We start from the raw sequence: 60948 nt of genomic DNA, 5'->3' as shown, positions 1-60948 counted from the left end.
TTTGCATTCTTCCTGGGCGGGAATAAATCTACCTGAGGGACACGCCAACGCTTGGTCAAATGTTGGAACACTGCCGTGTTCAACACCCACTCTGAAGTCCACAATCTCTCTCTGCTGATGAAATCTGCCACCTGATTCTGCGATGCTCTCAGATGCACTGCCAAAATAGAACTATCCTTTCTGCCAAAGGAATATCTTTGAGGTCAAAGATTGGAGAAGACGATGTCTCGGAAATCTCTGGTGACGAAGAAATGAGACTGTCATGATGGATGTGGTCAGGCAAGATTTTGACGTGACGGTCTTTGAGACGGGCCTGGCATCTCTTTGATGTCTTCCATACTGCTTGCAGCTCACTATAATTCAAGGATCGGCAACAAATCTCCGATGACCAGGTGCCCTGCAGGTATTGATCCTCTACCTGAGCTCCCCAACCTGCATTGGTGACTGTGACGAAGGGAGATAAAGTCTAGGGAATTCATCTTTGAAGATTTTGCAGGGAAGTCCACCAGTTCAGGAAATTTTTTACTATCGCAGATAGATTCATGACTTTCCTAAGCGCCGGGTGCGGAGCACTACCCTTATCATGGTTCCCTGCCGGCGCTGCCATCAGCAGCAGAAGGGACCATGATGAGGGTAGTGGTAGTCTTCTCCCGGTGTACCCACCTGTAAAAATAAGAAGAAAATAATAAAATCCATATACTCGGGGGGGGGGGGGCTGGGCCGGGGGGGTATATGCTCCCCCGGCCGGTCACTAAGCGGTAGCTTCAATCCACCAATCACGCTGATGAACAAATGTGAGTCAGATGGATTACTGCGTGGGACACTGGATTATTTCATCTTCGGACAGGTGAGGGATATTGTGATTTTTTTTATTTTTGGTTTGTTTACAGGGGATAATGGCTTCAGGGTATTAGGTGTAAAGATGAGTATAATGTGTTTTTTATTTTATTCTTATTTTTACACCTATTGGAGACAGCGATGGCAGAATACTACTTTCAACATTGTCACTTACTCGTGCTGATATCAGCGCAAGAAGGGGACAATGATGAGACTTGCCTTCAGCACCCGGCCCTTGGGAACAGCACGGACTGTACCGCTGATTCCCAGGTGCCGGTACGTGTGGTTCTAATGCGGCACACCGTTGTCACACAGACGGATATCTCCAACCAGAAATATCAGGACGTGTGAAAGAGGCCTAAAGTCAGTCATACATAAGACTAGGTACCACTGACCTACTACAGTGCATGACTCTGCAGAGCGCTACCTTTCAATTCCTTTTCTGTGTTTTTTTAACGTATGCTCATTTGCCTGATACTTAGGCTAAGTGCCCATGATGTAGAAATGCTCTGGATTTTTCCTGAGCGTTTCTGCATCTCCCTGACAGAAAAAACGCATGCGGATTTTACATATGTTTTTCCTGCCAGGGACAAGTGGAAGTGAAGCGTTTTGATCATGCAATTTCGCATGCGGGTTGTCAAGTGCTTTCCAAGTGATTTTAGCATCACTTGGAAAGTGCTTGACAACTTGGTCAGGTCCTTTTAGACCACCGCGAGACACCGGGGAGCCAGGACGCATAACTATGGAGACCGGGGGCCAACAGAAGGTATAATGTATATTTTCTATTTTAATTAATTAATTTTTTTACAGGTAGAGTCTGGAGGAGAGTCTTCTCTTCTCCAGACCCGGGTACCATCCGCACATTGAATCGCTTAATATCCACATGTGCACATGTAGTCATGCGGATATTAAGCGATTCAATGCAAGTCAATGGCGGCAAAAACGCTGCGATTCCGCAAAATAATTGGTAGTGCTGTGGATTTTTCCGGAGTGATAAAACGCAGAGGAAATTTCCGCAGCATGTGCACAGCGGATTATCATTGGGGAACATGGCAGACCTTCTACCAAGCGTTTTTTAAGCGTTTCTGAAGCAGAATTGCTGCTGCGGAAATGCTTAAAAAACGCCTAGTGGGCACACAGCCTTAGACTGTAACAAGGACAACCAACTTAACGTATGTGTACACGTTGCGTTTGTGCTGCGTTTTTTGCGTCAGAAAACCACAGTGTTTTACAGTATCAGCAAAGTGAATGAGATTTCTGAATTCTCATGCACACGCTGCTTATTTTTTAATTGCAAATTTGAAGTAGTTTCAAATCTGCCGCATGTCCATTTTTTCAGTGTTTTTCACCCATTCCAATGAGTGGGGGGAAAAAAAATGCATAAAAAAGCTGCATCAAAAACATGTGTATTTTATTCAGCGTTTTTCCTGCCAATGGACACGTTTTTGGTGCCAAAATGTCTGCAGCAAATACTTAATGTGTACATATACCCTTAGGTTATGTGCACACGTTCAGTATTAGCAGCAGAAATTTCTGCATAACGCATAAATTACACGTGCTTTTGTCTCACTTTTGAAATGCATTTTTCTGCCACTCATTAGTATTTGAAAGCCGCTACAAGAATTGACATGCTGCAGATTTGAATCTTCTGTAAATCCGTTAGGAGAAAATAAGTGACGTAAGCATACACTTTGCAGGGACAGGAAAACGCTGCGTATTTTCCTTGCCAAATTTATGCTGCAAAATACACATCAAAAACGCAACATGTGCACATAGCCTTAAACAAGATTTGCACCACATTTTTAAATGTATCCAGGTCTACAACAAAGAAAGGAAATAACTAGAGATGAGCGGATCAATTTGTGGGGCGGCTAAACGGGAGGCTGCAAATCTCTTACCTGATGTCACTTGTTTGTTTTTTACGTACAATATGCACTGACAATGCGCTCTGTTGCTGGCTCGTCACTTCTGACTAGAGCTGGTGAGAGCGCATTGTCACTGTGCACGGAGAACAACAGAGCATAGAGACAGGAATCTGCTGAGCATCCGTCAGAATTGACAACCAACACATGCTCAGCAGGCCAAGAACTTGGCCCTAAAATGGGGGGGGGGGGGGGGGCACTGATAACACTTCGTTTCAGGGTGGGGGCAGAGGCTGTACCAGTGCCTGCAGCCTCAGCCCCCTGATGACATCTCATTTGAGTAACCCAGCATGCACTGGGGATTCTCAATAGCAGCGTCATCAAAGAGGAAATGAAAAAAAATAAAGAAGTTAGAGTAGTAAGGGAAGGATAGGAAATTTTTTAAATTAAGGTATATCAGATTATGACATTAGATACAGATCTAGGAGTAAAATAAGATTTAGTTTCGGGCCAGCCCTTTAATGAATCAGAGCCAATAAGTATAGGCTGCTAATCATGGGCCACTGCTTTGTGCTTGCCCCCCCAGGCCAAAATTTGCCAGCCACCACCTGCATAAACTCACCTCTCCTAGGTGTCCCCCACTGTAATCCATGAGACCGCTGCTACCCTCATCATGGTCCCTGCTGGTGCTAATCGCAGCACCGGCAGGGAACCATGATGAGGGCAGCGTTTAACAACAGTGCTTGGGAACAGCGCCATTCCCAGGCGCACGTACGTGTCATGGGATTCAGGGGTTGTTCAGCGAGTTAATGTTTAAAAATATGCGCTTATGGTATTCTCCATTGGATTGGTGATAACTTCTCAATCGCTGAGCATCTGATCACCGGGACCCCCAGTGATCGAGAATTGGAAGAGCCCTGCATGAATGGAGCGGTGGTCAATCATGCGCACAGCTGCTACATTTATTCTTATGGGAGTGCTGAAAACCAGCAGCTAGTCTCTGTATGTCCACATTCCTACTGACCAATAATTGCAAGCACTCAGCAAATCACTGGGGTAGGACTGTTGAGCTGCACTGTGCATTGGTTTGGCGCTGCTGGTGAGGTGTATTGTGCAGCACTTTGGGATGGGTGCTGGTCTTGCTAGGGGATATTATGTATGCGGCTTGATATTTGACTGGCACTGCTCAGGATAATGTGGGCACTGCACCACAGTTGTTGATGTCGCCCACATCACCGGGAGTAGGTTAGAAGCCTCTACTAGTGGCAGTGAAAACGTCTTTCCAGGCATCAAATAATTACAGCATCATGTCCACCAGTGGGACCAAAAAAAAGTTGATTTACAATCCCCACATAAAAAAATCAATAAATTAAATGTACTGTAAAATAATCCCCATATTACTACATTAAGAGGTGAACAGAATAGGTATGGTTCTTACAATTAGATAAAAAACATTCATTCATTCTAAAGGACTCAAATGAAAAAGCAAGAAGTGATTCCAGGTAACATTAGGGTGGGCCGAGGCCCCTTACTTCACATTCACACTGTACATTCGGCGCCATTCATCCTGTAAACCCTTCGTCATAAACACGGTGTGGTTTTCCCTGATATCAAACAGCAGGAAATGTATAAAATGGCAGAACATTTTATTTTCTGTACAATTTCAGCAGATTCTCAGTCCGGCAGGAGGCCCCGGCGCAGAGGGCTGTGACTCACTGCTTAGCCGCTAGAGGGCACCACACACTATGGGGATATCAGTGCGGGGCCCGGCCGGCACTGTGGCGGTATTAGTGCGTTATCAGTGCGGTGGCACAGGCCGTCAGTCTCCACCCGCGTCACTTGCCGCTTTGCTTCTTCATTTGCCCCTTAGCTTCCGCCATGCCAGTCTTGAGCTCTCTCACAAACGTTTCTCGGATCCTCCCCATCTTGCGGCCCATCTCCCCCAGGTCCCGGGGTGAAGCCGCCACTTCCTGCTTCAGCTGCTGTACCGTGTGGGAGCGGAGCATGCGCTGTGCTGCGTCTTTGCCGGTCAGCTGCGCCTTTGTGATCGCGAATGCGGTGATCTGCGCGGCTCTGCGGATCGGCCGGGACTCGGAGAGTTTCTCTATCAGCTGGGGGTTGTTGAGTAACGAGAACAGAAGCCTCCGGAGCACCATCTCTGCCGGGACGTGCTGCCCGCACTGCCTGAGGCACAGAGATAGAGCTGGTTACTACCCATTACAGTACACAGCCGCCATAGCAGCCCCGTGCTTACCTATGTCCTTGTCAGCACGCAATCAGCTGTGCGCCCTCAGTAAACATGGCGGCGGTGCTTCCTCCTGAAACCCGGAAATGCTTTTTTACGGCGTATTTTCTGATTGGTTTATGAGTGTCGTTAAACTACTGTCGCTTAACGGCTTTTGTATTTGCTGATTTCTTGGTGGAGGGCTCACTAGCAAGCTGCAACAATGTTTAGCGCTTTGAAGAGTGATTCGTACGTGGAGCTGAGCTTGTACCGGGACCAGCACTTTAAGGTGATTCTCTCCTGCTGCCTGGTGTCCTGCACTGGAGCCTGTGCATGTGTGAGGGCTATAGGTCAGGATGTCTATGGTAGGCCCCCAGCACAGTGAACCTGAAGGCCTCATCTCCCCATGTTGGCACTTGTATACTAGTGTAGTGTGCCATCAGAGAGCTGGCAGGTAGGTGTGCGCCCCCCCCTGGACAATGGGAGGCTGCTCTGCAGACAGGAGAGGAGGGGGAACAATGGGGGGATGTTATGCAGACAGGCGAGCGGGTGGAACTGGGGTGGCCGCTCTGCGGACAGGCAAGCGGGTGGCGCTGTGGGAGGCCGCTCTGCGGACAGGAGAGCGGGTGGCGCTGTGGGAGGCCGCTCTGCGGACAGGAGAGCGGGTGGCGCTGTGGGAGGCCGCTCTGCGGACAGGAGAGCGGGTGGCGCTGTGGGAGGCCGCTCTGCGGACAGGAGAGCGGGTGGCGCTGTGGGAGGCCGCTCTGCGGACAGGAGAGCGGGTGGCGCTGTGGGAGGCCGCTCTGCGGACAGGAGAGCGGGTGGCGCTGGGGGAGGCCGCTCTGCGGACAGGAGAGCGGGTGGGAGCAGGTGAGGTCTTATGTCCGGGGCACAATGTGAGCGAGATCTTCTTAGTGAAAACTTTTTTTTTTATCTTTGTTTTTGTGTCCCCCTCAGGGTAACAGAGACGATCAGGAGAGGCTCCTGAAGCAGAGCTGCACTTTGTACGTTGGAAATCTGTCATTTTACACCACAGAAGAGCAAATCTACGAATTATTCAGTAAAAGCGGAGATGTGAAGAAAATCGTCATGGGCCTCGATAAGGTTAAGAAGACAGCGTGTGGGTTCTGCTTTGTAGAGTATCCTTTGAATTAGAAGGTTGAAGTTTATGGAAGTTCTTAAAGAAGCACTTCTCCCATCAAAGTTTTTATCCTCTTAATATATTGCAGTCGTCATATTATATTGCACCGTGTACTTATAATTGCTCATTTTGACTTTCTACCCAGCTAAATCTTCTTTACTCTATATAGAAACAGGAAGTCTCTTGTCCCTGCATTTATCAGTCCTCTCTATAACTCCTGACCTAGTTGCTCCCTCCTTCTTCCCCATGCCAGAGAATTTTGCAGTGACTTATGATTTGTGCAGACAAAATTGACCTCCTGTTTCTACATAAAGCTTAGAAGGATTCAGCTAGTAAGTTGTTAATCACAAGATGTCATAGACCTAATGGAAAACCAGAATTAACTGGGTAGAAAGGTAAAATGAGCAATTGTAAGTACACAGTGATATATAATATGATGACTGCAATTTGTTAAGAGGATAAGAATGTTAATGGGAGGAGTGCTTCTTTAAAGATAAACCACTGAAAAAACTATCTGGTTTTTATTATAATTTAAAGGGGTTTCCATGTATCTGATATTAATAACCTATTCTTAGGATAGGTCATCAACATCAGAACTGTTGGGTTCCAGCACCCTCACCAGTTGACTGTTATAAGCTGTCGGACAAATGTAAACATTGAAAGGTGCTGCGCTGCACAGTATGTAGTAGCCACTGCTGGGTACTGCAGATCGGCTTCTACTGTCATGAATAGGAGCCGCTGCCGGGTACTGCAGATCGGCTCTTATTGTCTTTAATAGGAGGCGATCTGCTGTACTTTGCAGCAGCCACTACACATTATGCAATACAACAATTTAGTATATATGTCCGGCTGCCAGAGCTTATAACAGCTGATCAAATACCCCTGGATGACACCTTTTAAATGTGACTGTAGAGAACTCATTATTATAGGGAATCTATCAGTAGGATCGTCCCTCCTAAGGCATCTATATTGGCATGCAGGTCATAGGAAGCTGACTAAGATGATACCTTGATATCTGTCATCTGATGTCTTATTCCAGAGAAATGCATGTTTTTTTTATATGTAAATGAGCTGTTGCTATCTATAGGCCGGACACTGATCTGTATGAGAATCTGCCTGCAGAGATTATTATAAATAAAAGGGGAGATTACCAGAGTGAGACATGTAATTAACAGAACAGTAGAACTGAAATTTGTCTTCTTACGAACATATTAGCAACTGCAGCTCTCACAGCTCTGCTGTATTGTAGCCCTGTCTACCTGTGAGCTGGAGGCTGAAGTGGAGAGGAGCCTGCAGAAGTGTTCGGTATAATCACACACAGCTCTGCAGTGAGATCAGGAGAGCACAGAGTGGCCATTACACATTACAATATCCAGCTGTCATTTACTTTAGGAGCTACAGCTATCTAGTTGTTATATTTTCAGCAGCAACCACTACAAGGGAAATGTAGCATTACATGCTAGTCATTCATGCATGGTTCTCAAAGATGGGTGCTTGCTTATCAGTGTGAGAGAGATTATGGGAACCAGCTGATTTTTAGTCCTGGACAATGGTGGAGAGCAGGTTGTGTATGGTGTCATTCTTTATTGGTCTGTATTGGAGTTCCATAAGGCCCCCTTCACATGTCCGTATAATACTGGTAGCGGTGTCATTGGTGTTTTGGATCAGTGTGCCATCCGTTTTTTTTCCGGTATGACTTAAGAAAAATCAATTTCAAAGTTTTTTGATACTTTGCAGTGTTAAACATGGATAGCACATGTCTATGGGTCTGTGTTTTACACGGAACCAGAGACTTATATTGGCCCTGCCATCCGTGCTGCTGATGAAAAATGGACATGTCTCCGTGTGTAAATACGGACATGTGGGCAGCACCATAGATTATAATGGGTACCTGTGGTATCCGTTAAAAGAAAACAACAGATGACCCACATACCTGAAACACTGTTATGTGAAGGGGGGCCTAAAACGCTGCATCATTTTCTGGGAGATGTAATATTTTTCTTGTAAGTATAAGATCTGCCATAATGAAAATCGGCTGGGTATATGCTTACTCAGTAAGTTTAGTGGCAATTCTGACTTGAGCAGTATATTTGAGTGGCCTCATGGTATGTTCACACTAGGCGTTTATGCAACGTTTTATTTTCTGCAGAAAAAATGCTGTCTTACAGAACCAACAAAGCAAAATGCACCTGCTTGCGCTTTTTGTTTGGCATCTTTTAAACCGCAGCATGTCTAATCTTTCAGAATTTATTGGAGTGTTTTTCAACTAAATTAATCTGAAAAAATGTGCATATTGTACACAGTGACTTTCCTACCACCACTCTGAGTTTTGGTGCAGAAAAAATGCTATGTGTGAACATGTCCTCAGTCTGTTTTAGGCCATGCTGGATCATCCGAAAGCTAAAATATATGACTTTAGTAAAAAATAACAATTTGCATTGCGCTTAACACAAATCTAGTGTTCAGTCGTGATAATTTCAGGAAATCTGAGAACTTTAAACTTTAACTCTGTGATCAGATACTACACCAGAGCAGATACAGAGCAAGCCATGAGGTTCATTAATGGTACTCGTCTAGATGACAGAATCATCAGAACAGACTGGGATGCAGGATTTAAAGAAGGTAGACAGTATGGACGTGGGAAATCAGGTGGTCAGGTGAGATCACTATTTCTTTAAAGTATTTTTATGGTTTTTAAGGATTGGATGTTATTGGCACAGAAAAAAACCTTTTTCCATATTGCTTGCATCACAGTTCCTCCTCTAATCTCATGTGGCCAATGTCCTCGCTCACTTTCTGATGTGATGTTGTGTCGATAAGGTCATCATGTGATCGCATAGTAATCTGGGAGCGGAGTCTGGAAGCTCATAGAACTGAAAAATACCTTTAATTGAAATGCATAGTTATGTTTCTTAAATACAGTGTTCTTGTAAGCCCAATATGTCTTTATTTTTTCCTACCAGGTTAGAGATGAGTATCGCCAGGATTATGATGCAGGAAGAGGTGGTTATGGTAAAGTCGTACAGACATTTTGAAAAAAGATCTTTCCAACACGTCCAACAGGAGTTTGGTCTTTATCCAGCTATTTCTTTGAGAGTGTTTTAAGTTGTCCTTTGTTATGTAAAGGAAGTTATGAATGCTTACTTCTGTTTATACTTTTTTGTTCTTCTGCTCATATGGGTCGTATATTACTACTCACACTTTTGAATAAACTGTAAAAAGCTGTTTAACCATTTTACTTCTGGCTGGGATAATCCTTTATTTCACTGCTTGAGTTGGCTCCTGAACATTTACCTAGAAAACATATCTTCGTATTTTGTAAACTTTCTGTCTTCTCAGGTCACTTTAAGGCTAAGGTCCCATGAGTGCATAAAAAAAAAATAAGCCTTTTATTTTGACCAAAAACTAAAATGAATTTTCATCCGTATGGCATTTTTGTTTTTTTACGTCAGCAATTATTCATTTCCTCTTCAAGAGTTTTTTTTTTGAAGATGTCAGACAGGTAGTATAAAAGGAATTACCTGTGTCTGATTCCCCTGCTGAGCTGAAGACTTCCTATGATGGAGGATTCTGGGAAAGCAGAGACCCCATCAGAGCTACCTATGGTACACGTGAGTGGGGGTGGTTAGTTAACACCTTCGTGGGGGGGGGGGTAGCACCTGTTATTATAAGGGTCCCTCCCTAAGTAAATAGATCTTTCCCTCTATGCTTTATAGGACAGGGGTCCTACTAATCTATCAACTGCAATCAAAAAGGATAACCAGAAAAATACAGGGAAGCTGAAAAGATGTGCCATATGTAACAGCAGGCTACCTGAAGCATGGGGGAAGCAGTTGTGTGAGAGCTTGTAATTCAGCGGCTTGCGGCATTACTGTAATGGTCCAGGGTGTGTTTTGGCCGACCATGTACCTCCCCGAGGTGACTGGTCACATGACTGTGACATCGCACAGGTCCGGTGCACACAGAAGGTCTGATCACATGACTCTGACATCAGCACAGGTCCTGTGTGTACACTAGCGGATATATAAACCCTGGTAGATTTGAGACAGGGTGTGAAAGGCGTGAGGCCTTCTCCCTGTGTGGGACACCATTAGAGTGTGAGGCCTAGTGAAGCCTGGTGAAGCCTGAAAGGCAGAGGCTGGATCCTTATGTGTAAGCGATGCCAGTAGCCTTGGAGGGCAAGAGACTTTGAAGGCAAGAGTCCTGGAAGGCAAAGGCTGGATGTTAGGTGTGAAAACATACCAGTAGCCTTTGAAGGAACGAGGGCTGGAGACCCCCCCCCCCCATCTGGGAAGCCGTAAAGCCACAGCGGTGGCAGAACAAATCTGACTGAAGCAGCTAAAACCCGGCAAAGGTAAAACACTGCTTGATGTGGACATTTATATTGTTTCCTTGCTGAGGGCTGTATCTGGAGCCAGGTGAATTTCATGTCACTGGAGAGGCTCTTGGACATTATATGTGTAATTTGTCGGTGAGCCACTGAGATGGTCTCGGTTACAAGCAATTATGAAGTGTAATAAACTGCTGAATTGTGAAATACCGTAAAGTCGTTGCATGTGTGCTTTAATTGACCCGGTGCAGCGGGTGTCCCCCAGCATGATGACTAGCGCTGCCTTACAGAGCTGTACTTCCAAAATCATCAGGAAAGAGCAGTCAACCTTTCTCACGGACATGAGGTCTATGATTAGGGAGGAAGTCTGGTCTTCTATCTCCGGTCTAGTCTCACCCCATGCCTCTAAACCAGGGCCCTGGGCAAAGAGGCCAAGGTGGGAAATGGAACTCAGTTCAAAGGAAGAGCTACAATCCTTCCGATCTGAAGAGGACGAGAAGGAAGAGAGAGCCTCAGATCCAACAGAGAAGGGGAAAAGAAACCTCTTCTCATCAGAGGATACGGATGAGCTCCTGAGATCTGTCAGGAACATCATGCAGGTGGAGGAGGCTCACAAATGTCATTCCATCCAGGATGAGATGTTCGGGGGTGTAAGATCTCAGAGGAGTAGAGTTTTATCGGTTTGACCATGACATCACCACGAGAGGGGATCCGCCCACCAAGGACAGGAAACCTACAGGCTTAAAAGGGACGGAACCTGTCTCTCGCCTCAGTTTGGTTTCCTGTCCTTGATGGGGGAACCTTAGACAGGCTTACCTGTTGAAGATGTCGGGATACGACTGAGCGGCGCCCCTTCCTGGGGTCGGCAGCTGTAGCTCCGTGCGTCAGTAGAGAAGCTGCTGTAGAGCGGCGCCCCTGCTTGGGGTTAGCAGCTCCAGCTCTGCACGTCAGTGAGAGAGCAGCTGTGGAGCTGCGCCCCTGCCTGGGGTCTGAAGCTCCAGCTCTGCACATCAATGGGAGCACCTGTGGAGCTGTGCCCCTGCCTGGGGTCGGCAGCTCCAGCATCGATCGGCGCACTATTGGAGGGGAGCAGCGCCCCTGCCTGGGGTTGGCCGCCCCACCATTGCTCAAGCACCGGCGCCGGATGGTGAGCAGGAGCGGCGCATTGCATGGGGTTGTGGCGCCCTGCATGGGGTTGTGGCTTCAGCGCCGCATGGTACGGCGTTTTTCCAGGGTGGTCGCATTTCCGGACTCGGCATGTAGCTGGGGGCGTGGCATGATGACGCCGCTATGCGCCCTGGTGGTCACGTGACCGGACCAGGAAGGTTCGGTCTTGTGTATTCAAACGACGAGAGAGTGCTGTAATTACCCCTACGGCCAGCAGGTGGCGTGCAGTCTCACCTATCATTGAAAAAAAAATGTATAAAAGAAAAAAATGGAGCAGGTGCTGCTATATAAGCATTTATGCACCATTGCTCCAAGCTTCCCAGCTACTTTGTCTTTGTCATAAAATGGAGTCAGAAAGTGAGCAGCAGCAGCAAATTCAGCAGCCGCCACCTTCACCATCTCAGCGGCCGCTTGGGGAGCCCCAGGAGACACAATGCCCTCAAGTTACCGGTAACACCCGGACCTCAGGAAGGCTAGGATCTGCAACCAGGTCCAGCCATCGTAGCTCCAGCAGGATGGACGATTCTGCAGCCTCCAGGGACGATTCCCCGGTTGAGAAAGGTCCTTCCTCTAAACCAGTACCAATCCTTTGAGCCGTCTGGGTAAGTGATCTTCGAGAGTTCACGTAGTTATAGTGTTCCTTCTTCTTATCTATTCTTAATAGGGGAAGAAGTGTACCTCCAAATCCAAGCACAGGGAATGTGCATTATGTAAGGCCATATTGGTGGACTCATATCCCAAAAGGCTATGCCAATCTTGTATTAACCAAACATTGGCAAATGAGACCCCTAGTTTCACCTCAGGATTAAAACCCCTAGTCAAAGCAGAGATCAGCAAAGTCCTCTCTAAAAAAGTTGAGAGAGGATGATACGGATTGTGTTGTCTCCCCAGCCTCTGACATCTCCCGCTCGTCGACTTATGAGGTGGACTCTGATCATTCATCTTCTTCCTCCTCGAGCAGAGATGCAGGACAACATTGTTTTCTGCTAAATGAAATTGACGGTCTAGTTAAAGCGGTCCATTGAACTATGGGCATTACGGATACCAGGCCAGAAAAATCTGTCCAAGATGTTATATTCAGGGGGCTGGGACAGAGGAAAAGAAGGTGTTTTCCGGTTAATTATAAGCTTCAGGATCTGATACATAGCAAATGGGAAAGACCGGAGAGAAAGGGCTCTCTTCTCCCTTCTTTTAAGAGGAAATACCCCTTTGAGGATTCAGCCTCTTCCTCCTGGGAGAAAACCCCAAAACTAGATGTAGCTATAACAAAGGCATCTAGTACGTCATCTCTCCCCTTTGGTGATATGGGAGCTCTTAAGGACCCTTTTGGACAGAAAAGCTGATGCCTTTCTCAAAGGGACATGGGAAACAACTGCTGGGGCTTTAAAGCCGGCAGTTGCTGCAACTTGTATGGCCAGATCCTTGATGATATGGCTAGAATAGCTTGAGTCCCATCTAAAGAATAAGACATCCAGAAAAGAGATATTGTCCAATGTTCCACTCATGCAGGGGGCAGCAGCTTTCCTAGCGGACGCCTCTGCGGACTCGGTTAGGTTGGCAGCAAGGTCGGCTGCCGTGTCCAATGCAGCCCGTATAGCCTTGTGGCTTAAGTGTTGGCCGGGAGACATTTTTTTTACGTAAGAGACCGCAGAGAAATCAGGATAAATGGGAAGACTGCAGGCCAAAGGTAGAGGGCTTCTGTTCAGTTCTTCTTCTTCTCGGGGGCCATGGAAGCAGAGTCAATGACTCGTAGCCCAGGTAGTGGGGAGGCTGTTGGGCTTCTTGCCTGCCTGGACAAAAATTTCAGCCAGTAATTGGATCCTTGATCTGATAGGTTCGGGGTCTGAGGTTCAAGTTCCAGGCGATTCCTTGTGGGAGATTAATCTCGACCCCAGTCCGTTCCTCAGTGTCAGAGCAGCTGGCCCTACAAAATGAGGTGCTGGACTTAGTTCATAAGGCAGTCCTGGTGGAAGTCCCGGCGTCCGAAAGGGGGTTGGGGTTCTACTCGTCTGTCTTCCTCGTCTCTAAGCCGGACGGCTCCTTCATATGTATCATTAACGTAAAAGCTCTTAATAAGTTCTTGATAATTCCCACCTTTAAGATGGAGTCTGTTAATTCAACAATAAAAATGCTGTTTTCAGGCTTTTACATTGTAGTATTAGATTTAAAAGACTCCTTTTACCATGTACCTATCCATGAGGAATACCAGAAATACCTTAGGGTGGCCTTGGTCATGGATGGGGAAATCAAGCATTTCCAGTGTAGGGCCCTGCCGTTTAGTCTGGCCATAGCCCCCCGGGTCTTTACTAAAATTATAGCGGAGGTCATAGCTCATGTCAGGGAACGTGATATTTTGATTATCCCTTATCTGGATGATTTTTTGGTAGTTGGAAATTCTGTCTTCCCATGTAATAAACACCTAAAAGAGGTGATCACCAGCTTAGAGAGTCTGGGCTGGGTGCTAAATTTTGAAAAATGTAGGTTGGTACCCTCAAAAGTTCAGCAGTTTTTAGGAATTATGCTTGATTCAGATTCTCAACAATGTTACCTCCTGGAAGCCAAAAAACAAAAGATAAGGAATCAGGTGAAGAATGCCGTAACAAATCCGGTCATGTCCCTTAGAGTAGCAATGTCCCTGTTGGGTACCCTGACATCAGGTTTCCCAGGGGTTCTGTGGGCACAATACCACTCCAGGGTTTTACAGTGGTATGTGCTATATAATGAAGTTTCACTTAAAGGACATCTGGAAAGAAAGATGTCCTTGTCACCCTGGTCAGTAAAGTCCTTGGGCTCGCCTCGTCCTCCCATCTCGAGGGATTCCCTGGGTACTTAGAACCACTAGAACAATTACCACCGATGCGAGTCCCAGTGGGTGGGGAGCCCATCTGGGGGATATGGTAGCCCAGGGGACCTGGTCAAATAACGAAAAGGGTCTCTCCAACGCAAAAGAACTGCTGGCGGTAGACAATTTGCGGTTAATAATTTCTTGGAGGAAAACTAAGGTCAGAATGTAAAGATCCTTTCGGATAATAGAGTTACGGTGGCATACGTGAACCACCAGGGGGTACACGGTCAAGATCACTGATGAGAGTGACGGATCATCTCTTTCACATCACAGAAAGTCATCTCCTTTCCTTGGCGGCCCTCCATATAAGGTGAAAAGAAAATACGATAGCAGACTACTTAAGCCGCTATCCTCTGAGGTATGGGGAATTAAAACAAGACTTTTTCTCCCAAATAGTCCGAAGATGGGGGACCTCCGGTGGTAGACCTGTTTGCCACCAGACTAAATCGGAAGACGAGGCTCTTCTGTTCCCTAAATCCCAGAGCAAATTCCCTGGCACTGGATGCTCTCCTGATACCTTGGGATTTCAGCCTGGCCTATGCCTTCACCCCTTTGGCTCTTCTTCCCATGGTCTTAAGAAAGATCAGGGAGGACAAGGTGAGGGTTCTGCTGATCGCACCCTTTTGGCCCAGGAGACCCTGGTTCTCATGCCTGAGGAGCATGTCCATCTCCGATCCTTGGGTTCTGCCCGAGGTTCCGGATCTCCTCTTCCAGGGTCCAATAGTCCATCTTCAAGCCATCTGGCCTCCACTTGACGGTATGGAACTTGAAAAGTCACTGCTAAGTCAGAAAGGGTTTTCTCAAGGTCTAGTAGCTACCCTAATGCATAGCAGAAAACCTATTACGTCTCGAATTTATGCCAGAACTTGGAAGAAGTTTTTGTCTTTCTGGATCTAGAGTTGATGAGGGGGCGACAATGGGAAAGGTTTTGGAATTTTTACAAAAGGGCCTTGAACTAGGGTTATCCAACAGCACCCTAAAAGTTCAGGTTTCTGCCTTTAGGTGCCCTATATAGCTGTGATCTGGCGGGCAACTATTGGGTTTCTCGGTTCATTAAGGCAGCTTTTAGATCTAGACCCATCGTTAGAAGCACCTTGGTTCCTTGGGATCTAAATTTGGTTCTAAAGGCCTTGCCTAGCTTGCCTTTTGAGCCAATAGAATCAGCAACCCTTAAATCCCTCTCCCTTAGCCGTGCTGTTTTAATAGCTTTAACCTCGGCCAGGCCCTGTCTACGACCTCGCCATTTAATCAAATCCTGGATGATAGGCAGGATCAGGTCTAAAAATCACTCTATCTCCCTAATGTAGCTACTTGTTTCCACAGACTTCAGGAAGTCATCCTACCCTCCTTTTGTCCAAATCTTAGTAACCAGAAAGAAGCAGCGTTACATACATTAGACATGAGGAGATGTGTGGTTAGGTACCTTTCGGTTACCGAAGACTTTAGAAAAGATAGCTCATTATTTATATCCTACCAGGGGGCTAGGAAAGGGTTTAAAGTCACAAAGTCCACCATAGCCTTATGGATCAGGGAGGCTATTTCTCTAGCTTATACATCTAGTGTCGAGGAAGTGCCAGAAGGGTTGAAGGCGAACTCCACCCGGGCTGTGGCAACCTCCTGGCCGGAGAAGACAGGTGTCTCGATAGAAGACCTATGTAAGGCTGCTACCTGGTCCTCTCCTTCAACATTCTATAGACACTATAGACTAGATATGGGTGTTTACACTGACCTCACCTTTGGGAGAAGAGTGCTCCAGGCTGTGGTCCCTCTCTAGACTACCTCATCTCTGTAATTCTCTCGTGGTGCTGTCATGGTCGACCGATAAAGTCTTTAGTTACTTACTGGTAACGGGATTTTTCAGAAACCATGACAGCACGCTTATATTCGCTCCCTTCACGTGGTGGGAGAACTCCCTGTTTATTAATTATAATTTCACACTTAATGGGTGTTGTGTGGTATAAGTTGTTGTGATTGTTTGCTGTGTTTATTAACCTGGCGGTCCTCTCAATGCTCTGTAATCCAAACTGAGGCGAGAGAGGTGCCCCCCTTTTAAGCTTGTAGGTTTCCTGTCCATGGTGGGCGGATCCCCTCTCGTGGTGCGGTCATGGTCTCCGAAAAATCCCGTTACCGGTAAGTAACTAAAGACTTTCCTCATAAACAACCAAATCTGAGCCATGATCCTTGGGGAGTGGGAGGATGCAGAGAAAATGCTGGTGATACCACAGGACTTTAGACTCCGTCTGCCTTTCAAACCAGAGGACATTAAACCCTGGGAGGAAATTCCTAAGATTGATGTGCCTGTGGAAAAAGTAGCCAAAAAGACTTTGATCCCTTTTGAAGACTCGTCTAGCCTAAAAGACCCTATGGATAGGAAGGCGGATTGCCTTCTGAAAAGAACTTGGGAGACGTCAGCAGCCATTATGAAAACTAACATAGCTGCAACCTTGGTCGCCAGGTCCATGCACTTGTGGGTCGATGATCTTGAGGAACAATTGAAATCAAAGACTCCTAGGGAAATTATTCTAAGATCTCTTCCCTTGCTTACATTGGCAACGGGCTTCATGGCAGACACGTCAGCTGAGTCTGTCAGATTTGCGGACAGAAATAGTGAGCTATGAAATGCAACTAGGCGTGCTATCTGGTTAAATACATGGTCTGGGGACAGTCAATCAAAAAATAAACTCTGTTCTATTCCCTTCTTAGGAGCTAGTGGTTGGGCCTGTTTTAGATGATATTCTAGAAAAGGCATCAGATAAAAAGGTGTTCCTGGAGGATCGGTCTAATATCAGCCCGTTCGTAGAGCCTGTCCCTCCCGCAGACCAGATTATTAAAGGAAAGGGAAATCCGGAAGATGGAGCTACCGAAAAGGAGGTAGGGGTAGAGGCCCCCTTCTTGGCTCAGGTTCAGGAAGATAATGACGCCATGCATGTGGGGTGGTTGCGGAGCGGCTGAGGTCATTCATCGGGGTCTGGCAGGAGATCTCGCAGGATCAGTGGGTTCTAGGAATTAAATCATCGGGGTCTGGCAGGAGATCTCGCAGGATCAGTGGGTTCTAGGAATTAAATCATCAGGGTACAGGGTAGAGTTCTCTAAGCTCCCACCAGAAAGATTTATCCTAACTAGTGCTGAGTGAGTATGTTCTATTAACCCTTTTGCCGAGTATGCTCGGGCCGAGCTCCGAGTATTTATAGCTGCTTGGTGAAAAGGTTAAATCGCTCCCGTGTGCATGATTTGCGACTGTTTGACAGTTTTATTACATGTGAGGAATGTCTTTCTTACACATTCCTCCCAAAAAACCTACAGGTGGGGATAGCTTGAACCTCCTCACCGGTCAAAGTAATCACCACCGACGCGAGTCAGTCATGTTGGGGAGGCCACATAGAAGGAAGTTTTTTTCAGGGGATTTAGTCTCCAGAGGTTCGCTGCAGATCAGCAAACTACCGGGAGCTTTGTGGCGCATGGGGAAGTCCTCCGGCGTAATCGTTCTCTAGTGCATAACAAACCTATAAAGGTCCTGTAAGACAATACGACAGTATCTTTTCTGCGTCACCAAGGAGGGCCAAGACATTAATCACTGCTCCAGGGCCTTGCTACAAAAATATTCATTTGGGAAGAAAATCAATCTTGACAGTACACCTAAAAGGGGCCCAAAAACAGTTGGCAGACTTCCTAAGCAGACAGAAGATCTTACCCACAGAATGGGAACTAAATGGGGAAGTATCTCAGATTGTGTCACGTTGGGGTATCCGGCAGATCTCTTTGCGACCAGAGAGAACGCAAAGGCCAGAAAATTCTATTCCCTAAATCCCCATGACAACCCAGAGGGGATCGATGCGTTATCCCAAGAATGGATAGAAAACCTTTCACATGCCTTCCCTCCACTACCCTTAATTCCAAGTGTTCTAGAAAGCTGCAGGGGAATCAGGCAAAAATAATCCTAATAGTTCCCTTTTGGCCAAAGAGGAGCTGGTTTCCTCTGTTGGCCAGGATGGCCCTGGAGGAACCCATATTGCTTCCCTTAAGAAAGGATCTTCACCAGGGACCAGCCTTTTACCAGAATGTGGACAGATTGTACCTTTCGGCACGGATCCTGAGAGGCAGATGTTGAGGTCCCAGGGACTATCAGACCAAGTAATAACGACTTTGCAGGCAAGTCGAAAACCAGTTACCTCGGCCATTTATAGGAAAATCTGGAAGAGGTTCTGTTTGGATTGTGGGGATTCAGCAGTAGACACTTCCAATCCTATAGCGATAGCGCCGCTCACAGGCATTATCTGCAACATAAGGGTATTTACAAAAAGTCTTAGGGGCCCCTGGGGGATACATTGGGGGGGGGGGTAATTATAAAGTAGTGGACAACTTCTTTAATAAAATTTTGTTGCATCCATCCTGGTGTGGTACTTAGACACTGAGGGGTGGAGGGGAGCGCTTTTAACCTCTGTGTTTCCTGTCCCTGAAAGGCTAAGAAGGACATCCTCTATGGTGCTTTCAGGATGGACTCCTGGAAATATAATTACTGGTAAGTCTAATTACAGCTTTCTTCCATTTAGTTATTACTGTAATATACTGCAGACTTTTTAATTTCCAGAAAAAAATGCAACATGTGAACCCCTACCCTTAAGGGGAACTGCCGCCAGTTTACTCTTATCGTATTCCCGCTTATTCCATTTTTGTTTGTATAAATCCGCCAAACAGTTCCAGAGATATGGGCCTTATTATTTGGTGCAAATTTTGATGCTCTTTACCAAGGGGATGGTGCTCATATTTTCTGTGGGCTGTTGTTCGGCTGCTCTGCATTATTACCCTGTGAGCAATGCCTCTTGGTAAATACCATAAAAATTAGCTCTAAATAAAAAGGTCCATCTCTGGAAGCAAATGACCTGGACACTCACTGGACACACACTGGACAAACACTGGACACTCAGGGAAGCAGTGGGAATAAAATTAAGAGCAAAAATTGGCCTCTTTTGTCCTGGTGACAGGTCCTCTGTAGCACTATCAGTCTACAGGGATCTATTAATTTCGGTCAGTGACATCCATTTCACTATTGTACGTTAATGAATTTGTTCTTCTGTGACAGCACGTGAGCTGGAAAATCTTTTGCATGATTGAAGGGGGGGGGGGGGGGGGGGGAATCGACGTTCCAAAGTCCCCGTCACATTTATGTGTCTCCGGTATGTGTGGCATGTTTTTTTTTCAAGGATACCACATGTACCCATGTCATATGCTGCTGCACACATGTCCGTGTGTTTGCATGGACCGTGTGTTCGATCAAAGCACACAGACATGTCTGTTTTTTTACCAGCAGCACGGATGACAATGGCCAATACAAGTCTATGGGTCAGTGTAAAAACACGTACTGCGCATGGATGGGAAAGTTAGGAGAAGTTTTGTAATTGATTTTTTCTTAAGCCATACCAGGAAAAAAAACGGATGACACCGGTACCAGTTTAAAAGGGGGCCACAAGCAGTGCCTGGCGTAGGGAATAATAAAAATCCTAGACAAAAGCCTGTCAAACGGAGACTTCTGTCTGCCTCCTACGTGACATTAACCTTCAACTGGTGATGTGGGGTTTCCTATACCCCAGTGTTTAGAAATCTCTTATTTTTAAAGAAAATGCAAAGATCACATTTGTTTTAATCGTTTTCTTATTGGCGATTGATTACACATGAGTATAACAAATTTTTGACACCCACAAATGGACGGAAGCTAGTGAGACACGTATCCTCATACCAGCATTTTTCAAACAATGGCAGCTGAACAAAAATTCCCTGGGGTGTGGCAAACCCCACCTCACCAGTTGAGGGTTAAGCTAAACTGAGTAGCTTGGTTGCCGGTAAGTTAGATATATTCTACTGAGGAAGAGATGACATTAAGGTGTATTATTAGAAAACCTCCAAGTGGCAGCAGACTTAACCCATGGCTCCCATGTCCATCAATGAAGCACCTGAGAAACTTCTGTTGACAAGATTAGCCCTAAGGCCTCATTCACATGCCAGCATGTTGCAACTGTATTATTGGTATATTGGAAAGATCTGCACTTCCTTTGTGTTTTGGATCGGTTTCTGGCTTAAAAGTACTGAAGAGTCAGTCATTGACCATGAAATCTGCACTACATTTCATAATTTCTCAGCCATTTCTTCTCATCATGAAAATTAGCCAAAAAAAACAACAGTTATTGCTACTGCCTGTACTAATGGCACAAGACACTGGTTCCTCATCCCCTCTTGGTTGACCACCTCGGGGGACAACTTTTTTTTCTCACAGTTGAAGCTAAAAATCGTTTTTGCCATTGGAGTTCATTAAACATTTAGCAGTTTGCTTGTATCTTGTGTGTTGTGCAGTCTGTTGCTGGCTACAGAATCAGTTAACGGGGTTAGCAACTATCTTTATTTTATCAGATGTTGGGGACAATGTGTTGTCCATTTACTATAATATAGGTATGACGTATGACAGGTTCTCTCATAGTCATACAAGAACTGCTGATGGAGGGACATGTGGCCAGACCTGTCCATCGGAAACAAACCGCACATGGGAAAGCTGCTTTTCCCATAGAGTCCAACACAGCATGGTTTCTTTTGGCACTATTAGGCCACGTTAACACGTTCAGTATTTGCTCAGTATTTTACCGCAAACCAGGAGTGGAACAATCTGAGGAAAAGTATAATAGAAACACGTCACCACTTCTGTATTTTTCACCCACTCCTGGTTTTGGCTTACAAATATTGAGGTAACAAAACTCACAAACTCATGTGAATTTACACTTCTGCCACATTACAATCACATCAAAAGTTTTAACAAGTGGGGATCAGAGACCACCACTAATCACTAAAATTAAGAACCAGAAACACTCAGCAATCATTACTAATTGGGTCTACAGAAGTTAACCGAGCGTTTCTGCAATCTTCCTTCAGCAATCAGTTAAGTTATCAAATCTCAGACTCCCACCACTCAAAACTTTATGACTAATTTAAATGTTTTCAAGTTTTTGTTTTTTCGCAGTACTACACTTAAGGGCATAAGTCATATTTTATCACCTGATTTACCTAAAACAATGTTCCTGGTCTATTAATGCAGATACAGAGAGACTGAGGCACATGAAATAAAATAGTATCATTGTTGAAGCACAAACATAGCGCAATTGACCAAATCCACAATTATCCCTAAGTTGTGGAACTTCCCATAATACATGGGCTGTAAAGAAAAGTGAAAATGCAATAAATAAAATATGTCTGAGCAAAATATATGTAATGAGTCATTTTTCCATTGGAAAAACATTTAAAAAGTAAATACAGTTTTAATAATCACAGGAAAAATGTACCTGTTTTATATATTTAAACAAAATTAAAACTTTCTTTGTCACTTCTATCTACAAGTCAAAGGTGCATCAAATATACAGTCCTTGTTGTACTGCTGCATGCTTTTGCATATTCGCATGCTTACATAATAAATAATAAATACCAGAATCAAAATGAAGCCACAAAAGATTTCATGGTAGCTTTCCTTGTATTCGTAATCCATGTCCAAAATCAGATGAAATTAAAATAAAAAGGAGCATTTGAGGTAACAATGGAGGGCCAGCCACCCTTCAAAAGTTTCATGTCTAAAAGTTGTGGAAGTATTAAATAATTCAAGTACAGCTTGAATGTTTTCAAATGGGCCACAAAAGGTGCAGCTTTAATTTTTTTTTGTTAATCCAAGAGTCTGCGTTCACACAGTTCTTTGTATATCATCTTGCGGATACGAGGCATGTCATCTTGGGAGAACTGGAAAGGCTTTTCTTGAGCGAGGCACTTGCAGTACTGAAGAGAGAGAGAAGACTTCTGTTATTTCTAAAATATAAACCTATACAAACAAACCACAGGCAGCATGAATCAAAGCCTGGCCGCATGATTGCAGGCAGGTACATTTTTCTCTGAAATGCTCTGGTGTTTCAGAGAAAATATTAACAAATCAGCTATGGAAGAGACCTGTCAATCACATGGAGCAGTGCTCCGAGGAGGAGGGGGAGCGGTGCTCCGAGGAGGAGGGGGAGCGGTGCTCCGAGGAGGAGGGGGAGCGGTGCTCCGAGGAGGAGGGGGAGCGGCGCTCCGAGGAGGAGGGGGAGCGGCGCTCCGAGGAGGAGGGGGAGCGGCGCTCCGAGGAGGAGGGGCAGCGGCGCTCCGAGGAGGAGGGGCAGCGGCGCTCCGAGGAGGAGGGGCAGCGGCGCTCCGAGGAGGAGGGGCAGCGGCGCTCCGAGGAGGAGCCAGACAAGTCTAGCCTCTGGCTATGGATGGTCCACGGTCAGATTTTCTAAGTATATACCTGGCTGCAATCGTGCAGCCAGGCTCTGATTCATTATGCCTGTGGTTTGGGCAGAATGAATCAATTGACAAGTTCCCTTTAGATGTCAATTGTCAGTAGGATTGCTATCAATTTGTCTAAACCTGACCTGGTAAAGATTGCCTGTACTAAAAGATCTGGAAAACATACAACTCTACTGCTGCAAGTAACCATTGTTAACCAACAGTTTATGTGGTTGGTCATGGTGCTAAATGTGCCACACATTAAAAATCCTAGTACTGCAACCTACTGCTTTGTGGCCTCCTTTTTAACACTCTCGTACCCCTCCAATCTGTCCTAAACACTGCTGCCCAACTAATTTACCTACCCCCTTTCACATGTAAAGCGCCATGGAATAAATGGTGCTATCATAATAATATTCTGTATGCCATATACTGTGATGAATCCATGGCATTTTTTGTAACAGACTGATATACAAGTCTCAGGTTGTTTCTGGAAAAAAAGGCTATAGACTTACCTGGAGCAAAAACACGCCGCAGTCAAAGTCATTCTTTTGTTGTGGAATGCACTGGAAGAAAAAAAAAAAATCTAATTTAAGAAGCACTTTACTTCTTAAAAAACACATTAAGAAAAGAGTATAAAATTAATAAAAAATTTTGAGTAATGACCAGATACTGTCAACTCCCCACATTGCTCCTGTTCTCATGCAAAAAGCACATAATCATTTTCTTGCTTTTCTTCCAAATCTCACTATAGTGAAAGGAAATAAGCTGAAACCCCCTAAAAAGGTGGAGTAACTTTTGAATGATATTAATAACTAATGCGACGGATTATAAACAGATTACGGGGTAGATTTCAGATTCAGAGTTAAAATCCATGTAAAAATCACACACAATCTGCAACCCCATTCACACGCAACAGAAAACTTTCAGGTAGATTTTTGTCTGCGGAACAAGAAAACAAAAATAGCATAGACCTTATTTTAGAGGATTAGCCACAGTGAATGACAATGGGCGCCATCCTGATGTGGATCTGCTGCGCACACAGCCACAAATCTGAAGCAGAAATCCAAAAGGTCAGCCATGGATTTCTGCTGCAGACCAGTTATTAAGCCGGTGTCTGAACAGAAGAACTCTAAGCATAAAAGGTTGTAGAATCGCATACCCCACAACAGAGAATCTTTTTTTTTTTTATACAAGTTACAAAGCCTGAACTTTTCACCTTTTTTACAGTAGTCTGCCAACACTGAAGAAATTCAGGATGATTCTTTTCCTTTGCTTCAGTCATAAGGTACTTGAGGATGTTCTGCAGGAAATTAAAATGAATAATAAAGATTACGTGAATCAACATGAAACACCTTAAACAAAATGGTTTTCCTTCCTTGTACACAACACAACATTTGTAAAATGAATATTCTACCTTTATTGGTTCACTAGTTTTGCAATGTGAGAGTAGATTAGAGACTCCTAAGAGCCACTGGGCACTGCTCAAGCTCCTCTGTACTTAGAAGACCACAAGATGTTAAAGAAATGTAAACTAGAGCTCGTTCATTTTTACAAAGTTCAGCCAAGTTAATTTTTATCAGTGACTAGTAGCAACGCAGCAGTGTTCAAGCATGATAACGCATATGTCACAGAATAGTAACTGGGGACACAGCTCTTTATTATTATAACTTGGTCAACCTTTTCTTATACCTTTGGGCTTGCATCTGGTCACATTATATGATGTCTAAATTCTGAGTAGTAGCAATGTATGCGAGGTTGAATACACTCCTGCCTATAGAAGAGCATGTAGCTTTGCCAGACCACAGTCCATGGTCCAGGTCAGTAGTTTCTATCTGTGGACAGGATCTCGCAAGTTTCCTTATCCTCCAGGATCCCAGGCTTGGTTTAGGATTTGCAGACTGGTGAGGCATCACTTGTGCGCTGCACAGATAACATCACACCAGCTCAAATCAGACACCGTGTCGGGTAACCTGGAAGCCTAGGAAATTTGTTGAGCTCCTGTCCACGGCCAGAGAGCACTGACTTGGACCGTGGATCCGCTCATACTCGTGTTTAGCATGAATAGAGTCAACCCCGAGAATGTGTGAGCACCAAGCATCTGGATCAGGTGGCTTCCTAGAAATAAATTCTGTGCACTATCAAGCTGCTCTTGCATTTTGAAGGTGAAGGTGAAGATGGCGGCCACTTACCTCTGTACAAAATTTTAAATGTAAGCCTTGGGAGTCATAGAAAGAAATAGTCTTATTTGGGATGTTCACAGCAACCAGGGCCCAGTGGACTTGTAAGTGTATTGGAATCAACAGCAAGGTCTTCTTGAAAAGGTCCACCTAGAAAAAAAACACAACATGAACACACTTAGTAAGGCAAATCAATGTAAAAGCAGAAATCTGTTATTGCACAGAAAACAATGGTATTCACTGAAGGGCATCTCTTATCCGAATCTCCATATAGAAAAGCACATACTGGATGGCAGCGCATCACTGAACTCTAATAGAATGCTCACCTACTCTCACATCACTGATAGAAGTGGAAAAAGATAATTAAAGCTACAATCTTTATGGTTCACTGCATACATTCAAGGCATAAATCCACAGGTCACTAATATTACTGACTACACTCTGAATTCTACTGATGATTCGCCCTATTAGAGAGAACCATAGAAAGAGCTGAAGGGCACTAGACAGCAGAGAGCTACACAAGAGAAGAATGCTCACCCTGTATAGATAGGTTTTCTACTGATACAATGCTACAGGGGGTGTCTAGGTTAACCAGCTCTGCCTGGAAAGTGTAACACATTAATCCATCGTCACAATGAGCTACTCCGTGTCTAACAATGTAACAATTGGTCTTCTTTCCTCCGGAGGCCCAATAGTGGACTCCGGCAGCATAGATGCAAGTCGTACAAGGCTCCCAGCAAGGTGGTCCGTCCCTACTGCATGACAACCCCTAATTGGTTCACAGTGGACCATGAATGCCTAGAGCCATAGAGAGCAAACCATACTCTTAAGTATTGGACTTAGAGCTCCCCCCATTATGTACGCCAATATTAGTGGAGTTGCCCACTACTCAGACTACCCCTTCTCAATCAACATGTTTGCTGCCAGTAAAATAACTGCAGCCAATCAGCGCTGGCGTCACTCTCCCCGCTTTCGGAGGCGTCAGACATCAAGAGGAAGTGAGCAGTCTGACGTCTTCTGATTCGTCTAAAGGCGCAGGGCTCGTGTGACATAATGTGACACAAGAGGCCCATTATTCTGCATCGAGGACTACGGGGGGGGGGGGGCATTATTCTGCATTGAGGACTACGGGGGGGGGCCATTATTCTGTAAGGAGGACTACGGGGGGGGGGCCATTATTCTGTACGGAGGACTACGGGGGGGCCCATTATTCTGTATGGAGGACTACGGGGGGCCCATTTTTCAGTATGGAGGACTACGTGGGGCCCATAATACTGTATGCCGGCGACTTTGTCAAAGTTTTTCATTTTGGCCCTCTGCGTGTTTGAGTTTGACACCCCTAGCACAGATGGTTGGCTGTGGAGCTGAGACGTCACCTACTTGTGCATCTTGCATTTGTGCTGCCCACGGGGGCTCCAGTACCTATACTGTGTTAGGCACCCAAAACTGGTAATGTTTTACTGAAAAAAGCCTCCTGATGTGCCCAGTGTACATACTAGGGCTGTGGAGTCGGAGTCGGTGTCCATTTTGGTGGAGTTGGAGTCTGTATAAAATGGACAGACTCCAACTCCTAAAATATATAATAAATTGGGTACAGTAGTTCAATGCAGTTTGTGGGGAAAACTTTTTCATAAGAATTTGGGAAAGTTATGAAATGTCCTATAAATATCTGTCCTATTCCTGATCTAAGGGTCTAGACTTTTAGCTGAGATGAATCTGTGCTACAGTAAATTTATCACTTAAGCCATGTATGAGGGAGTCGGCGTCATGGAAATTGAGGAGTCGGAGGTTTGGCTTACAGACTCCACAGCCTGGTACACACATTGGGAGAAACACATTGAGTAGTGAAGAATAATAGAATAATAATAGTCCATAATATTAGCGGATTTACAGCAGAAATATTGGAAGAGTGCCACAAGGATCGATCTTTAGTCCCCCTCATATCAATAATCACATACTGACTAAAAGGAAAGAAAAACTTGCCTTTTTAGTCCATCGTTTCACCCCATCATATCCTTTGGTCACAAGTTGTTTATGAAAAAATGTGTTAAAGAAGTGAATCTGGTAAAACAAATGGAACAATGTTAACATCCATGTCTGCAAAGAAAAACGGTAAAAAAATAAAGTTTTCGGTAACAAGAAAGAAAGTAATTTTATATTAATTCGGTTTTCATAACACTGCAGTTTTATTAGCAGGAGATTCTCACTAAAGGACACTATAAATCGGCTGCCAGGTAGTCCTCCATATTCACCAGCTCTGTATCACCCCTCTCACACCACTGACTGGCAGCTTTTTGCCTATGCACATCGTATACAAAAAGCTGCCAATCAGTGGTTATACAGGGCTCAGTATTCAGCTAAAGCCTGTTGACAGATTGTCTTTAAGGTGCATTTACACTGCACGATTATCAGGAATGGGCGTTTCTGATTACTGGGCAGCGTATACCCGACAAAGGAGCAAACCACTTGTTTGTTGGATGAAATGATCCTTTGGCTGCTTAAGAGATCATCATTCTCAACAGCACATTGTTCTGTGTAAACAGGACCGTGCTGCTGAGAATAATGGCAGCCTATGTGCAGAGAACAATTCCTAATCATTCTGGGCGCGTATTATGCAGTCTCGTTGTCTAACCAGGCCATTAAGTGACTGGGAATTATGTATCATTTGGAGGTCATTTATTGCCAGAGATCGCATAATATAAACTTATATGCAATCTGCAAGTTATTATTTAGCAATTCTCCACAAATACTTTGCCCCTAATCAGCTCTCCAGTGTGATCATATAAGCTACATGGAAGGGATATCTAAGCTATGACAGAAAAGAACATCTAGGAAAATACCTTGTCTGGTGCAGTATCCATTATGAGATCACCGTACATGTTAATGACCTAAATATAAAAAAATAAAAAACACACTCAAAAGATGAAGATTTGAATGGAGTATTGATTGAAAATTATACAAACACATATATGCATATGGTTTTATTTCACACATAGCCCTTCAGAAAAGGCTTTAAAAAACAAAATTAATATTAATATTTGTGTTTCCAAACCTGGTCATTGAGCCACTGTTGTTCATCGAGGGTAACAAGATCATCCAAGTAGAGCGTGTGTTTATTATAGCAAATGCGGAAACCACAATTTTTGGCTCTAAACTTTGCCATTTCTTTGCAAATGAGAGGTATCCTGAGAGAAAAGACAGGATGAAACAGATATGACCATCTATATTGTGTTTGTCTGGAGCAGGTACAAGGCGTATCAATAGACAAGTCCCTACAATGCATCATCCTGGTGACGGGCCTTTAAGATATGCTTAATTAGTTCAGACTTGCATGATGCAATGATGCCCAAGGTTTGCCAACTACTAATCCAGTAAAGGGAGAAGTAGTTTTGCCAACTACCAAAAATGTACTGACCGTAATATTTAGTAGGAATATAGCTAAATGGCAATAATCGAGAAAGTGGGCAGGAAGGAATGAAGACGCTGGCTAAAAGTCCAGAGGTGCCTTCACACCAAGTAATGATTTACTGGAATGAGTTCCCAATGAGTACTTTAAGGCCCCGTCACACTCAGCGACGCTACAGCGATCCCGACAACGATACGACCTGTCAGGGATCGTTGCTGCGTCGCTATGTGGTCGCTGGTGAGCTGTCAAACAGGCAGGCTCAGCAACGATCAGGGGAGCAGCGGCATCGTGGAAAGAATCTTTCCATGATGTCCTGCTCCTGGTTACCAGCCTGCTGAAGCAGGAGCAGGCTGGTAACCATGATAAACATCAGGTTACTAGGAGCACACGCGCACCTAGAAACCCGTTGTTTATCATGGTTACCACTCTGCTACAGTGAGCGGGAGGTTAGCGCTCACTTTAGCAGGCTCGTAACAATGATAAACAGTGGGTTACTAGGTGCGCGTGTGCCCCTAGTAACCCGATGTTTATCATGGTTACCAGCCTGATCGCTGCCCCCGCTGGTCACACACAGCGATGTGTGCTGACCAGCGGGAGGGCAACGACCAAAAAAAGGTCCAGGACATTCTGCAGCGATCAGCGACCTCACAGCAGGGGCCCGATAGCTGCAAAGTGTCACACATAGCGACATCGCTGGTGAGGTCGCTGTTGCGTCACCAAAACCGTGACTCAGCAGCAATCTCGCTAGCGATCTCGCTATGTGAGACGGGGGTTTTATTCTTATAGAGAACAGAAATAGGTGTTATAATCTGCATATTACCCAATATTACCACGGGCTTTAATCCTGTGGAATGGTAAATTTACAGATCCGGATTAAAGGTCTGGCAATCCAGGAGAAGCATGTCTGGTGTCAAACACAGCAAGGCACAGGAAAGCAGAGGTATATTGCGCTTCTGTAGTGAATAGAGGCATTGGCACTGACAATTCTTCGATTATGCCTGCCGATCGAATTACCACTGGGTGTCTGTCTGTCTGGCACAGCAGCGCTGCTGGTTCCTAGTAGACAGGGATAGAGGGTTCTCTGTTTCCCAGGGATGCCCCAGTTATAGTGGAAAAATTGGACAATTAATTTTTTTTCCTTATGTTCCCCAGAGATCTTTTTTATATATGGACTGAAAAAACACAGCTGAAAAGTAATACGATTTGTCAAGCATAAAACAAAGCCTCAGACAGCGACGCGTGTGGAAAAATAAAAGTTATGGCTGCTGAAAAGCGGAGGTGCAAAAATGAGGGGAGGGAATTAAAGGAAAAAAAAGTTATGACCTATCCCATAGAATTAAAGGTCCCTATTCAGCTGATCTGTGCTGTCACAGTGATCTAAGGCCGTGTTCACATGTCCAGTAATGATCCGTTAGACGGGATCCAGCAGAATTCCATTAGGAAAGAAGTTGTGCTGACAACTTTCTAGTCAGTTATTCACTAACTGATCTATGGGGGATCCACCGTTTTTTTTGTTTTTTAAACATTTTAATCAATGGGCAACGGATCCATTAATTGCGGCATCTGGTTGTCTATTTCTAATGGATCTGGAAAAAAAGAAGCTGATCTGGCAGAGATCAGATAGTTAATAATGGACTAAAAAGTTGTGTCAGCACAACTTTTTTCCTTATGGGTTTCTGCTGGATCCTTTCTAACGGATCATTACTGGACATGTGAAAATAACTTGTTGATTGGTGGGGGGCTAACCTATTCTGTGGATAGTAGATAACTTGTTTTCACCAGGCATATATATATCTCAAAAGTTAATGTGGTAAATGACTATTCTAGCTGGAAACGTCTTGTTTTTATTGCAATATCTACATAGGTGTATAGAGGTCCATTTCCAACAACCACCACTCCAGTGTTTTAATGGTACATTGTGGATGGAGCGAGACATGATGTCCCAGATGTGCTCAATCGGATTCAGGTCTGGGGAACAGGCGGGCCAGTCCATAGATTCAATGCCTTCATCTTGCAGGAACTGCTGACACTCCAGCCACATGAGGTCTGGCATTGTCCTGCATTAGGAGGAACCCAGGGCCAACCGCACCAGCATATGGTCTCACAAAGGGTCTGAGGATCTCATCTCGGTACCTAATGGCAGTCAGGCAACCTCTGGTGAGCACATGGATGGCTGTGCGGCCCTCCAAAGAAATGCCACCCCACACCATTACTGACCCACTGACAAACCGGTCATGCTGAAGGATGTTGCATGCAGCAGATCGCTATCCAGACTCTGTTACAGGTGCTCAGTGTAAACCTGCTTTCATCTGTAAAGAGCACAGGGCGCCAGTGGCGACTTTGTCAATCCTGATGTTCTGTGGCAAATGACAAGCGTCCTGCACGGTGTTGGGCTGTGAGCACAACCCCCATCTGTGGACGTCGGGCCCTCATACCACCCTCATGGAGTTGGTTTCTAACCGTTTGTGCAGACACATGCACATTTGTGGCCTGCTGGAGGTCATTTTGCAGGGCTCTGGCAGTGCTCCTCCTTGCACAAAGGCGGAGGTAGCGGTCCTGCTGCTGGGTTCTTGCCATCCTACGGCCCCCTCCACGTCTCCTGGTGTACTGGCCGGTCTCCTGGTAGCGCCTCCAGCCTCTGGACACTACGCTGACAGACACAGTAAATCTTCTTGCCACAGCTCGCATTGATGTGCCATCCTGGATGAGCTGCACTACCTGAGAAACTTCTGTGGGTTGTAGAGTCCGTCTCATGCTACCACGAGTGTGAAAGCACAACCAACATTCAAAAGTAACCAAAACATCAGCCAGAAAGAATTGGTACCGAGATGTGGTCTGTAGTCCCCACCTGCAGAACCGCTCCTTTATTGAGGGTGTCTTGATAATTGCCAATAATTTCCATCTATTGTCTATTCCATTTGCACAACAGCATGTGAAATTGATTGTCAATCAGTGTTGCTTCCTAAGTGGACAGTTTGATTTACTTGGAGTTATATTCTGTTGTTTAAGTGTTCCCTTTATTTTTTTGCGCAGTGTGTGTGTGTGTGTATGTGTATATTATATATGTGTATAATATATATATATATATATATATATATATATATTTTCGGTGTGCCCGCCTTACACCTGGGTGCAGTGAAACGAAGCAGACAGGAAGACGCAAGTAAAGACTTCCTGCCAGTATGACTGTACTAGACTCTGGAGGACACTGGGCACCAGAGATCTGCAGACTACACTAAATGTCAGGGAAAGTCATAACTCTGATCATGATGTTTCCCTATTGCTGAAGATCTGCATGATGAGTATTAAATGTCATACCTGTGGGAAAAGTCCTGGTTAAAAACCTCCTTTAATCGAGTAAGGACTTCATTTTCAGTCAATGGAATCAAACTTCCATACTTCTTCACAACTTCATTCAGAAGATCTAGAAAAAAGGTGGGAAAAAGACAGAACAATTCTTCAATGTCAGATTATCTGAGGATCATGTTGTTATGTTAATGTCCAGACATCGTAGGGTGCACCGAGGCTACCTGTTGTGTTCCAGAGCTATGTTGTCCTACTAGAGTCAGCTCAGGCTTAATGACATAATCAGAACGGCAGCTTATTCATCCGAAAGCTTATTCCCCAGACCCCACATAGACAATAAGTGTACATGTGTACTGTATGTGGAGAGGGGAGGAAGACGCCTCTGGTGGAGGCCCATCTCTCCTGAGAAGAAAAGAATCAGGCGAGTAAAAATCCAACAGCTGCCATCAGGAAAAGTACAGACCACCCTCGAAATTGGCAGGTTTGGCTGATATCTATCCAATTTGTATGGCCACCGTAATGGGTTTGTGTTGTATAAATAAGTACCTGAAAACCTATTTTTTACATCAGTACAATTACAGTGATGCCAAACTTGGAAAGTAAAAAAAATAAAATAAAAATTTGAGTAACAAAAAATTTTTTTAAAAAATGTTCCCATCGATGGAGCGGTGTTCTGGTTTTTCTACATGGTGATCTATAGCATTTTCTGTGTAACCTTTTTGGGTGAAACCAATCTTTTATTCCATTTTTTGGCGGTGATGCAGTAACTTAAAAAACGGACATTCTGGCTTTTTTTTTTGCTTTATACAGTTTACTATATTGGTTAAATAATTTTGGATTTTGATAGACTTATGGACACAGCGATATCAAATAAGTATGTATTATTTAATTTCTTTATTTTTTGGGAAAGAGGCATAGAGGGAAGCAAATCAGTTTTTTTTACATTCTTTTAACACTATGTTTTTCTATAATTTTTAAGTCGCTATAGGTTACTTGAACCTTCATTAGCTAGTTCTATATAGTGTAACACCACACTTGAGGGCCTGAGGAAGCCCTTTTGGCCACCATAGCAACCCATCAGCACCCCACAATTGTGTTGCAGTGCAGCAATGGCTGCCTGAATGGATGCCAAGGCAAGATAGCGGTTGTCCAGCCTTAGGGTACAAGTCTGCAATCACTATGACGTACCGACTAGACGTGTGCGGCCTTGCTCAATTCACTTGAATTGTACTGAGTGAGGCTGGACATGTCTAGTCAGAATGTGGCTGGAATTATGCAAATCGCATACTTATGGTCACAAGATTGACCGCACCCTGCACATCATCACAGCGCGCAGTGGGCACGCTGTTGAGGATTCACAAGTCTGCAGTCACAGAGTAACTGCAGACTTGTACCCTAATGCTGGACAGCCCCTTTAAATGGGTTTTCCACTTTTAGAAAAGTAGACCCCAAAACAGGAAAAAAAAAAAAGTCACCCTCCCTCAGTCTAGTGCAAGCTAATGGACAGTGCTCTGATATGTTTTTGACTGCAGCCAATCACAGTGCTTGAGAGCTCATGCCGTCGAACACATCAGAGCCATCAAGCTCAGTGATTGGCTGCAAAGTCAGAGACTGAATTCGGCATTTAACTGGTTTAACAGTAGCAATCAGGAGTGATTGTTATGACACAGCCATGAGTGTAGAGGGCTTAGCTCCCGAGCCCGCTCCACACACCCACACCCTATTAATCAGGAAAGAGGTTAAGCCAACAGCACAGTCACATCATGGATCTTTTATACATGCATTAGCACTGTTTAACTGCTTATATTCTGCAGACAGTAGTGACAACAGCATCTGGATGCTGTAACCCATCGACACCCTAAAATCACGTGGTAAGGATGGTTTCCATGGCAACTTGAGGCCAAGTACTGGCCTTGGAGGTCTGCCAGCAATTGTGCCCTGTTAGGATGTTAGCAAAATTTTGGTTGGAAAAATTTTATTTTTCATTCCACTTATGTCAATTCCTGTGAAGCCCCTAAACTGCAATTCACACAAAACCCCCGAGAGAACCACTCACTTACGAGGCAGATGGAGTTCCTCTGTACTCCGTCTGGTCTCGGTTCCGGCGGTGTCCCATCATTTTAGGTGTCTTTTTAGCGCACAAATGTGGAACGACAACAGATCTGTGCACACCTAAAAAGATGGATACTGCTGGAACTGGACGGCAAACAGAGTCCAAAGTGTCTCCATCTGCCTCATTTTAATAAGTAGTTCAGTCGGGGGTTTCGTCTGAATCGCATTTTTTGTGGGATTTACGCAAAAACCCTGACATAAGTGCTCAGCGTAGAGCACAAGATTGAGATCCCAGTCTTATTCTGGAAGCAATCAAAAACTGTTATGTACCCCAAAATGTTACCAATAAAAAGCCTAACTTATCCCGCACAAAACCAGCCCTCTCTCAGGTCTGTCATATGTCACTGGAAATACAGGAAGTTCTTACGTTACTGGTAGAACAAAGACTTTGGAAAAGCAACATGGCTCCAGCCCCCTCAAATAAAATCCAGCGAATTCTGCACTCCCAAATCCAAATGCCCCCTCCTTCAGAGCCCCACTGTGCCTAAACGGCACTAAGTGGCCACATGTTTGGTATTATTATAGCGGAAACAGCTCACTTAATTTATGGGGTGCGTGTCGCTAGAAGCTTGGCACAATGTTTGGGGGTGCTACAATATATGGGAGCTCTATACTCTATGAGGGCACAATGTATGGGCACTAAACTGGCAGATTTGCAATTCTCCAGAAAAAACACAAAAAAGCCTGGCACAGATGTTACAAAATGGTCACTGCAGCTGTAGATTAATAAATTGAGAGGTGTGGGTCACTTTTGGGGTTTTTCTGCCCTTTTGGCACCTTAGGGGCTCCACAAACTATTCTAAGGCTTCAAAAGCCAAATAGCGCTCCTTCCTTCTCAGGTCTGGCGTGTGGCCAAGCAGTAGTTTCTGATGACATATAGGGCAGCACCGTGTTCAGGAGAAAATGCACAATAAATTGTGGGGTCCAGTTTTACCTATTAACCCTTGTGTAACTGACAAATGTGCAACAAATAAAAAATAAACACATTATTAATCACTAAAATGTTATATTTCCAAGTCTCAATGTTCTAAAATCCTGTAAGGCACCTACGAGTTCAAAATACTCAATACACCCGTAGATAAATTCCTTAAGGAGTGAAGTTTATAAGGGGGGGGGCAGGGTTCTGTTGATCTGGCACCTCTGGGACTTTGCTAATGGAGCCCACAATCTATTCAAACGGAATCTGTGTACTAAAAGCCAAGCAGCGCTCCTTCCCATCCAACCCATGCTGTGTGCTCAAACAGTAGTATACAACACCATATGGGGTACTGCCACATTTGGGAGAAATTGCGTAAAAAACTATGGGGTCCATTTTCTCCTATTACCCCTTGTGTAAATTAGAAATTTGATGCCACAGTATTTTAGTGGGAAAAATGACTTCATTTTCACATCTAAATGTTTTAAAGTTTTGTGAATCCTGTATATTAAAATGCTCAGTACACCCCCCAGATGAATACCTTGAGGGGTCTAGTTTAAAAAGACGTAGTTACTTACCGGTAACGGGATTTCTCAGAGCCCATAACGGCACCACGGAGAGGGGAGGATCGGCCCTTCAAGGACAGGAAACCTACAGATTAAAAGGGTGGTATCTCTCTCCCGCATCAATTGTTTACAGATCACGAGAGGACCTCCGGATTAATAACACAACAACGTATAACATAATTACTATGCTTATCAGGAACACCCTGTGACTACGTATAAATAACAAAAAATTAAGTGTGCACACCCATACGTAAAAGGGAGGGAATGTACGGGTGCTGTCATGGGCTCTGAGAAATCCCGTTACAGGCAAGTAACTACGTCTTTCTCCTTCCCCCATGACGGCACCACGGAGAGAATTGCAGAGAGATGTATCATTAGGGGGGACGCCACTTTTGGCAGGTAGGCTGGGTTGGTTTTAAGAGTAGCTCTATCCTCCGAGATTTGTGTGAAGGGAGGGCCTGCAGATAGTGCCTGGATGTCATTGACTCTACGTGCAGACGTGAGAGCTATTAAAAGCGCTGTCTTAATGGATAGGATTCTTAGAGATGCATTTGGCAAAGGTTCAAAAGGGGGTTTGGTTAGAGCCGAGAGGACCAAGTTTAAATTCCAAGGGGCAATGTTCCGAGAGGAGATGGTCAGGATCTAGCTGATGCCTTAATGAATCTAGATATCCACTGATCCCTGGCTAGGTCAAAATTGTATAGGGCCCCCAACGCCACGACTTGAACCTTCAAGGTGCTTGTGACTAGGCCTTGTTCCAACCCCTTCTGTAAAAATTCTAAAATAGCTGTTAATGGGACCCCTTCATCTAATCTGGAACCTGAAAATGAAAGGAACTTTCTCCAAGTTTTCCCATAAAGTTTGGTGGTTACAGGTTTCCTACTTTGAAGTAACATGGCGATTAAATTTGAGAAAAAAACCTTTATCCCTCAAGAGAGCCCTCTCAAATTCCAGGCTGTCATGTGCAAGTTTGTAACCTGAGGATGAAGTACTGTTCCCTGAGAAAGAAGTTCCGGAAGCACCTAGGGGTCAGAGATTGACATCATCCTCAGCCAAGAAAACCCATGTCCTCTTTGGCCAGAAGGGGCTATCAAGATTACTCTTGCTTTGTCTACCCTGATCTTTCTCAGGACTGCTGGAATCAGGGTAGTCAGAGGAAAAGCATAGGCTAAAGGGTGACTCCATGGGATCATGAAGGCCTCTAACGCTATAGGGTCCCCTTTGGGGGTCTAATGAACAGAACGTGCCTATTTTCTTGTTCTGACCGAATAGGTCTATGGAAGGACGTTTCTACAATCTGATTTAATTCCCACTCACCCTGTCTCAGCTGGGTCCTGCTCAGGAAGTCTGCCGTGCGATTTTCTATCCTTTTTATGTGGAGGGCCGATAGGGACCCCAAATTTTTCTCAGCTAACTGAAAGATAGTCTCCATCACTTGCATCAGAGGATGGGACCGGGTACCCCCCTGGTGATTCAGGTACGCAACTACTACCCGGTTGTCTGAGAACACCCTTACATGGTGACCTCGTAGAGTGTGCAAGAATTCCCGGAGTGCAGACGTTACTGCCAATAGCTCTTTCATGTTTAAGGAAACTGATTTTAGGTCTTCTGCCCAGACCCTCTGAGCAAAAGATCGTTCAAATGAGCCTCCCAACACCTGGGGCTTGCGTCTGTGGTCAGGATCTCAGGTACTGGGATCACCCATGGAATACCCCGGGTTAAAATTGTCTATTCTCCCCCACCACCTTAGAGAAAGTGTCGTTTTTGACGACAATGTTCGCTGCCCTTCTAAATGCCCTTTTAGAGATTTTTTTTGCTTCTAGGATTTCCCACTGCAAATCTCTGGTATGTATTTGAGCCCATTGGACCACTGGGAAGTATGCAGTCAAGGAGCCTAGGAGGGACACAGCTTTCTGTAGATTCATAGATTGGTGGTCCCTTGCCCGAGATATCTGGGCTATGATCTTATGATTTTTTTCTGTTGGGAGGCGACACTCCTGTTTTTTATAATCCAACATGATGCCCAGATATTCCTGTACTTGGCTTGGCTTTTGATTTTTTTACATTCAAAAGCCAGCCTAAGTTTCTCAATGAATCCATGACCTTCCCCAGTTGATCTCTGCAATGTAGGAAGGAACTGCCTATTACCAGAAAGTCATCCAGATAAGGGACAATTAGGATATTTTGTTCCCTTAGATCCAGAACAGTCATGAAACAGTCCGGAAACAGCATTTTTACTGATGTTTTTATTGTTTCCATCTTGAAGGCTTGTACTTTCAATAGTTTGTTCATTTTTTTTTAGGTTTATAATTGACCTGTAAGTCCTGCCTTTTCTATCAGGCCTAGGATCTCCTCTTCTAAAGCTAGTTGCTCCTCGTTTGAGGATCTTTTGGGTGTTACTATAAAGTTTGGATGTGGAATTGAGTGGAACTGGAATTTCAAACCTGATTTTATTAGGTCCAGAATTCACGTGCTGTCTCCTAGCCTTCCCTTGTTAGAGGGGATAGTGAAACGCTTTTTATTGTCCCCGGCTTTGTCTAGAATATCGTCATGCGTAGACCTAAATAAAAATTCGCCCTCACAGGGAATGGAGAATAACCTTGATTTTGTCTAGAGATCCCCAGGCCAACATTTAAGCCAGAGGGCTCGCCTGGCAGCATTAGCGAAACCTGCTGCCCTGGCCGCTAACCTGACCAAGTCAGCAGAGGCATCTGCTAAGAAGGCGGCCGCCCCTTTCATTACAGGGATGGATTCTAATATCGTGTCCCTAGACGTTTTCTCGCTCAGTTGGGTATCTAACTGGTCCAGCCAGACCATTAATGACCTGGCCGTACCGCAGGTTTTAACCCTCCCCCTGCGGCTTCCCATGATCCCTTTAAGAAGGTGTCCGCTTTTTTGTCCATGGGGTCTTTTAACACGCCCATATGTTCAAATGGGAGGAAGAATTTTTTTTTGAGGCCTAAGCAATTGCCACGTCCAGTTTTGGCACCTTCTCCCAAAAGGAACATGCAGGGTCATCAAATGGGTATTTTCTTTTTGGGGATAAAAGGCCCTTTCTTTCTGGCCTTTTCCACTCCTTTCTAATAAAAGAATGGACTTTTTCATTAAGTGGGAAAGACCTTTTTTTTTTTGTTCTAGCTGAACATCATGTCCTGGACAGATCTTTTGGGACAGGGGTCCGTCAGCCCCATGGTGGATCTGACAGCTTTGATGAGACAGTTTCCTCAATAGGAAAATAGCTCCGTCCGCCTCTATCCCTAGAAGAGGATGAGGACGATGAAGAATCGGACTCATCGTCCCCTGAACTACTAGGCCCAGACTCGGGATATGTTTTGGGATTTTTTCTGTTTTTTTCCCCCCTTGAAGGGACCTAAAAGGTGTCTTCTACTTGCGACTTTATCAGGGATCTGAGCTCTGAGGCGAATTTCGGTGTTTCCTTGCAGATATTCTGCTCTATACAAGAGCTGCAGTCTTTTTTCTCAAGTAGTGGGTAACTCTTCTGTGCAAAGTGCACAGGTCCTATGTTTAGTTTTGCCTGCACTCTTCCTTCCCTGATGAGAGGAAAAAAAGAATGGGACCCTAGTTATAAAAGTGAACTTTCAGGAAGATCACTTACCAATCTGAGGGAAGGGGTACCGGGTTAGGAGGTGGAAACATCTTTGTAGATGGGGTTTCCCTCCGAGTTGATGCCGCAGTGGAGTCCTTACTGCGCTGGTATGACCTGCCAGAACGCCCACTCCCGCTGTTAATCCGTTCATGATGAGGGAAGGGTTCTCCTGGCATCCTGTCTCCCGTTTTTTCCTTTGTTGTTGCTGCTGTGCTGGTGACTGGGGATGCAGAGACTACACATCCAATATCTCTTGGTCACTCATGGTCAAAGGAAGACCACCAGAGCTCACTAAGAAGTACCTCCCTGGTGTCTTTGGCGGTCTTATAAAGCCCAGGGGGCACTCTCCCTCCAGTTAGCCATCAGGATAATGATTCCCCCCCTTTTTTTTAAAAAAAATTAATGAACCTGCGATGCGGCGCGCTCTTTAGGGATGCCCCCCCCCTTCCCCGCAGCATGCGAGGGGACGCCCGTGCACTGCGCATGACCAAATTATCTTCCTGCTGTCTGGTGACCCGGATGTTGTCATGACGACATCGGCTCGTCATACCAACATCCGGGAAGCCGCGGCAGACACCGTTGGACGCTGGCAGGAGAGGCGAGTATCCCGATCACCTCCCCTTGCCACCACAATGCTGCGATCGACATTGATCGCAGCATTGTGGGGGTTAATGTGCCGGGAGCGGTGCGGGACCGCTCCCAGCACCGGGTGTCAGCTGTGACAATCAGCTGAGACCCGGCAGCGATCGCGCCCGCACATCCCATGTGCGGGTGCGATCGCCATGACGTACTATTCCGTACCTGGCTCTTAAGTCCCAGGGCGCAGGTACGTATTAATACGTCTTGGGCTTTTAAGGGGTTAACCTGCACATATGGGATTAATCTGCAGGTTAATAGCATTGCTACCCTGCCTGGCGCCGGCACGTAACCGAACGCTGCGGGAAGAAAATTAACTTTATTCTCCCAGGCTGCGTTCGGTCTCAGTCACGGGGGTGACGCAGACACTGGTTCAGTCATCGCTTTGAGAAAACAGAGTGGTGGCGGTAACCGCACTCCTGGCCCTGACTGACACTGGCTCTGCATTGGGGCTGGCTGTCAGTAAGGACCGGGGGCACGGTTACAGCCACTGCTCTGTATTCTCAGAGCGATGCCTGAACCCAAATGATGCCTGGGGGCGGGAGGGGATAAAGCAGATTTTCTCCCCGAATCGTTTGGCTAAGGACTGGCGCTAGGCAGGTTCGTAACGCTATTAACCTGAAAATTAAGCCCATATCTGCAGATTAAGTACTTTTCACACATCCGTGTTTCCAGTATGTGTGGTGACACTGACACACGTAGAACCATTCAAATCTATAGGTCTGTGTACATTTCAGTGCGTTTCCACAGACTGTGTATCCGTGTGCTCCACACGCTGACATGTCCGTTTTTTGCGGATGCACGGTCCGCAAAATGTCTGATGCTGAATATACACGGATGACATCAGTGTGACATGTACTGGCGCCTGGGAATCAGCGGTACAGTTAGCGCTGTTGCCAAGCGCCTGATGCTGAACGCTGCCCTCATCATGGTTCCTGCCGGCTGAACCATGATGAGGGCAGCGTTCAGCACCCGGTGCTTGGGAACAACACTAACTGTAGCACTGATTCCCAGGCCGCCAGTCTGGGTGATCCTGATGCAGCACACGGTTGCCACACACGGACATCTCTGGCACCAGTTTTTCAGGTACCAGAAATATATGGGACGTGTGAAACCAGCCTAACAGCGTTTTAGCTGGTAATAGGTTCCCTTTATTGAGTCCTGCCACAGGACTTCAGATAAGAAGCCAAACCAGAAACTCCATTTACAGATAGTCTTTGCCCCTCATCTGTGCAAAGCAGATTTGAGTTGGCTAGGTATGAAAATTGTTGTTTTACCCCAAATTTTCCTTTTTAACAAAAGGGTAACCGAATAAAATAGACCCCACAATATATAAAACAAAATCTCCCAAATGTGGCAACAGCCTATATGCAGTTGGAAACTACTTTTTGGATACTTGGCTAGACTCAAAAGGGAAGAAACGCCATTTGGTTTTTTGAGTACAGATTTGCCTGGATTAGTTATCACTTGCTGAGCCCCCAAGGTGCCAGAACAACAGAAAACCCTCCAAAGTGACCCCATTTTGGAAACTACAATCCTCGAGAAGGTCCAATTATCAATTAGACATTAATTATATAAAAAAAACTTTATTAATTGGCTGGTTATAGTGGCAATACAGTCACAAGATTGCATACCATTTTTGTATTTATAATAATGATTGCAGACAATCAACAAACATGGTATAAATGGACAACAAAAAAATTATTGCACAACAGAGTGCTGCAGGTATATCAAAGCCGATGTTATTCCATTCTTATATATCGGCTTTGAAATACCTGCAGCACTCTGTTGTGCAATAATTTTTTTGTTGTCCATTTATACCATGTTTGTTGATTGCATACCATTTTTGTATTTATAATAATGATTGCGGACAATCTTGTGACTGTATTGCCACTATAACCAGCCAATTAATAAAGGTTTTTTATATAATTAATGTCTAGTTGATAATTGGACCTGACATTCGGTGGTTCTCCTTCTGTTGTGTTCTTATCTGAATGGTCTGCCATTCATCGTACCCATATAGCACACAATTTTCATTCAACGGGCTTTCACAGTGACCATTGGGTCTATTTTTGAAATCTCCTACATATGTGGCTATCCTCAGTGTGTCTTGTGGTTAGTACTCCTTGAGAAGGGTCATGGTGAGCATGTTGAATGCACACACGCTGCACAGAATATTATAATACTGGGATGTGGAAACAAAAAATTTATTGTTTTACCAACTAAAATGTTGTTTTCACCATATTTTTTTCAGAAGTAGTGAGAAGAGAAAATGAAACCCAAAATGATAAAGCAATTTCTCCAGTATGGGGCAATACTCATTATTTGTTTGGAAACTACTATGTGCACATGGTGGGGCTCAAAAGGAAAGAATTGCTTTTTTTGGCTTTTAGAGCACAATGTAGTCGCTAACAGTTCGTGTGCACCACTTGCAGAGCCCACCTGTGCAGCGACAGCAGTAAACCAAATTTTTCTTTTACAGTAACTTTCATCTAATTTTCATCCGTGTGTCCATTTTTTTTTAAGTCGCGAGAGCGATTTTTTTTTTTTTTATCCTCATGGAAAATTGGGCCGAAGAAAAAAATTGTTCATCTGAACAGCCCTAATGAATGACACTGGTCAGTGTGTTGTCCCATAAAAAAATCAGATAGCACAGGTCCAATTTATACGCTCATCTGCATGGGCCCTAACACTGACAGGAAGGGTGTAAAGTACTGCATATGGCAGGGCCTAATAGGCCACCATAGCTGGGTGACCCTGTGGTCATTACGTGGCCTGGGAGTCATCACGGTGACCACAAGCACTGCATGATCGTAACTGTGGAGTGCAAATGGTGACAAAGAGAGAAACCCCTCCCTCAAATAAGCAGATAGAGACAGTGGCACCTGAGGGGTTAAACAGCAGTGATCAGTGTTCACACCGATTGCAGCCGGGCATCAGTCAGTTATGCCATACAGCTGGCACCCCCTGATGATTTTTCTGGAGCTACCAGCAAACTTATTGTGCCCTACATGTGCGGAGTTTTGCAAGGATGCACTTCTCACTGGGACATACATTTATAGTGGCTGTCAGGAAGGAGTTAAGAGTATAAACATTCAAATTTGATAATTGTTATTTTTTTTACGTTTTCATCAAAATTTCCAATTTTCTCACATATGCAAAACAAAGTACAATGTGTCATGGAAAAAAAAAAAAATCTGAGAATCACTGATATGTTTAAACAAACGAGTTATTACCAACATCAAGTGACATGTCTGATTTGAAAAATGTGGCCGTCACTAAGGGGTTAAGTGAATAACTTTTTTTTTTTTTTTTTTTAACACAGACACGGGGAAACATACCGCAAATGCTGGATGCAACTTGTTCATCTGGGACGCAGAGGATTTTCTGTCCGTTCTGTAGGCCCTGTATATCCAATCCTTCTGAAGACGTCTGTTGTATGGGACTTTTACAGTAAGGGTGATCCAACAACTTTGCGCTAAATATGTCAGAGTCTGTGCTGTCATCCAAATCCATGGGGCAGGATTCATCTCCATTCCCAACAATGTCCATGGAAGCATTTTCCTGACACCCAAAGGCATCGCTTGCACACTCATGCAGTTTGTCATTAGTCAGGGGAATCTGGTCATCGTCCTTCTCGCCATGAGCGGTCGTTTCCTCCTGGCAAGAGATATATACTTCCTTTTCGGTAAGTAAGAAGTCGTGTGGCTGGTTGTTAATAACGGGGACCTCACCCGCCTTCTTGGTTAAGGTGTCGGTGCCGCACCACGGAGCAGGTGCACAGAGCAGAGCTTGCTGGCTGTCTTTTAGGAGAGCGACGTTGGATGCAGCATTTCCAAAGGGAGCTTCCACACTCTGCAGCTTGACGGCAGCGTCACCTCGTAGGCAGCTTTTGGTTGTGCATTGTGGGATCTGATATAAAATTCCTGAAGTGTTATTGTTCATATCGTATGACCTCCGTCCTGCTCGTTCGTGTCTCTGAAGTTTCAACTTCAAATATGAGACCACTTTCTTAATCCTGCTTCTCAGAGTCTTCTTGCAGCAGTTCCAAAATCCTTTCTGAAACCACATCCAGTTAAAATCCAGTAGTCTATAGCTTGTCTTTTGTGCTCTGAGCTTCTCAGACTGTAATTTACCACAGGCTGCAATCGGAAAGAGTTTTCTCTGCATCATAAATAAGGGTACTCTTCCGATATTAAGCAAATTACAGCTTTTCAGCAGCCATAAGCCTCCAGAGCAGGTTCGTTTTAATAAACTAGAAAGTCTCTTTCCCTGACTCTTGGTTGCCACGATGCTGCAGGCAATTTCATCCTTGAATTTCTGCACCTTGGTGGTCTTCTTTGGTGGCACACTAGCAGAGTCTTGATGGACAAGATGATTTATGGACACAGGTCTTGATGTCGCCTTCCCACCACAAAGTTTAGTCTTCTTTGCGGCCTGTAATGGCGTCACTGTATATTTACGTAAAGGAACCTCAGAAGAAAAAATTTTTTTAGGACTGTTTAACCTGTTGTCTTTTACGGTGTTTTCTCCAAATTCTGTTCCTGAGGTCTGATCAGCAAGTCTCTTCCGTGGTTTGGCTTGACTGCCGGCAATCTGCTGCTCCTTGCGGTCATTATTTAGACATGCATTATTCCATTTTTTGGAGATAAAGTTGTTAAAATCTCCGAACTGTCCTGAACATTTTGACGGCCGGACAGCGAATCTGTTTTTTTGGGGTTGTAAAACTTTATGTTCTTTCATTTTTCAGCCACATAAAAGGCTTGAAGCTATCCTAAAAAGAAAAGAAGAGGAACATGCGGAGTAAGTCATCCTGATGTTATAAGCTGATAAGAAATGAGCACCTGTTCTACGTCCATTTTGAAGAGATATAGAGATATAGATATATATATATATATATATATATATATATATATATACACATACACACACACACACACACACTTCAATTTTGCCTTTTTATACCAGCTTAGTATTAAAACAAAATGCTCTGATCACATCACTGTTAGGCCGGGTTCACACGAGCGTATAAAAAATGGTTTCATCCAGAAAACTCAGACAATTTATTTCTTACTTGTCATCCACATGCAATCTGTTTTTTATATCAACAGCTATTAACTTAAATACCATTTACAGTTTACTACGTTGCAGAATTGCAATGTGGATGCTATACAGATGTTCCACATGGGATCCGTTTTTTCAGCACATCCATAGACTTGAGTCTGACCCGACATACGGAAGAAACTAGTGCATGCGGAGATATTTTTCACAAGCTGATTTGGTCCATTAAACAAATGCTAATAATCGCTTGCAGACATTGCTCCATTGAATAGTATTAGGGCTTACTCACACGAGCGTATAACATGCTCTGATGTTTTATCGGATAGCAGTCGGCCCAATATTATACTATGGGGCAGTGCAGATCTGAGATTATTTCCTCATGCCGATTCCGCATGAGAACACTATTAGTAAGCTGCTAGTGTTTCTGATGACAGGATCACGCACACTGATACAAATCTATGGGTGCGAGTGAAACATCGGACTGCCCTCAGATGTAATCCGAGTGCAGTCCGACATGTGCAGATAGGCCATCAATGTAAAAGTAGTGACCAACCTCTTTAACACTGGCTGCTGCTCTAACACCTAGATCTAACAACACACGGCCAATTTACAATGTAATTGGAAATTCACATTTAACTAAGTATGACCCGCTCCTTATTACACACATAGGACATAGCATGTTTGGAACATACTCTACATGAAGACATCTTCCTCATTTCATCCTGACTGGGGAGCAAAAAAAAGAAACATTGCCTTACATACTATCATCTATTAATGTGCATCTCCAGACATATCAATATAAAGGGAGCGTATACAAGCAATCAACCCACAGGATCAGATAAGGATGAATATAGACAGGGTCGATGCTAACATGGGCAAGTGCCAGGACCTATTGTACCCGGGGGACCCACTCTGTCCTATGCACACTGCATGTATGGAGGAGTTTAGGAGCCGAGTCTGCGACATACAACGCATGTGCTGGCTGTGTTATACAGCTGGCACCCCAGTCTGACAGCTGTGATCGCAGTAATGAAACCCCTTACATGAAGCAATCACAATTGACAGTGGTATCTAAGAGGTTGCCAGACTACTACACCTAGAATGCCTGGCCTGTGGTTGGGCTTCATGGTTGGAGGGTCAGGTCATCATATCCTACAATAATTACAGAATTGTTGTGTACTGTACACGATAGCAGGTTCAAGTCCCTAAAGAAGTGTAAGAAATATATTAAAATAAACATTTGTTCAAATCCCTTTATCCTGGATCATCAAATTAAAAAAAATATGTATTTGGTATTGCTGCGTGCGTAACTGTGTGATCTAATAAAATGTCAGAATATTTATCCCATAATCGCCAACACAAGCACAGAATCGCTGCTCGTTAGTCACTTCGCCACCCAAAAAATGAAATAAAAAAATATCAGAAAGTCGTATAAACCCCATACTGGTACCAAGTAAGAACTGCAGGTTGTATCGCAATAAACAAGCTATATGGATGGAAAAATAAAAAATGTCACCGCTCCTGGAAGGAAAGATCTAAAGAAAGTGATCGGGGACCCCGTGACGGTGCTGCCAGGGGCCAGTGTGAGCCCGGAGCACAGCCCACACTGCCTGCTCTACAAAGCTTTCAGTATTAAAGCAACTTTGTAGAAGAAAGTCCAAGACCTGGAACACCAGCATTGTATATTCAGTAGTGTAACCCATAGCAACAAGCGGACGTACATTTACTATGGTGATCAGAAGACCCCCAGCTGCCCCCACAGACCACCCGGGACACAGGACAGCCATGTAGTTACCTCGGCAGAGCAGGCCATGTGGCGGATCCCACTCACATCCATGATAGCACACATGTCAGCACACGGGCCACAGCACGGGAAGCCACTGACCACTGCGGCCACTGTGAGCGTCCTATAAGCAGGCCCAGACACGGAGCCGGGACGGGTCACACAGAACGCAGCTGCGGTGTCCGCACCGGGCTCTGCAGGAGGGGACCCCCGGTACACAGCACACCACTGCCCCGATCCTCCGGCTTCCTCCTGGCCAGGCACAGTACACCGCCTCCTGTACGGAGCATCACAAGGGACAAACAACCAGCAGAGTGCGAACCCCAGCCGGGGAGGAGCACGTGACCGCCTGAGCACTGGCCCAGGGCTGCCCTGAGTTCTGGGGGAGGGCGCAGCGAACGTGAGCTCATACTAGTCCTCTACCAGGAGATTGTGGCCAGTCTAAGAGAGAGAACGGTACTGTCTTATACATTTGCCATTCTCAGCCGGTCGTGAAATAGGAACACCTGTCTAAATGCGGCAGCCAAAGGTGGCCAGGATTACGGAAATAGCCGAGCGGGTTAGGCTTCGCTGTTTACGTAACCGTGGTAGAAGTGAATGCGAGTTACGGAAAATACGTAGCAGAGCGCTCTACGCTGTTTCCGTAACTCAAGCGTTACGGAAATAGCCGAGCGGGTAAGGTACGCAGTTTATGTAACCGCAATAGAAGTGAATGCGAGTTACAGAAAACGCGTAGAACTACTCTACGCTGCCTCCGTAATTCAAGAGATGCGGAAATAGCCGAGCGTCTGTGCTGCGATGCCTCTGTGAATATGAGTAATTACGGCTAAACGAGGAGGCTGTTCTAAACAGTTTGCTTTACTCCTATAAGAGTGACTATACGTTTCGGAAACAGCATGCTATGTTGTTTCCTTAAGCTTAACACCCAAGTTTATAATAACGGCGCAGCACAGACGCTCGGTTATTTCTGTAACTCCTAAATTACGGAAACAGCATAGATCGCTGTGCTACGTGTTTTCCGTAGCCCTTATTGACTTCTAATGAAGTTACGTAAGCAGCGTACCACTCAGCTATTTCCGTAACCCTGACTGGCTGTATGTATTCTGTATGTATGTAGCAGAGAGCTGGTGCCACAGCAGAGCGGGGCCGTCTACACCCGGCGCTACTGGCTGTCTGCGGTGCTCAGTATCGCCCCCTGCGGGATTACATTGTGAGAGCATGGCACAGCGGAGATCACGGCCCCCTTGTGGCAGCGTGGAGTAGCGCTCCTCGCTGCTCTCTAACGATCGTCAGTGGGAGGTGATGTAATTTTACCAAACTATTTTCTACATTTACCCTTCATGTACCCCGCAGCGTCGTCCTGCAGGGTTTCCTAGTGAACTTCGTAAAAAGCTCCTTGCATTCCACTGGGAACGTTCATTCTGAGTGAAATAAACGTTCAGCGATCGGTCCCTGGTTACGTCACAATACAATCACTATGGAAACCGCTATATGTGACGTTTCTCGAAGGGAAACAACAACCCAATGGCTTATGTTTGAGTCATTTTTCTTTTTAAGTTGCAGTACCGGGATGTGCCTTCAGGCGGAGCCCGTGAGACCGTTCACTTGTGGCAGCTGTGTTCTCATATCTGCACATTGGGCTTCTGTGCAGCAGTATCAGGCTGCATTCACATAGGCTTTTTGGCAGCCTTCTGCTGGCGCTTTAACCCCCTCCCCACCCCCAGAATACGAGAACTGGCCCTGTAGTTTCCCCATTGCATTGGCTTTCTCCAGCAGTCTCCCCTAAGTAAAGAAAGGTGCTGTGGCGCTGGCGCAGCTTTACTCGAACTGGGTATTGTGGAGCTGTTTGTCATCAAGGAGTAACCGTCGCTTTTATTTTTATTGCATAAATCAATAGTCCACATGAAAATAAGAAAATTTATAATATATCTCATCAGAGAAATCTGCTTCTTTCTCCTCCTGAACTGTTCATTCACTCTCAATTCAAGGGTGAAAATTGTAAAATCATGCCACCGCGCATTTTCAGTCCACACTGCTTCTGTACACTGAAACAAGATGTCATCAGGGAGTGGTGATAGAAGCTGGGTGAGTGACACCTTGATAGAGGCTGTGGGGCGGCACTGGTGTCACTCGCACCGCTTCTATTACTGCCCTTGATGACGTCTCATTGTAGTGAATAAGGAGGCTGGGACAGAAGCAGTGTAAGTAGCTGCGATCCTTTCTCCTTCACCGCTACTTAAACAGGACATCATTGGGGGCAGTGGTCACAGAAGCTGTGGTAAGTGACCATAGCGCTGCCCTTGGATGACGTTTCAGTTAAAGGATGTGTCCAGTACTATTTTTATTTTTTTTACTTTGGGTGTAAAAACTAACAAGCCGGTGGTGCCACGGGTGTGTCAGATGTAGCAGACAGTCGTTCTGCAGCTGGTTGCAGAAGGTCACTTCGTTTGGCATTACAGATTCCTTCTTAAATCTGTCTTACTTTAGGACCCAGCGGTTACCTCCCCACTGCTCTGATTGACACCCTGGCCTGGGTGTTTAAATACTTGCAGTTTGCTACATGTTCCCTTGTGAATGCTTGGAGCTACTGCAGTCGGCTTTCTTCCTCTCTGGTGCTCTGGAGGACGTTTAGTGTAATCTCTGAAGTCTGCTGAAGCTAATTTTCTCCCCCCCTGTGTTTGTCACCCTTGTTGTCTTTAGTTTATAGTGGGAACTTACCAGTGCTCATCCCCCTTCCCTATCCAGGGCCTAACTCTAGGGATATACAGAGCTTAGGTTTCCTGTTTGGCGATTGGTGGGGAACAAATATAGGGACGGTAGGGGAGACCATGTGATATTAGATCAGCCTAGGGGTCTCGACTTCTCCTTTCCCTAGTGTCTGGGCTCCGTTCCCCTTATCCTTTCGTGTTGCACTTTGTCTTTCCTACACTGTTTGTGACAGGAATTTGCTAACTACATGCCTGTTCTTCCTGGCACAGATCAGTCAAAGTCTATTCCTGCCGGCGATTCAACTTCTCCATGTCAGCAGAGCAGCTCTTCCTCTTCCAGCTCTTCTGTAGGCAGGGCATGACTGTCAACATCATGCTCATTGACAGCCGGCTCGCCACAGTTAGCCAGCAGTGAGCCCGCTATCAATCATCACGATGTCGGCAGTCATGCCCTATCAACAGAGCAGAACGGAAAAGAAGCCTCTGCTCTGTTGACGTGACCTCACTGGAAGCAGCAGAAGTGCCGTCTGTGACCACTCTGTGTCTGCAGAGATCGGCACTGGGCACAACAGGCAGATATTATTATTTATTATAGCACCATTTATTCCATGGCGCTTTATAGGTAGCAACTACCTGCCTGTTAGTACTTAGGCCCATAGTAAAAAAAAAATGCCCATTAAGGCCACGGTCCCACAATCAGTATTTGGTCAGTATCCGGTCATTATTTTTTATCAGGAGTGGGAACCAAAACCAGATGAGGAACAATCAGAGAAAAGGTATAATAGAAACAAGTCACCAATTCTGCATTTATCACCCACTCCTGGTTTTGGCTTCCACTCCTGAGAAAAATACTGACCGAATACTGACCAAATACTGATAGTGGGGCCGTGGCCTTAAGGGGGGAAAGGAATCAGTGGGAGTGACAGCGGCCCCAGCACCCACATGACGATGCATTTGGGAATCCCTGCTGAATGCAGAGAGACTCAATTGAAAAAAAGTTAGAGTAGATAGGGAATGATAGGGAATTTTGAAATGAAGTCCATTAGAAAAGTGATTACCTTATTGTATTAAATAGTTAAACGAATAGTATGAAATTCCCATAGTTTTGGACAACCCCTTTGACTGAATACATATTTTCCCATTACTGAGATAGAAGATGTCAGTTGCTGCTCATTAGAATCTATGGAGAGGGCAGGGAGGAGGAGCTGAAAGCAGACAAAAACATTCTGCCACAGAACCTTATTTTGAAGTGGTTCATGTTAATCAATAAGTGATTGAATTAAAGGACTTTTCCAGCTAAATAAAATGTCGCTATATAACCTTTAAAATAATAAGTTGTCACGCAAGGTGTGGGAAGGACTGAGTGCAACACGAAGGGAAGAGGGGAAGGCCGCCCAGACACTAGGGAAAGGGGGAGTGGAGACCTCCTAGGCTGATCTGATATCACCCTGTCTCCCCTATCGTCCCTATATTGGTTCCTCACCAATCGCCGAACAAGAACATAAACCCTGTATTTCCCTAGAGCTTGGCCCTGGATAGGGAAGGGGGGATGAGCACTAGTCAGTCCCCACTAGCAACTAAAGACAACAAGGGAGACAAACACGGGGGAAAGTAACTTAGCTTGAGCCGACTTCAGAGAGATTACAACACACATCCTCCTAGCACCAGAGAGGAAGTAAGCCGACTGCAATAGCTCCAAGCCTTCACAAGGGAACATGTGAATATCACCGGCTCCTCCCTGTAGCAAACAGAAAGTATTTAAACACCCAGGCCTGGGTGTCAATTAGCAGGAGGGAGGTAGCCGCTTGATCATAGAGTGAGACAGATCTGAGAAGGTCCAAAAAAATTTGTTCCTAAGAACCAGCGTAGGGTATTGATTCTTTATTTACAAATTGCCATAAGGCAAATATTCCCCAACTAAAGGTTCCGTGATTATTAAAAAAGTTAATCTTTATTATCTATTTATCACCTTATCAGTTTGTACAGTTTAAAAATACAAGTTTGTGTTGGTCCTATCTTGAAACAATTTTCAAATACTGGGTTAAAGCTTTTAATTAATACTTCTATTAGCCTATCAATTGGGGAAACTCACGGCCAGAGAAGGAGATAGATATTATTGGTATGAAATAACTCCTAATGGACAAATGTCTCATAGGAATTTAGCACTGAGCTCTTTCTAGTAATGAATCTCTCCTTCAGCATCAATCTCATTCATACTGACTTTTGATCTTATATAACCAGTACATAAGATTAGTAATATTAGTAATCTGATCAGATAACAACTGTCTTCCCCTATTTTGTGTCTCACTCTGATTATAGTATCACAAAGCACTCAGTAATTGGTGTGGCTACGGACCAACTCCTCATTAATTAGTATGGACCAACTCTCAAACATTGCTAATAAAAATGATCAGCTGCCTCCCCAACTAGTTTCACCATCACTGGCTTCATCAGGGGATTGCGGCTACAATGAAAAGTGGGCGGGACCCCAAGGTTTAAAAAACATAGGTTAGTAATGTCATACAGGTCCTACAAAGGAATTCCTCCTTAAATCTAACAACATTGGCAGACACCCATGTCAATCACAAAAACAGAACTCAATAGGTTCACGAGATTATAGGGAGGTTCCTAACCTGTCCAATTCTTCTGTCAGTTCACCATCAGTACCAATGATTGAATTCTTCCAGGTTGAACTTGTTAGTAATGGTCCAATCATTCTTTTGGCGCCGAAATTCACAGAGCCAATAATAAAGTTCTTCCGGGTTAAGCAGTGTCTGTGTAGTACATAAGGTGCGGTTGAAGCAATCATGTGATGCCACAGATCCTTCACAATTGTGCAACATGACTACGGCTAGAAAATAACAGGTCCCTTTTTTAGACTTCATGTTTGGAGCACAAATGAGCATGTGTGATTAATACCATGTGACCGGGAAGGTCCTTAAACATCATGCTATATACTATGTACCTCTGAAACTCACGTCCTCTCTTCTGGACCATAACCCTTCCAGTGCACCAAGTATTGTAGGGAACGACGTTGGAGACAAGAATTTACAATCCTCGAAATTTGAAACTCCAGATTACCATCAACCATTATTGGGGTCGGCGGTAGGGGTGAGAGCTCAAGAGGTTCCACATATTTCTTGAGTAAGGACCTGTGGAAAACATTGTGGACTTTAAGGGCCTGAGGAAGCTCAAGACGAAACACTGCAGGCTTAATGACAGCGGTTATTTTATATGGACCAATAAAACTAGGTCCCAGCTTCCAAGAAACGACTTTCAACTTGATATTCCTAGTAGACAACCACACAAAGTCATTCACATTCAGGTCCAGACCAGGCAAGCGTTCTCTGTCAGCCATACGTTTATACCTGTCTCCCATGATCTTTAAATTACTCAGGATCCCCCGCCACACCGAGGAGAGTGACGAAGCAAAATGTTCCTCCTCAGGAACTCCTGAAGCTCCTCCCCCACTAAAGGTACTAAACTGTGGATGATAACTGTATGCACCAAAGAACGGTGACCTGCCAGTGGATTCTAGACGATGATTATTAATGGCAAATTCTGCCAGCGGTAAGTAGGATGCCCAATCCTCCTGATTTTCAGAGGCGAAATACCTAAAAAAGGTCTCCAAATTCTGATTGACGCGCTCGGTCTGTCCATTCGACTGAGGGTGGAAGGTAGAGGAAAAGGACAGCAGCATCCACAGTTGAGAACAGAATGCTTTCCAGAACTTGGAAGCAAACTGGGTCCCCCAATCTGACACCACATCGGAGGGAACCCCGTGAAGCTTCACAATCTCATTTATAAACACCTGAGCAAGAGTCTTGGCATTTGGATGTGCAGGTAATGCGACAAAGTGAACCATTTTACTGAACCTATATACAACCACCAAAACCACCGTTTTGCCTGCAGAAACCAGTAGGTCAGTAATAAAATCCATGGACAAGTGTGTCCACGGCCTGCTAGGGATAGGTAGCGGAAGAAGAGTACTAGACGGATGGGTATGCAAAACCTTAGAACGCGCGCAAATACTACAAGCAGATACGTGTTCAATCACATCCCGATGCAACCCCGACCACCCAAAAAGATGAGAGAGGAGGTCCGCGGTTGCCTTACCACCTGGATGACCAGCAAGCACAGAGTTGTGATGTTCCTTAATTACTTTGCGGCGCAGATTAGATGGTACAAATAATCTTCCTGAAGGGCAGGAGGCAGGAGCGTCTTCCAACACCTCACCCTCCAGTTCAGGAAACAATGTCGAAATGACTATCCCCTGGACGAAAAGTGACAACAAAATTGAACCTAGTAAAAAACAGGGACCATCTGGCTTGCCTAGGGTTCAGACGCTTAGCTGATTGGAGATATGAAAGGTTCTTATGGTCAGTAATAGGATGGACACCCCCCCCCTCTAACCAATGTCGCGATTCTTTGAACCCCAATTTGATTGCCAAAAGTTCCCTATTACTCATGTCATAATTTGTCTCAGCCGAAGACAAATTTTTTTAGAAAACAAAAGTGCATAGACGTAATTTACCAGGTGACGGACCCTGAGACAACATAGCACCAACCCCCACATCCGACGCATCAACTTACACAATACAGGGTTGAGAAACATCGGGTTGACTGAGTATAGGTGCCTTGGCAAAACAATTCTTTAAGGAAGAAAAAGCCTGGAGGGAGGCATTCGACCATTTGGAAAAATCAGACCCCTTCCTAGTCATTTCAGTAAGGGGTTTCACGATTACTGAGTAATTTTGGATGAATTTCCAGTAAAAATTATATAAGGGGTAACATTTCTCCTTGCAGAGAGTGACATATTAAGCATGTGAAGGTGAGGAGACTTTTAAAGCCGCAATGCTCCTCTGGGAAATATGCAAATTGTCTCTTCAGAGAGGAAGATAACTAGAACTCTAGTGCCACCTATAGGAAGTAGCAATCCTAAAAGTCAATATTGACTCTTTAACGAGCCTTGTCACATGACCGAGGATAAAAGCCAGAACCAGAAACTCAATTTGCAGACACTGTGTTTCGGGGTAGTGCCCCTTGTCAGTGCAAAGTGTGAGTTCTGGTTTTGCTGGGTGAGAGGCGTCAGACCGGTATCTAAGGGTCACTAATCACTTTGCACTAGTTCCTTCTCCTACCCCTGTGGGCACTGCAATGTGTGTCCACTTATGGCGGCATAAGAACAGATCATTGTCCCCACGGCGCCAATACTGATCCACTTTAATGCATTCTTTAACTGCTGTTCTAGAAACGTGATCTATGTACTGGTGTGTGGATGCCCCAAACTTTATATTAGTCAAAGAACGCAAGAGCTGCGCCGCCGAGTACAGCACCATCTCTCGGATATATCTACAGCAAAAAAAGACAAGGACCAGGGCAAGCCCATCAGGTCTGTGGCACATCACTTTTTGGAATTTCATGCAGGGATGAGTAGGGGCCTACGTGTAATGGTATTAGAGGGGGTGATGGGTAACATCAGGGGGGGCTCTGCTACGCAGGAGCTCCTACGTTGTGAATCTAAATGGATCTACGATTTACAAACCTTGGCCCCCGGGGGTTTAAATGAGGAATTACTTTTCAAAGGGTTTTATAAGCAGTCTTGAATTGTTACAAGATGTTCTGGGGGGTGTGGTGTTTATTTATTTAATTATCAAGATTCAATTCATTTTAATTTAACATATTGTGACAAAGTCAGTGGTAAAGTGCTCGAGTGGAGATATGTTTCCCTGAGGCTGTTGGCTTCAGTGAACTAAAAACCATTAAAGTTTCCTCCTGCATGTTAATTGTTGAGAGGGGTTAAGTCCATAGTTAAAGGGAGTGTTTTTTTGTGAATGACCATTGTGAAGGGTGGGAGGTCATTCACTATATCTCTCCAATCAGGGCAGTGTCTGGGCTTTACATAGACAGCTTTGACACTCAGGTGTGGTCAGTACCTGGAGGCCAGCTCCAGAGAGCGGACCTCGTGTTTGTTTGTGCTAAACTGAACTGTGTGTTTTCGTTAACCCTGAGCGGCCGGACCCTGGCCAGTGAAAAGACTTTGCTGGACATTTTCTTATTTTGTTTTGCCGTTATGCCAGATGGGCTGTGTTTATGTTTATGAACTTTGCATTGGTTTATGCCACTTAAATAAACCAACTGAAAATTTAAAGAGACTGTGTTCCGTATCTACCTCCACGTGCAGCCGAGTGAGCAGATCTACCACAATATATAATGTTTACTTTTCCGTCACCCCGACCAACATCTTAGCTTATATACGAATTTTTGATCTACATATTGTTATGGCCTTCTTAATTATATATTTTTCAGATACTTACCTGTATGTGACCTGCTCACCTTGAATCAAGTTTGTTCCTCGAGGAACTTTGTTAGCTTTCTTCATAGGCCTCAATTTACCACCATCTCTCCTGGAATATTTTCTCTATGGGTATTGACTATTTGGAAGTTGGATGCTTCAGTTTCCGGTCTCATTATGTTCATTTTTGTCATTTTAGCTTATTTCAAATTGTATTATTGTCCCACTTGTACTTGTAATCTCCTTTTTTACCATCTCTGCATAATGTTTACATGCATGTACAGGTGCTTCTCAATAAATTAGAATATCATCAAAAAGTTAATTTATTTTAGTTCTTCAATTCAAAAAGTGAAACTCATATATAATATAGAGTCATTACAAACAGAGTGATCTATTTCAAGATGCATTTAAAAAGGTGCCTTAGTCTGTTTCAGTAGGCTCCACAATCATGGGGAAGACTGCTGACTTGCCAGATGTCCAGAAGACAGTCATTGACACACTCCACAAGGAAGGTAAGACACAAAAGGTCTTTGCTAAAGAAGCTGGCTGTTCAGAATGCTGTATCCAAGCATATTAATGGAAAATGGAGTGGAAGGAAAAAGTGTGGTAGAAAAAGGTGCACAAGCAACCGGGTTAACCACAGCCTTGAAAGGATTGTTAAGTAAAGGCCATTCAAAAATTTGGAGGAGATTCACAAGGAGTGGACTGCTGCTGGAGTCATTGCTTCAAGAGCCATCACACACAGACGTATCCAGGACATGGGCTACAAGTGTCGCATTCCTTGTATCAAGTCACTCATGACCAATAGACAACGCCAGAAGCGTCTTACCTGGGCCAAGGAGAAAAAGACCTGAACTGTTGCTCAGTGGTCCAAGCACTTGTTTTCAGATGAAAGTAACTTTTGCATTTCATTTGGAAATCAAGGTCCCAGAGTCTGGAGGAAGAGTGGAGAGGCCACAATCCAAGCTGCTGGAGGTCTAGTGTGAAGTTTCCACAATTAGTGATAGTTTGGGGAGCCATGTCATCTGTTGGTGTATGTCCACCATGTTTTATCAAGACCAAAGTCAGCGCAGCTGTCTACCAGGAAATTTTAGAGCACGTCATGCTTCCCTCTGCCGATAAGCTTTTTGGAGATGGAAATTTCATTCTCCAGCAGGACTTGGCACCTGTCCACACTGCAAAAAGTACCAATACCTGGTTTAAAAGCAACAGTATCACTGTGCTTGATTGGCCAGCAAACTCGCCTGACCTTAACCCAGACCCAACAATGCAGATGAGCTGAAGGCTGCTATCAAAGCAACCTGGGCTTCCATAACACCTCAGCAGTGCCACAGGCTGATCGCCTCCATGCCACACCACATTGATGCAGTAATTGATGCAAAAGGAGCCCTGACCAAGTATTGAGTGTATTTACTGAACATACATTTCAGTAGGCCAACATTTCGGATTTTAAATACATTTTTCAAGCTGTTGTTATAAAGTATTCTAATTTACTGAGATAATGACTTTTGTGTTTTCATTGGCTGTAAGCCATAATAATCAACATTACAGAAATAAACACTTGAAATAGATCACTCTGTAATGACTCTACAGGTGCATCTCACTAAATTAGGATGTGATCAAAAAGTTAATTTATTTCAGTTCTTCAAAACAAAAAGTGAAACTCCTATATTATATAGAGTCATTACAGAGTGATCTATTTCAAGTGTTTATTTCTGTTAATGTTGATGAAACGCGTGTCGGGGTAGTGGGATGCAAGATCGCAATGTGAACAGGACGTGTATGAATAGCCCAGTTACGTTTACATGTAGATAATTAGAAGGTTTAATACTTATTAGTATTGTGATAAGCATGACATGGATAAGGGATAGTATAGCATCAGTATTTACATAGTGGCTCTGTCCTTACATTATTATTTTGATTTGTTGTCTTGTGTCCCTGCTTTGAAGTATCTTTATTCTTTGTGTGTTTTTAATGAATTTCAATAAAGTGTTTTGATTTGAATCATATGAGCAGTCATTTGGTATATCTGATCAGATGATTAAGAAGATGTACACTGATATTTATTATCTTTAGGGTGACGCCATTTATGGATCATAGTATTTGGGACCCCCTTTTTTGATTTATGTTGTGGGAGTGGAAGAATTTTTTTTATGGTTTGGAAAACAGAACAGACATTATACCAGCAAAGGGCCCAGGATGGGGGTCATTATACCAGAACGAGGTCCAGAATGGGGGACATTATACCAGGAAGGGGCTCAGGATGGGGTCATTATACAAGGAAGGGGCTCAGGATGGGGGGGTCATTATAACAAAATTGGGTCAGGGATGGGGGACAGTATACCAGGAATGGGCCCATGATAGGGCACTTTATACCAGGATGGTGGACATTGTTACAGGGAGCGACCAGGAAGAAGGACATTATTACAGTATGAGGCCCAGGATAGGGGACATTATACCAGGAAGGGGGACAGGATGGGGGTCATTATTACTAAAAGGTGCTCAGGTTGGGGTCATTATACCATGAGGAGGGGCTCGGGATGGGGAACACTATAACAGGAAGAGGCCCAGGACAGGGGATTTTATAACAGGAAGGGGCCTAGGTTTAGAGACATTATTACAGAATGGGAGCTAGGACGAGAGACATTATTACTGAAAGAGGCCAGGATGAGGGACATTATTACAGAAAGGAGTCCGGGACGCGGACATTATTACAGGATGGGGAGAAGATGGGGGACATTATTACAGGAAGGTGCCATGGTGGGGACACTTATGTCTTTATAGGATCTAGAACACCACAAAGGCCCTTACATTTGAACAAAATAGAGGTGCAGGCCAGGTCCAAATTTTGCACAGGGGTCCATGGGACTCTAGTTACGCTACTGGTCACTGTACTCCAGCTCCAGGCCGCCTGGCTTTTGGTCCTATGCTTGACATAGATGAGTGTTTTTTGTGTCAGAATGTGAAGGAGGACAGCTGATTGCTCATTTCATTAGCTAAGCCCTACCCCTTCTCTGTCCATACATGGAAGAAGGGGCTGGCTTAGCTATTGAGCTTAACAGTCAGCGAGCCCCCTCACTTACTGCTCTGGTCATCTGCCTGCACGGGAAATGTCCTGTCTCCAGCAGTGGCGTAACTACAGTCCGATGGGCCCCTGTGCAAAATTTGGACCTGGATTTATGGTCCCTTGTAGCATTCTAAATTCTATAGGGATATACGTGTTCCAACCCTCCCCCATTATGCCATTTTCTGGTAAAGTCCCACATCCTGTACTAATGTTTTTCATCCTGGGCCCATCCTGGTATATACTGTATGTCTCCAATCCTGGTATATATGTTCCCCATCCTAAGAGAGGAACCCAAAAATAATTTTGATATATGTGAAACCCCCATATCCCAAATGTAATAAAATGGGAAAAGAGCTGAGAAGGGGAATACACAAACTGCAGGAGAAGCAATAGAGAAAACCTCAGCAAGATAATCCTTCACTGGGGAGCTGGGACTCCAAACATCCATCTAACTTGGAATATAACCAGCAAAGACTGCATGTGCTAAGAGAGTATAAATAGCCCCCCAAGATGTGATAGGAGAAACCAAAATGAGGAAGTGAAAACACCCGCATAGAAGCAACACAACAAAGACAAGAGCATTATCAGCAGTTGGAAACATACAACACAGACTGTGGCCAAACAGAGAGGGAAACTGACCCACACCCAGAGATCACCAGATCGAGTACCGGAGTCGAGCCAAGACAGTAAAATGTCCCCCTTCCTGGTACATATGTCCCCATCATGGTATATATGTTACCCATACTGGTATGTACAGCGGGTGAAATAAGTGTTGAACATGTCATTAATATTATAAATAATATATTTCTAAAGGTGCTATTGACACAAATTTCTCACCAGATGTCGGTAATAACCCATCCAATCCACACAGGCAAGGAAATCAAACCATAGATGTCCATAAATTAAGTTATGTGTAATAATGAGAAATGACGCAGGGAAAAAGTATTGAACACATGAAGAAAGAGAGGTGCAAAAAGCCATGGAAAATCCTGACATTAGCTGAAATATACAGTGGGGAAAATAAATATTTAATACACTGCCGATTTTGCAAATTTTCCCACCTACAAAGAGGAGAGGTCTGTAATTTTTATCGTAGGTACACTTCACCTGTGAGAGACAGAATCTAAAAAAAAATCCAGAAAATCACATTCAATGATTTTTACATAATTAATTTGCATTTTATTGCATGATATAAGTATTTGATACAGTAGAAAAACAGAACTTAATATTTGGTACAGAAACCTTTTTTGCAATTGCAGAGGTCAGACATTTCCTGTAGTTTGCACACACTGCAGCAGGGATTTTGGCCCACTCCTCCATACAGATCTTCTCCAGATCTTTCAGGTTTCGGGGCTGTCGCTGGGCAATATTGAGTTTCAGCTCCCTCCAAAGATTTTCTATTGGGTTCAGGTCTGCAGTCTGATTGGGCCACTCAAGGACCTTGAAATACTTCCTACGGAGCCACTCCTTAGTTGCCCTGCTGTGTGTTTCGGGTCATTGTCATGTTGGAAGACCCAGCCACAACCCATCTTCAATGCTCTTACTGATGGAAGGAGGTTGCTGGCCAAAATCTCACAATACATGACCCCATCCATCCCCCCTTTAATACTGTGCAGTCGTTCTGTCGCCTTTGCAGAAAGCACCCCTAAAGTATGTTTCCCCCACCATGCTTCACAGTAGGGACGGTGTTCTTGGGGTCATACTCATCCTTCTCCTTCCTCCAAACAAGACGAGTGGAGTTGATACCAAAAAGTTCTATTTTGGTCTCATCAAACCACATGACCTTCTCCCATGCCTCTTCTGGATCATCCAGATGGTCATTGGCGAACTTCAAAGGGGCCTGGACATGTACTGGCATGATCAGGGGGCCTTGCGTGCAGGATTTTAATCCATGATGGCGTAGTATGTTACTAACGGTAATATTTGAGACTGTGGTCCCAGCTCTCTTCAGGTCATTGACCTGGTCCTCCCCTGTAGTTCTGGGCTGATTCATGACCTTTCTCAGAATCATAGAAAAAAGTCAAAGTTGCCTCCTAAATTGCTAAGAGTGATTGCTCTAAGACATTGACACTGTATTACTGCAATAGAAACATAAGAAAGCGCTACAAAATGTACCCATTAAATATTTAATTTTTTTTTCTGTAATATTAATATGAAAAATTACAGTAAAAGAAGGTACTTAGTGCATAGATTGGCCAATGTATGTGTGCCCAACAGCCAGTGTCAAGGCGTCCTTCATTGTTGGGTCCCTGTCCTGTTTTGTCACCTCTCCTGATTTCTCAGAATCATCCTTACCCCACGAGGCGAGATCTTGCATGGAGCCCCAGACTGAGGAAGATTGACAGTCATCTTGTGTTTCTTCTATTTTCTAATAATTACGCCAACAGTTGTTGCCTGCTCACCAAGCTGCTTGCCTATTGTACTGTAGCCCATCCCAGTCTAGTGCAGGTCTACAGTTTTGTCCCTGGTGTCCTTAGACAGCTCTTTGGTCTTGGCCATGGTGGAGAGGTTGTATTGTGATTGATTGAGTGTGTGGACAGGTGTCTTTTATACAGGTCACGAGTTCAAATAGCTGCCATTCATACAGGTAATGAGTGTAGAGTAGGGGAGCTT

The 60948-nt window shown here is 44.6% G+C and overlaps 2 protein-coding genes across 2 annotated transcripts; one reads left to right on the top strand and one right to left on the bottom strand.

Annotated features, from left to right (window-relative positions):
- The first annotated feature begins 4692 nt into the window (after positions 1-4692).
- Positions 4693-9302, top strand: NCBP2 (nuclear cap binding protein subunit 2). Its single transcript, XM_073675009.1, has 4 exons — positions 4693-5212; positions 5881-6062; positions 8583-8721; positions 9028-9302. The coding sequence occupies exons 1-4, from the start codon at positions 5147-5149 to the stop codon at positions 9097-9099; spliced, it is 459 nt and encodes a 152-aa protein (XP_073531110.1). The 5' UTR covers positions 4693-5146; the 3' UTR covers positions 9100-9302.
- Positions 9303-21642: 12340 nt separating this feature from the next.
- On the bottom strand, positions 21643-46723 carry SENP5 (SUMO specific peptidase 5). The gene is made up of 10 exons (XM_073675008.1): positions 46278-46723; positions 42763-44195; positions 31597-31702; positions 27925-28057; positions 27713-27760; positions 26856-26933; positions 24885-25022; positions 23912-23995; positions 23208-23258; positions 21643-22209 (listed from the first exon to the last, which is right to left on the bottom strand). Exons 2-10 carry the CDS (start codon positions 44162-44164, stop codon positions 22099-22101), a joined length of 2151 nt encoding a protein of 716 aa, XP_073531109.1. The 5' UTR covers positions 44165-44195; positions 46278-46723; the 3' UTR covers positions 21643-22098.
- Between the last annotated feature and the right edge of the window lie 14225 nt (positions 46724-60948).

This window comes from Phyllobates terribilis, unplaced genomic scaffold (assembly GCF_046119375.1).
Source record: "Phyllobates terribilis strain yellow unplaced genomic scaffold, ASM4611937v1 Scaffold_3__8_contigs__length_932513732, whole genome shotgun sequence".
In the NCBI taxonomy this organism is placed as follows: Eukaryota; Metazoa; Chordata; class Amphibia; order Anura; family Dendrobatidae; genus Phyllobates; species Phyllobates terribilis.
The sequence above is the reverse complement of the archived record's forward strand: the minus strand, read 5'-3'. Positions and strand labels throughout refer to the sequence as shown.

Excerpts from the sequence above, each read along its gene's own strand:
- SENP5 (XM_073675008.1), bottom strand. The coding sequence starts at position 44,164 with ATGAAAGAACATAAAGTTTTACAACCCCAAAAAAACAGATTCGCTGTC. Across the intron at positions 31,703-42,762 it reads AGTTGCATCCAGCATTTGCG|ATCTTCTGAATGAAGTTGTG; the intron begins GTATGTTTCCCC and ends CCTTTTTTCTAG. Across the intron at positions 22,210-23,207 it reads GCGGCGTGTTTTTGCTCCAG|TACTGCAAGTGCCTCGCTCA; the intron begins GTAAGTCTATAG and ends CTCTCTCTTCAG.
- NCBP2 (XM_073675009.1), top strand. The coding sequence starts at position 5,147 with ATGTTTAGCGCTTTGAAGAGTGATTCGTACGTGGAGCTGAGCTTGTAC. Across the intron at positions 5,213-5,880 it reads ACCGGGACCAGCACTTTAAG|GGTAACAGAGACGATCAGGA; the intron begins GTGATTCTCTCC and ends TGTCCCCCTCAG. Across the intron at positions 8,722-9,027 it reads GTGGGAAATCAGGTGGTCAG|GTTAGAGATGAGTATCGCCA; the intron begins GTGAGATCACTA and ends TTTTCCTACCAG.